Here is a 64,137-nt window from a genome sequence, read left to right as displayed (position 1 = left end):
GGGCCGGATCTGGGCCGCGCGGGCCCTGGCGGCGGAGGAGAGAGAGGGGGGCTGGCGGCGGCGACGCGGCGCGACGCGATTGGTCCGGGGCGGCGGCGCGATGACGTGTCGACCCCGGATTGGTCCGGGCGACGTGGCTGGGCGGACGTGTCCGGTGCGGGCGGAAGCGTCCGGCGACGCGGGGAAGAGGAGGCTAGGTTTGGACCCGGGATTTCGGAGGGGGAGGCTTATTTATAGTTTCTAGGAGCTAGGAGAGTCCAAATGAGGCACGGTTTTCGCCCACACGATCGTGATCGAACAACCGAGAGCATGGAGGGGAGTTTGCTGGGTTTTGGGCCACTTTGGAAGGGGTGTTGGGCTGCAAAGAGAAGGGGGGCTTCGGGCTACGCGGTTAACCGTTGGAGTATCAAACGACCTCCAAATGGCACGAAACTTGACAGGCGGTCTACCGGTGGTATACCAAGGCCACTTGGAAAACCTCGAGCCATTCCGAGAAAGTTTAACACCCACTCGCAACGAGAGACAAAAGGGGGACGCCGGAGGGCATAGGATTGCCGGATTGCAGAACGGACAACGGGGAAAATGCTCGGATGCATGAGACGAACACGTATGCAAAATGAAATGCACATGATGACATGATAAAATGCAACACGCAAGCAAATGACATGGCAACGACGGCAAATAACTGGCGGACACCTGGCGCATCGGATCCGGGGCATTACATTGCTAACCTTCAATAAATTTACCACCTATACTTATTATGTGTGAAGTCATTACTCACCATGTTATAAGCATGTGGAACATATATAAATTCAGATTTATGACATTCAATTCATTCAACCATTTACTTATAGGATACACGTGAAACACGTGAGTAAATGACAAACTACTCCGAAAGATATAAGTGAAGAATACCGAGTAGTCAAATAATTAACTAGCCATGGGAGGAATCTTTTTCATTCAAGATTTCAGATCCAATTATTTTATTCAAACAACAAGTAAAAGTGAAAATACGCTCCAAGCAAAACACATATCATGTGACGAATAAAAATATAGCTCCGAGTGAGGTATACTGATAGTTTTGAAGACGAAAGAGGGGATGCCTTCCGGGGCATCCCCAAGCTTAAGCGCTTGAGTCTTCCTTGAATATTACCTTGGGGTGCCTCGGGCATCCCCAAGCTTAGGATCTTTCCACTCCTTATTCTCCTCATATCGGTATCTCACCCAAAGCTTGAAAACTTCAATCACACAAAACTTAACGGAACTTCCTGAGATAGGTTAGTATGATAAAGAGTAAACCATTCACTTTGGTACTGTCAAAGACAAGGTTCATAATTGTGATCACACAATGCCTACTGTACCATACCATTTCTACAATTTATATTGAGAAATATAAGCCATAGAAACTAGAAAACAAGCAAACTATGCAATGAAAACAAAATCTGTCAGAAACAGAACAGTCTGTAATGATCTGAACAACAACCATACTTCTGCTACTCCAAAAATTATGAGATAAATTGATGGACGTGAGTAATTTGTCTATTAATCTTCTGCAAAAAGAATCAACTCAAAAGCACTCTTCTGTAAAAAAAATGGCAGCTAATCTCGTGAGCGCAAAGTTTCTGTTTTTTACAGCAAGATCACATTAACTTTCACCCAAGTCTTCCCAAAGGTCTTACTTGTCACTTTATTGAAACAAAAGCTATAGTACATGATTACTACAGTAGCTTAATCATGTAAACACATAAAAAAGTAAGGGTAAATATTGGGTTGTCTCCCAACAAGCGCTTTTCTTTAATGCCTTTTAGCTAGGCATGATGATTTCAATGATGCTCACATAAAAGATAAGAATAGAAACATAAACAGAGCATCATGAAGAATATGGCTAGCACATTTGAATCTAACCAACTTCCTATGCCTAGGGATTTTGTGAGCACATAATTTAAGGGAACAAGAATCAACTAGCACAGGAAGGCAAAGCAAGTATAACTTCGAAACTTTAAGCACATAGAGAGGAAACTTGATATTATTGCAACTCCTACAAGCATATATTCCTCCCTCATAATAATTTTCAGTAGCATCATGAATGAATTCAACAATATAACCATCACATAAAGCATTCTTTTCATGATCTACAAGCATATAAATTTTTCTACTCTCCACATAAGCAAAATTCTTCTCATTCGGAATAGTGGGATCACTAATTCCTAAAGTTGACACTCTTCCAAACCCACTTTAGATGATAGTATATTCATACTCCAAAAGATATAAGTGTAGTTCATGGAGAATTATACAATTAAGATAGACAAACCAATATCCAAGCTCAATATATATAAGTGAAGCACACGAAGCATTCTATAAAACCATACTCAAATGATTTAAGTGAAGCACAAAGAGCAATTCTATAAGATCATACTTAAAAGATATAAGTGAAGCACATGAAGTATTATATAAATCAATGAAGATCTATCTCATACTATCATGATTCTTAAAGAAAAATAAAAACACAAAGGACACAAATCATGTGAACAAAACAAAAACCGAGGTATACCGAATTTGTTGAAGAAGAAAGATGGGATGCCAACCGGGGCATCCCCAAGCTTAGATGCTTGCGTATCCTTTGAAATATTTACTTGGGGTGCCTTGGGCATCCCCAAGCTTGAACTCTTGCCTCTCTTTATTCTTCTCACATCGGTAACTCCTCGTTCTTCGAACACTTCATTCACAAAAACTTAAACAAAAACTTTGTGAGACCCGTTAGTGTAATAAAGCAAACTACCACTTTAAGGTACTGTAATGAACTCATTCTTTATTTATATTGGTGTTAAACCTACTGTATTCCAACTTCTCTATGGTTCATACCCCCGATACTAGCCATAGATTCATCAAAATAAGCAAACAACACGCGATAAACAGAATCTGTCAAAAACAGGACAGTCTGTAGTAATCTGGAAGTTTAGAAAACTTCTGTAACTCAAAAAATTATGAAATAAATACAACAATTTGAAAAATTTGTACAGAAGTAATGTGCAAAAAGATTCAGACCCATTTGACTTTCTAGTAAAAAATGTAAAATCATGCTGCACATAGTAAACAAGCAATCTAATCATCCTAAAACCAAAGCTTGGCACATTATTTTTATAATACAATGGATATATACAAGGGAATAATTATTTAGAGAGAAACTTCCATGAAAAATTCTACATTGTTTCCGTGAGCATGAACACAAGTGCTCAAGGTCGACCCTCACTTCTTCAATGCATAACTTTCCAATCACTTCTCTTTTTGAAAAACATTTTTAGGCAAATGAGGCAAGTACATCTTTTTGTATTTTCATTTTAATTTTTTTGTATGTTTCACCCACAACTAAACAGAAACAAAAAGTAAAAATAAAATCTACTTAGTGAAGAAAGCAAACAAGCACGCACGAGAATATCAACCCCACACTATTGCTCCCCGGCAACGGCGCCAGAAAAGAGCTTGATAATCCCCAAGTGCAGGGAATCATCGTAGCAATTTCCAAAGGTGGAAGTGATAAGTATGAAGTGTCGAACCCACAAGGAGCTAAAGGTAAGATCAATATTCTCTCAAGTCCTATCTCCCACTAATACGACTCTACGTACACCGAACGTTTGCTTCCAACTAGATACGAGAAATAAAACTATGTTGTGGGTATGAAGAGGATAACTTGCATGATATCGGAGAGCTAAAATATAAAAGTAGGTGCTGTTATCATAAAGTTAGAATATATTACTAAATATTATAAATAGCGAGTGTGGAATAATGATGGATCGGTGTGCGGAATTATCCTAGGCAATTGTTGACAAGACTGGTAGTCGTCATTGCAATTTCATATGAGGGAGAGGCATAAGCTAACATACTTTCTCTTCTTGGATCATATGCACTTATGATTGGAACTCTAGCAAGCATCCGCAACTATGAAAGATCATTAAGGTAAAACCCAACCATAGCATTAAAGCATCAAGTCCCCTTTATCCCATAAGCCACAACCCCCTTACTCGGGTTTATGCTTCTGTCACTCAAGCAACCCACTATAAGCGAATCATGAACATATTGCAACACCCTACAACAGGAATCCCTCACGCTTGCGCGACACGGAGGGCACAATAGGACAGCACCAAAATAAAACATATAACTCCTAGCAATCTAGATCATCAATCAACCAAAGGACAAAAGATATCTACTCAAAACATCATAGGATGGTAACACATCATTGGATCATAATATGTGGCATAAAGCACCATGTTCGAGTAGGGATTACAACGGGGTGCGAGAGAGTGGACCGCGTAAAAGAGATGAGGATGGTGATGATGATGAAGACGATCACCGCGGCGATGATTCCCCTCTTGGTGGCACTCCAGCGCCACCTAGAGAGAGGAGGAGAGGTTCTCTCCCTTGTGCTTCCTCCTCCATGGCCTCCCCCTAGATGGGGAGAGGTTCTCCCTCTGGTCCTTGGCCTTCATGGCGATGATGGCCCCTCCAGGATCCTCCTCCATGGCCTCCGGTGATGATGGCCCCCTCCGGCAGGGTGCCAGAGAGGACCTAGATTGATTTCTCGTGGCTACAGAGGCTTCCGGCGGTGGAACTTCCGATCTAGGTTTATTTCTAGAAGTTTATGTATTTATAGGAATTTTTGGCGTAGGTTTCACGTCAGGGGGGGTCTCCAGGCTGTCCACGAGGCAGGGGGCGCGTCCCCACCCTCGTGGGCAGCCCGGGACCCTTCTGGCCCAACTCTTGCACTCCTGAGGCTTCGTTTGGTCCATAAAAATTCATGAAAAATTGGCACGTCAATTGGACTCCATTTGGTATTCCTTTTCTGTAAAACTCAAAAACAAGGAGAAAACAGAAACTGGCACTGGGCTCTAGGTTAATAGGTTAGTCCCAAAAATCATATAAAATAGCGTATAAATGCATATAAAACATCCTAGATGGATAATATAATAGCATGAATACTTCATAAATTATAGATATGTTGGAGACATATCAAAGGCCGGCAACACCAAAGGTATATGTGATATACATGTTTTTGATGTGTACCTTACCAGTACTCGTAGTAGCTCCTGGGTATTTGATACCAGTGCCGTTGCTCATATTTGTAACTCAAAATAGGAGCTGCAGAATATGCGGAGACTAGCGAAGGACGAGGTGACGATGCGCGTCGGGAATGGTTCCAAGGTTGATGTCGGTGTCAAAACCGGCGGATCTTGGGTAGGGGGTCCCGAACTGTGCGTCTAGGCGGATGGTAACAGGAGACAAGGGACACGATGTTCTACCCAGGTTCGGGCCCTCTTGATGGAGGTAAAACCCTACGTCCTGCTTGATTAATATTGATGATGTGGGTATTACAAGAGTAGATCTACCACGAGATCAAGGAGGCTAAACCCTAGAAGCTAGCCTATGGTATGATTGTTGTTCTGTCCTACGGACAAAAACCATCCGGTTTATATAGACACCGGAGAGGGCTAGGGTTACACAGAGTTGGTTACAATGGTAGGAGATCTACATATCCGTATCGCCAAGCTTGCCTTCCACGCCAAGGAAAGTCCCATCCGGACACGGGACGAAGTCTTCAATCTTGTATCTTCATAGTCTTGGAGTCCGGCCGATGATGATAGTTCGGCTATCCGGACACCCCCTAGTCCAGGACTCCCTCAGTAGCCCCTGAAGCAGGCTTCAATGATGACGAGTCCGGCGCGAATATTGTCTTCGGCATTGCAAGGCGGGTTCCTCCTCCGAATAATTTATAGAAGATCGTGAACACCAGGATAGTGTCCAGCTCTGCAAAATAAATTCCACATTCCACCGTAGAGAGAATAATATTTACACAAGTTCAATCTGCTGACGTATTTCGTGGCGTGACGTCACACCACAACCAAGCCTTTACTTGAATCGTTTTTATTATACCACCTCAGCGCGTTTAGCGAAGCGGTTTCCTTGGCACGTCTTGTCGAAGCAGAGATCGTGTTCCCCTTATCCCGGGATTCTCATCAATACGGACGTGGGTAACCCAACCGCGCCCGTTGCCACGCCCCCTCCATCAAAGGCGAGTTCCAAACGGTCACGGGGACGGCTCTTGGTATTCCCCCTCTTTATAATGAGACCAAGGCCCGTTCCTTTTCTTCAATCCTCAATCGAATCCGCCCCTCACCCCGAGTTCCAACACCCAGGGCTCCAGATTTGGGCACTTCGAACCTTCGACAATGTCCGGCTCCGACCTACAGGGCCGGTGGTTGCCCTCCTCCGTCACGGAAGAGGATGTGCTAAAGCTGAGAGACGCCAGGTACTTAACCTACGAGATTTCGCATAGGTTGCCTGCCCAAGGGCAAGTCATTCCTACTCCTGAGCCTGGCGAGAGTGTCGTGTTCGTGTCTCACCTCCGTCGGGGTTTAGGCTTCCTGATGGATCCCTTCGTGAGGGGGCTACTGTTTTACTATGGGCTGGAATTCCACGACTTGGCTCCGGAGTCTATCCTCCACATCTCATCATTTATTGTCGTCTGCGAAGCCTTCCTCCGCACTACCCCTCACTTCGGTTTGTGGCTCAAAACCTTCAATGTGGAGCCGAAGATGATTGAGGGGCGTCAGGCAGAGTGCGGAGGGGCGGTTATAAGCAAGAGGGCCGATGCTCCATGGCCCGAGGGCTCTTTTCAGGAGGAGCTCAGCTTGTGGCAACAGGAGTGGTTCTATATCACCGCTCCCAGGGGCAGCAGGCAGAGGCCGCCGCCCGCCTTTTGCTCGGGCCCTCCACAACGGCTGACGTTATGGGTCAACAAAGGGTTTGACTGGGGGCCGTCCAAGGACGTACCCCTATTGCAGGGCCAGATTCGAGACCTCCAAGAAAGGGAGATCACTCTGGTCGTAGTGACGCAGGTTATGCTGATTCGGCGTCTTCTGCCCTGCAAGCGTCGCCCCCTCCGCCTGTGGGAATTCAATCCGGAGGGACCACGAGCTCTCCAACACTTCATGGGCACAAAACCCGTGGAGATGTACAAACTGTTCTTTGGATCACAAGAAATGTGTCCGGACTTGACCGAGGACGTTGGCCTAAGCTGTAATCGCCCGGATACTCAAGTAAGTAGCGCTGTGACCGGACATATCATCCATTTATTTATCATGGATTTGCCTTTTAACCGGCTATCCCTTGAACAGGAGTGGATAGCGCAAGCAAAACTGATACGGTGTCCGGCCCCCCTCCCTGAGACCACGCCGGATCCCGTGTTAATCAAAATGTTGGAGGTAGCGCCTTCGGAGGAGGGCGAAGGGGGGAACAGGGAAACTACCACCTCTGTTAAGGAGGCTCTCAGTAAGGGGGGAATCAAGAATCCCTCCCTCCAGGGGGAGAAGAGGACCGCTTCCGAAAACCCAGAGGCCAAAGCCTCGAAGCGGGGAAAGAAATCCGCACTGGAAGGTCCTATGCCGGGAGGAGTCCCAGCCGCACAGTCTCCCCAAAGGAATCATCCCTCTAGCGAGCCGTAAGTAGAAAAAAGGGAAGTTTTATAATAAGGGACATCCCTATTTTATTTCTAAGGATAACCAAAGTTTTTACCTTGTAGTTCGGATCTCAGCCCTTCTCAGCAGAGCTCATCCTCGGGGGACCTTCGTCCGGAGATGATGGAGAGCGAAACGCCTCCATTTTCTGCCCCGTCAGGCAGGGCGGACGACCCTGAGGTGTCGTCACGGAGGGTCTCCCCGAGTCCGGCGGGGCCGAGGAGTTCGGCACCCACTGGAGTACGGCCGGTGGAGCTGCAGGGTTTGCTCGAGAGGGCGTCTCTCTTAGAAGATCACCGCGCATTAATGAGTATGGTGATTGAAAGGATCTCATCCGCCGAGAGCGGGTTGCATGAGGCCGTCGGAAGTTTACTAACGGGGTTTGAGGTACGCAAAAAATGACATACCTTTTGACAGTTTTGCACATAGAGTGCGCCCTGTATAGATAGTAGCCCCTGAGACTCGGCATGTTGTCGAAAGCGACAACGTGCCGAGGATCATAATCTCAGTTACAAAATGTCGCCTTTCCTATGCAGGTGGCGAAACATTCGGTGGCCAGCCGGACTGATAGAGTTGCCGAGCTGAAGCGGCAACTCGATGTTGCGGATGCGAACATCGCGCTGGTCAATAAACGACTTGACGAGTCGCAAGGTAGGTGGTTTTTCTGCAGTCACCTGGTAAGGGAGCTGATGCCCACTCCTTACAACATGTATGCTTGATGCAGATGGCGCCGCTGCTATGGAAGACCTTCGGGCGGAGCTTGCTCGAGCCAAGGACCAAGCCAGAAAAAGTGATGTGGCTGCCTCGAAGGCAGCGGAGGAGATAAAAGCCGAAAAGGCTGCTCACTGCCGAAGCAGGGAGGAAATGGCCGTAATGGCCGTGAAATTAAAAGATGCTACCGACCGCTATGAAGTTCTTGAAAGAGAATGCCAAGCAGAGCAGGAGGGCCTGAAGAAGGCCACCGCCGAAGCCAAGGATGCCCGTTCTGCAATGCGGGCTATGAAGGAGGAACTGCGTCAGGCCGGAGACATTGCGGCTGGAAAGCCCTTTCTGTTGCGTAGGAAGTTCACGGATCCGAAGTATGCTCAGTTGGGCCAGTTGTGGGGTGCGGAGGATCCTTATCTGGATTTGGCGGCGAGTGCGGCGGACGCAGTTGTGCATTTCCGAAGTCAGAAGGATCATGAAATGGAAGAGCTTTTTTGGTCTAAATTCCATAGTCCGGAGCGTCCACTTCCGTTGACCGATCGGTTGGCTGAGTGGGCTGAGATGAATAGATTGTCCGGACTTGCCATGACGGATGTGGTGGCTCATCTATGGCCGGAAAGGCCCAAGCCGAAGAGTTATTTTGGCTTATTGCAGCAATTCCTTGGGGCAGTGCCGCATATCAAGGCGATGAAGCGGTCGGCATGCATAGAGGGTGCACGGATGGCTCTTGCCCGTGTTAAGACATACTGGGTGGATATGAATGCCACCGATGTTGTGTCCCGGGGTTCGGACGAGAGTCGATTACCCGCCGAGCACTATTTTGAGGAAGTCCTGCAGGGCGCTCGTTTAATAGAGTCGCAGTGCTCGAAAAATGTCATGTTCAAATGACATGTATGATTTGTGAGATCATATTTATAATGTAATGGCTTTTTATACTTATGCGTTCAAGTATTGAAGTATCTCCTGTGCGGCCGTTAATATATATGTATTTATGACCTGAAAGATGGCAGTCTTTGGTTTCAGCCCCCACGCACATGGTGCGGGGGTGTTTGCAAAAAAAAGCGCATTTTCACACTTAATCCAACGTCTTGGTCCTTTGAAGGAGGTGATAGCATAGCAAACTAGGCAACCGGACTATAATGCTTTATCACTTTCACTTAGCCATAGGAGCTCGATGGTGGGGCTACTATATAGCCCCTAGAGGCACCGCGCTCTCCGAACTCGGGGCGCGTGTGTGCCTGACCGGGAAGCGGTCCTTCGTCAAATCGGAGGAATTCTAAACATTCCAGTAGTCGATCGAGTGGTTGACCAGTCTCTCGCTATATCATGACAGTCAGTTTTCGGCTTTCTCTACTGAGGTGCTCGCCCGGCCGAACCGGGGCACAATCGCAGTAGTTCTCCTGGTGCCGCGTGAAAGATCGTGGATGTCGCCTAGAGGGGGGGGGTGAATAGGCATTTTAAAATAATTACGGTTTAGGCTTGAACAAATGCGGAATAAACCTAGCGGTAAATTTGTCAAGCACAAAACCTACAACAACTAGGCTCACCTATGTGCACCAACAACTTATGGTAAGCAAGATAAGCAACTATGTGATAGCAAGATATATGACAAAGAACAATATGGCTATCACAAGGTAAAGTGCATAAGTAAAGGGCTCGGGTAAGAGATAACCGAGGCACGCGGAGATGGCGATGTATCCCGAAGTTCACACCCTTGCGGATGCTAATCTCCATTTGGAGCGGTGTGGAGGCACAATGCTCCCCAAGAAGCCACTAGGGCCATCGTAATCTCCTCACGCCCTCGCACAATGCAAGATGCCGTGATTCCACTAAGGGACCCTTGAGGGCGGTCACCGAACCCGTACAAATGGCGATCCTTGGGGGCGGTCACCGAACCCGTACACTTTGGCAACCCTTGGGGCGGTCACCGGTACCCGTCAAATTGCTCGGGGCGATCTCCACAACCTAATTGGAGACCCCGACGCTTGCCTGGAGCTTTACACCATAATGATTGAGCTCCGAACACCACCAACCGTCTAGGGCGCCCAAGCACCCAAGATGAACAAGCTCAAGGGCACCAAGCACCCAAGAGTAATAAGCTTCTCAACTTGCAACTTCCACGTATCACGTGGAGAACTCAAACCGATGCACCAAATGCAATGGCAAGGGCACACGGAGTGCCCAAGTCCTTCTCTCCCAAATCCCACCAAAGCAACTAATGCTCGGGAGGAAAATGAGAGGAAGAACGAAAGAAGAACACGAAGAACTCCAAGATCTAGATCCAAGGGGTTCCCCTCACTTAGAGGAGAAAGTGATTGGTGGAAACGTGGATCTAGATCTCCTCTCTATTTTCCCTCAAAAATTAGCAAGAATCCATGGAGGGATTGAGAGTTAGCAAGCTCGGAGAAGGTCAACACTGGGGGAAGAACACGAGCTCAAAGGGATGAGGTTCATTGGGGAAGATCCAACCGTTACTCCACTGTACATCCCCGTACAGAGCGGTACTACCGCTAGGGCATGGCGGTACTACCGCTGAGAGCGGTACTACCGCTCCCACCCAGCGGTACTACCGCGCTGACGAGGAAGACAGGGCCCTGGCCCCAGAGCGGTACTGCCGCGGGAGTAAGAGCGGTACTACCGCTTGGAGCGGTACTACCGCCACTACTACCGCTCCTAGTACCGCAAAACCCGACACGAAAAACATCGGTCTCGAATCGAGGCGGTAGTAGCTCAGAACCATTGCGGTACTACGGACGAAGACCACAAGCGGTACTACCGCTCGGAGAGCGGTACTACCGCTTGAGTGCTTCGGCGGTACTACCGCTGTGGACCGCGGTACTACCGCTGGCGCCACCCTTAAGCCACTACCGCGAAAACAAAGAATACTCCAAGGAAAACCAGAACTGCCATAACTTCTTCATATGAGCTCCAAATTGAGCAAACTCAAGCTTGTTGGATAGAGCAAGACGAGTAGTAAGAAGAGGCAGGGGAGGTATGCTTAGCAAACAAAGGAGTGAAACCTCCAACCGAGAAGAACCAGCATACCCTCCAACATCGAAAACATCATAGAAGATGCATGTGAACTCCGTTTTCGATGAACTCGAGCTTGTCATAAAAATGACCATAAGCTCCAAATCTCACAAGGAGAAGAACCAAACAAAAACCAATAAAGATGATGCAAGGATGCAATGGTTTGAGCTCTCTACGACGATACGATCAAGCAACTCATCGAGAGCCCCCCTTGATAGTACGACAATCAATCCTATAACCCGGTCTCCCACAACTACCGTGAGACCGGTAAAATAGAAAACCTATCGAGGGCAAACCTTTGCCTTGCACATGATCCACTTGAGCTAGATGATGACGATCTTCTCCTCCTCAAGATGGACCACCTTTCTTGATTGCGTTGGCTCCATGAAGACTAGTAGATTACTCCCCCATACTCCACTATGGGTGAGCCACTCTTCTGCACATCTTCACAAGTCCATTGTCGCCACAATGGACGGCAAGCTTCAAGCATATGATCTCTTCGTGATGATCCTACTTGAACTTGCACACCGCAACCTAACCCCACAAAGAACTCTCACGAAGACCATGGGTTAGTACACAAAGCGTAATTGACCATGCTTACCATACCATGGGATCGCTTGATCCCTCTTGGTACATATTCTATGCTTTATGTGTTGATCAACTTGATTCATTATTTGACTTAGTCTTGATCAACCTTGAATCTTTCCAACTCTCTTCATTTGGATGATGTCTTGAAGGTAAACATGAATGATCACACACTCTTCTTCTTCAAGACATGCTTGCTATAAGCTCAAAACTCATAAGACCAATCTTTGGATAATTCCTTAATCGCATCTTGGTCATCACAAACTCTCCTTGAAACCAACAAATGGACTCCAAGAAAAGCCTATGGACAAACCCTTCAAATATAACTCAAGGCAACCATTAGTCCATAGAGATTGTCATCAATTACCAAAACCACACATGGGGGCACCGCATGTCCTTTCACCGCGTTAGCCGATGGAGCGGAACGTAAGGCAGCAAAACACAGGAGGCAAACCCAACATTTGACCAAAGACATGATTCGGAGCTGATGCATATAAGGCCTAACTCGAGACGCCGAACACTCCCTAAGGTATTCGGACTTTATGATAACGGGCAGAACGATGCCCTAAGCCCCTAGTTGTTGGAAATATGCCCTAGAGGCAATAATAAAAGCATTATTATTATATTTCCTTGTTCATGATAATTGTCTTTTATTCATGCTATAATTGTATTATCCGGAAATCGTAATACACGTGTGAATACATAGACCATAACATGTCCATGGTGAGCCTCTAGTTGACTAGCTCGTCGGTCGACAGATAGTCATGGTTTCCTGACTATGGACATTAGATGTCATTGACAACGGGATCACATCATTAGGAGAATGATGTGATGGACAAGACCCAATCCTAAGCATAGCACAAGATCGTGTAGTTCGTTTTGCTAGAGCTTTTTCAATGTCAAGTATCTCTTCCTTAGACCATGAGATCGTGTAACTCCCGGATACCGTAGGAGTGCTTTGGGTGTACCAAACGTCACAACGTAACTGGGTGACTATAAAGGTGCACTACAGGTATCTCCGAAAGTGTCTGTTGGGTTGACACGGATCGAGACTGGGATTTGTCACTCCGTATGACGGAGAGGTATCTCTGGGCCCACTCGGTAATGCATCATCATAATGAGCTCAAAGTGACCAAGTGTTTGGTCAAGGGATCATGCATTATGGTACGAGTAAAGTGACTTGCCGGTAACGAGACTGAACGAGGTATTGGGATACCGACGATCGAGTCTCGGGCATGTAACGTACCGAATGACAAAGGGAATTGAATACGGGGTTGTTTGAATCGTCGACATCGTGGTTCATCCGATGAGATCATCGAGGAGCATGTGGGAGCCAACATGGGTATCCAGATCCCGCTGTTGGTTATTGCCCGAGAGCCGTCTCGGTCATGTCTACGTGTCTCCCAAACCTGTAGGGTCTACACACTTAAGGTTCGGTGACGCTAGGGTTGTATGAATATGAGTATGCAGTATACCGAATGTTTTTCGGAGTCCCGGATGAGATCCCGGATGTCACGAGGAGTTTCGGAATGGTCCGGAGGTAAAGAATTATATATAGGAAGTGGTATTTCGGCCATCGGGAAAGTTTCGGGGTCACCCGGTATTGTACCGGGACCACCGGAAGGGTCCCAGGGGTCCACCGGGTGGGGCCACCCATCCCGGAGGGCCCCATGGGCTGAAGTGGGAGGGGAGCCAGCCCATAGTGGGCTGGTGCGCCCCCCTAGGCCCACCCCCTGCGCCTAGGGTTAAAACCCTAGGGTGGGGGGGGGCGCACCACATGCCTTGGGGGGCACTCCTCCCCCCTTGGCCGCCGCCCCCTTGGGAGATTGAATCTCCCAGGGCCGGCGCCCCCCTGGGGGCCTATATAAAGGGAGGGGGGAGAGGGGCAGCCGCACCCTGAAGTCCTGGCGCCCCCACCCCCTGCTACACCTCTTCCTCCTCCGTCGCGTGCTTGGCGAAGCCCTGCCGGAGTGCTGCTGTTCCACCACCACCACGCCGTTGTGCTGCTACTGGAGCCATCATCATCAACCTCTCCTTCCCCCTTGCTGGATCAAGAAGGAGGAGACGTCACACGCACCGTATGTGTGTTGAACGCGGAGGTGCCGTCCGTTCGGCGCTAGGATCTCCGGTGATCTGAATCACGGCGAGTACGACTCCATCATCACCGCTTCATCTAACGCTTCCGTACGTGATCTACAAGTGGTATGTAGATGCAAACTCACTCCCTTGACTCGTTGCTTAGATGAACTCATAGATGGATCTTGGTGAAACCGTAGGAAAAATTTTAATTTTCTGCAACGTTCTCCAACACTAGTGTCCAGGTACAGGCGAGAACTTCTGACGTGGCCGATGCCAAAATGCCAGCCTCCTCCTCGGTTATGGTAGGAAACCGGGGGATGAGTATCAACAAGAGACAGTAAGAAAGGTTTACGCAGGGTCTTAATCTGAAAAGAATCCTTGCAACGGGTCCCTACTGCACGTCTGTGCCTGTGTCTCTGTTGTGCTGTATCCTGGACGGGTGTAGCACGTGGTGCATCTGTAAAAGAGAAGAACTTAGTTTGGAAAAAATATCATGCAAAAAATGTATTTAAAACAGAGTATGATTTGGAAGATGAATAAGATTGAGCTTTATTGGCTCTTATTGTTTATACGTGCAACCCCTTGTAAAGAGGTATGCGGCTGGGAAGCCCCTTGTTTATTTATGCCGGACTCGCCTAACCGTGTCCGAGGTCTAAATGACCTGTTTTTTGGGGCTTTGATCAGCAAGGTTGGATTAGTGTGTGGCTGTCAAGGCAGTCTCACGTTTTTCATGGTCGAGGAACACTCGGAGTTACCCTTTAATGAGATTATGCCGCGTGGACCGGGCATTTTGAGTGTAAGAGACGCGTAATGCGGTATCGCGTTAAAGCGGGCGAAAGCTTTGCGTCCTAGTAGTGCTTGATGGCTACTTTTGAATGGGGCGATATGGAAGATTAGCTTTTCGCGACGGAAGTTGTCGGATGAACCGAACACAACCTTTAGTAGTACAGAGCCTGTACAATTGGCATAAAGGCCTGGCGTCACTCCTTTGAAGGAAGTGTTGCTATGGCGAATTTTGGTAGGGTCTATCCCCATTCTGCGGATGGTGTCCTGGTGTAGCAGGTTTATATCGCTGCCGCCATCCATTAGGACTTGTGTGAATTGTAGTCCATCGATTATGGGATCCAATATCAAAGCAGTCCCTCCTGCGTTTCGAATGCTTCTGGAGTAGTCGAAAGTAATTGGGTTTGACATCCAATTTCGGGGCTCCGCTTGGGTGGATCGTGCGGCGCGTGTTTTAGTAGTTGCCACACTGTTTATCACATGAAGTGGAGTTCACTGTTTTGACTTCTAGTGGGAAAGTCTTCTATTTTCCGGCCTGCTGCTTGTGGGATTCGTCATCGTCTTCGCTTGGTGTGTCGAGCCCCTTGTGTTCGGCGTTAAGTCGGCCGGACTGCTTGAAGACCCAACAATCTCTGTGGGTATGGTTTGCAGGCCTCCCGGGGGTACTATGGATTTGACATATCCTATCCAAGATTTTGTTTAGGTTGGATAGCTCGTCACTGTTGTCCTTAAGGGGCAGTGTTTTGTTATTCGGCCGAGAGCTTTTGAACCCGGCGTTGACCGCCGTGCTATTTGGGCCATTTTCCTTGTTCTGGTGCCGATCTTTTCTGCGTCGTGATTTCCCATTTCCATCCCTGACCTCGGATGTACTCGGGTCGCTGGTGCTGCATCTTGCTAGCCAGCTATCTTCCCCCGCGCAAAAGCGGGTAATGAGGCTTGTTAGCGCGGCCATTGTTCTTGGTTTTTCCTGGCCGAGGTGTCTGGCGAGCCATTCGTCTCGGACGTTATGTTTAAAGGCTGCTAAGGCTTCGGCGTCCGGACAGTCGACTATTTAGTTCTTTTTGGTGAGGAACCTGTTCCAGAATTTGCGTGCTGACTCCCCGGACTGTTGAGTTATGTGACTTAAATCGTCTGCATCCGGAGGGCGGACATAAATTCCCTGAAAATTTGCTCGAAACGCATCCTCAAGCTCTTCCCAACTTCCGATGGTATTTTCTGGGAGGCTTTTGAGCCAATGCCGAGCTAGCCCTTTGAGCTTGAGGGGTAGGTATTTTATGGCATGGAGATAGTCTCCTCTAGCCATATGTATGTGTAGGATATAATCCTCAATCCAGACTCCGGGGTCTGTTGTTCCGTCATATGCCTCTATGTTTACGGGCTTGAATCCCGCTGGAAATTCATGATCCAGTACCTCATCGGTGAAACATAGTGGGTGTGCGGCGCCCCTGTATTTAGGTGTGTCGTTATCTTCGAACACTCGGCGAGTTGTGTTGCTTCCTGGAGCCTTCTTTTTTGGCCCATAGATGGACCTGACCGGGCCATCCTTTTTGCGAGGATCCTTATGTGGATCGTGTGCCGGATTGTGTGCGGCGCTGCTTGCCACTCTTAGCCTGTCATCTGGTCGTCTATCCGGCCAGGCGACCTCTTTCTTTTTTGACTGTGGGGGCTCTACGGCCTCCTCGTCAAATTCGGGCAACAACTTGCGCTTCGGGTAGCTCTTTGCTTGGTGACTATCGCTGTATTTATCTATGGTCTTGAGTACTTTGCTCCATCTCATTCTGAGTACGTCTTCCGCCGTTTTGAGCTTCCGCTTTTGCTTCTTCAAACTTCTTGCAGTGGCGACAAGCCTTCTGTGAAGGTTCTTATGCTCCGGTGATGTGTCCGGCGTGAGATCGTCTGGACTATTGTTTTCGCCGGGAATGGGTTGCTCGTCCAATTCATCCTGTTCGGCTGGTTGCTTGGTGGCATGTTCGTCGTCCACTGGTTCGCCCTGCTCTACGGCTGGGTCAGTATGGGTGCCGTTGTTATCGAGGCGGGACTTCGGGCGGCGCTTGCGTCGCCGTTTTGGTTGTTTTATGGGGGAATTATCCTTCGCCACGTCCCGTTGTTCCTCGTTATCGCTTCCTTTTGGTGTATCCACCATGTATACGTCGTGGGTTGAGGTGGCTTTCCAGTGCCCAGTAGGCGCTGGTTCTTGGTCGTCTCCGGCATCGTTGTCCATACCGTCGATGTCTTCGGAGTCGAAGTCTAGCATGTCGGTTAAATCGTCGACAGTGGCTATTAAGTGGGTGGTGGGTGGGAATTGATTTTCTTCGTCGTCCGCATCCCCACCGTCCTGACTGCAGTCCGGCCAGGGCTCTCCTGATAACGAGAGATACTTTAGCGAATTCAGGATGTCGCCGAAAGGTGAGTGTTGAAAGATGTCCGCAGCGGTGAACTCCATGGTCGGCACCCGATCGGATTCGATTGAAGGGGACGCGGGAGGTTCGGAGTCCGGCAAGGAGTCCGACACCTCGGAGTCGCGAGCTTCACAAGGGACAAGGTCAGTATTTGGCTCTATCGCCGTAGAGGTTGCAGCCCCCGAGGCGGTGTCTAACCACCCGTCCTCGATCTGCACAGTCGGCTCCGAATTGAGGGTCGGAGCGGACTCGTGTGCGGCCTCCAGGGCACTATCCGGCAGCAGAGCTAAATCATGCCCATCGTGACAGTGCGGCGCGCTCGGCTGTGGCTCGAATCCATCGAAGATCAAGTCTCCGTGGATGTCAGCCGTGAAGTTCAGACTTCCAAATCTGACCTGACGGCCAAGGGCGTAGCTTTCGATCTGCTCCAGATGGCCAAACGAATTGGCCCGCAGCGCAAAGCCACCGAATACGAAGATCTGTCCGGGGAGAAAAGTCTCACCCTGGACCGCGTCGTTGTTGATGATCGAAGGAGCCATCGAGCCTATCGGTGACGACACAGAGGAACTCTCAATGAAAGCACCAATGTCGGTGTCAAAACCGGCGGATCTCGGGTAGGGGGTCCCGAACTGTGCGTCTAGGCAGATGGTAACAGGAGACAAGGGACACGATGTTTTACCCAGGTTCGGGCCCTCTTGATGGAGGTAAAACCCTATGTCCTGCTTGATTAATATTGATGATGTGGGTATTACAAGGGTAGATCTACCAAGAGATCAAGGAGGCTAAACCCTAGAAGCTAGCCTATGGTATGATTGTTGTTCTGTCCTACGGACTAAAACCATCCGGTTTATATAGACACCGGAGAGGGCTAGGGTTACACAGAGTTGGTTACAATGGTAGGAGATCTACATATCCGTATCGCCAAGCTTGCCTTCCACACCAAGGAAAGTCCCATCCGGACACGGGACGAAGTCTTCAATCTTGTATCTTCATAGTCTTGGAGTCCGGCCGATGATGATAGTTCGGCTATCCGGACACCCCTAGTCCAGGACTCCCTCAGTCGATGTGATCGCCGTCAGCACGCTACCTCTACATTTACCTGCATGATTAGTTTTAAACCTCAATAATTGTTATTTAGTGCCAGCTTTGAGCATGAACATTATATCTGGATCTTGTTTAATGCGAGATGGCCACTCATATAAATCCAAGAATAATGGTTGTTCTATTTATATGAGAGATATGTTTTATGGTCATGCCCCGCTGGTCAATGGTTTATTCTTATTCAATCTCGAATGTCATGTTACACATATTCGTAGTGTGAATACCAAAAGATGTAAGGTTAATAATGATAGTCTCACATACTTGTGGCACTGCCGCCTTGGTCACATTGGTATCAAACACATGAAGAAGCTCCATGCAGATGGACTTCTGGAGTCTCTTGATTATGAATCATTTGACACGTGCGAACCATGCCTCATGGGCAAGATGACCAAGACTCCGTTCTCTGGAACAATGGAGCGAGCAACCAACTTGTTGGAAATAACACATACTGATGTGTGCGGTCCAATGAGCGTTGAGGCTCGCGGTGGCTATCGTTATGTTCTCACCCTCACTGATGACTTAAGTAGATATGGGTATGTCTACTTGATGAAACACAAGTCTGAGACCTTTGAAAGGTTCAAGGAATTTCAGAGTGAGGTGGAGAATCAACGTGATAGGAAAATAAAGTTCTTACGATCAGATTGTGGAGGAGAATATTTGAGTCACGAGTTTGGTACGCACTTAAGGAAATGTGGAATTGTTTCACAACTCATGTCGCCTGGAACACCTCAGCGTAATGGTGTGTCCGAACGTCGTAACCGCACTCTATTGGATATGGTGCGATCTATGACGTCTCTTACCGATGTACCGCTATCATTTTGGGGTTATGCTTTAGAGACAGCCACATTCACTTTAAATAGGGCACCGACTAAATCCGTTGAGACAACACCGTGTGAGTTATGGTTTGGGAAGAAACCTAAGCTGTCGTTTCTAAAAGTTTGGGGATGCGATGCTTATGTCAAGAAACTTCAACCTAAAAAGCTCGAACCCAAGTCATAAAAATGCATCTTCATAGGATACCCTAAGGAAACCATTGGGTATACCTTCTACCTCAGATCCGAAGGCAAGATCTTTGTCACCAAGAACGGATCCTTTCTGGAGAAAGAGTTTCTCTCGAAAGAAGTGGGAGGAAAGTAGAACTTGATGAAGTACTACCTCTTGAACCGAAAAGTAGCGCAGCTCAAGAAAATGTTTCTATGGTGCCTGCACCAACTAGAGAGGAAGTTAATGATGATGATCAAGGAACTTCAGATCAAGTTGCTACTGAACTTTGTAGGTCCACAAGGGCACGTTCTGCATCAGAGTGGTACGGCAACCCTGTCCTGGAAATCATGTTGTTAGACAACGGTGAACCTTCGAACTATGAAGAAGCGATGGCGGGCCCAGATTCCAACAAATGGCTTGAAGCCATGAAATGCGAGATAGGATCCATGTATGAAAACAAAGTATGGACTTTGACAGACTTGCCCGATGATTGGCGAGCCATAGAAAATAAATGGATCTTTACGAAGAAGACTGACGTGGATGGTAATGTGGCCATCTATAAAGCTTGGCTTGTCGCTAAGGGTTATTGACAAGTTCAAGGGATTGACTACAATGATACCTTCTCACCCGTAGCGAAGCTGAAGTCAGTCTGAATCATGTTAGCAATTGCCACATTCTATGATTATGAAATATGGCAAATGGATGTCAAAACGGCATTCCTTAACGGTTTCCTTAAGGAAGAATTGTATATGATGCAGCCAGAAGGATTTGTTGATCCTAAGAATGCTAACAAGGTGTGCAAGCTCCAGCGCTCCATCTATGGGCTGGTGCACGCATCTCAGAGTTGGAACATTCGCTTTGATGAAATGATCAAAGCGTTTGGGTTTATGCAGACTTATGGAGAAGCCTGCGTTTACAAGAAAGTGAGTGGGAGCTCTGTAGCATTTCTCATATTATATGTGGATGACATACTATTGATGGGAAGTGATATAGAACTTTTGGAAAGCATAAAGGCCTACTTGAATAAGTGTTTTTCAATGAAGGACCTTGGAGAAGCTGCTTACATATTAGGCATCAAGATCTATAGAGATAGATCGAGACGCCTCATCGATCTTTCACAAAGCACATAGCTTCATAAGATATTGAACAACTTCAATATGGATCAATCCAAGAAGGGGTTCTTGTCTATTTTGCAAGGTGTGAAATTGAGCACGGCTCAATGCCCGACCTTGGCAGAAGATAGAGAAAAGATGAGTGCCATCCCCTATGCCTCAGCCATAAGGTCTATCATGTATGCCATGCTATGTACCAGACCTGATGTGAACCTTGCCGTAAGTTTGGTAGGAAGGTACCAAAGTAATCCCGGCATGGAACACTGGACAACGGTCAAGAATATCCCGAAGTACCTGAAAAGGACTAAGGATATGTTTCTCGTTTATGGAGGTGACGAAGAGCTCATCCTAAAGGGTTACGTCGATGCTAGCTTCGACACAGATCTGGATGACTCCAAGTCACAAACCAGATACGTGTATATTTTGAATGGTGGGGCCGTCAGCTGGTGCAGTTGCAAGCAAAGCATCATGGCGGGATCTACATGTGAAGCGGAGTACATGGCAGCCTCGGAGGCAGCACATGAAGCAATCTGTATGAAGGAGTTCATTACTGACCTAGGCGTTATTCCCAATGCATCGGGCCCGATGACTCTCCTCTATGACAACACTGGAGCTATTGCCCTTGCCAAGGAGCCCAGGTTTCACAAGAAGACCAGGCATATCAAGCGTCGCTTCAACTCCATTCATGAAAATGTTCAAGATGGAGACATAGATATTTGTAAAGTGCATACGAATCTGAATGTCGCAGATCCGTTGACTAAACCTCTTCCATGAGCAAAACATGATTAACACCAGAACTCTATGGGTGTTCGATTCATCACAATGTAACTAGATTACTGACTCTAGTGCAAGTGGGAGACTGTTGGAAATATGCCCTAGAGGCAATAATAAAATGGCTATTATTATATTTCCTTGTTCATGGTAATTGTCTATTGTTCATGCTATAACTGTATTAACCGAAAACCGTAATACATGTGTGAATACATAGACCACAATATGTCCCTAGTGAGCCTATTAACTAGCTCGTTGATCAATAGTTGGTCATGGTTTCCTGACCATGGACATTGGATGTCATTGATAACGGGATCACATCATTAGGAGAATGATGTGATGGACAAGACCCAATACTAAGCATAGCACAAGATCATGTAATTCGTTTGCTAAGAGCTTTTCTAATGTCAAGTATCATTTCCTTAGACCATGAGATTGTGCAACTCCCGGATACCGTAGGAATGCTTTGGGTGTACCAAACGTCACAACGTAACTGGGTGGCTATAAAGTTACACTACAGGTATATCTGAAAGTGTCTGTTGAGTTGGCATGAATCGAGACTGGGATTTGTCACTCTGTATGACGGAGAGGTATCTCTGGGCCCACTCGGTAATGCATCATCATAATGAGCTCAATGTGACTAAGAAGTTAATCACGGGATCATGCATTATAGAATGAGTAAAGAGACTTGCCGGTAACGAGATTGAACGAGGTATTGGGATATCGACGATCGAATCTCGGGCAAGTAACATACCGATTGACAAAGGGAATTGTATATGGGATTGATTGTATCCCCGACATCGTGGTTCATCGGATGAGATCATCATGGAATATGTGGGAACCAACATGGGTATCCAGATCCCGCTATTGGTTATTGGCCGGAGAGATGTCTCGGTCATGTCTGCATGATTCCCGAACCCGTAGGGTCTACACACTTAAGGTTCGGTGACGCTAGAGTTGTTATGGGAATTAGTATGTGGTTACCGAATGTTGTTCGGAGTCCTGGATGAGATCTCGGACGTCACGAGGAGTTCCGGAATGGTCCGGAGATAAAGATTTATATATGGGAAGTCCTTATTCGGTCACCAGAAGTGTTCGAGGGTTTATCGGTATTGTACTGGGACCACCGAAAGGGTTCCGGGGGTCCACCTGTCCCTGAGGGCCCTATGGGCTGAATATGGAGGGGAACCAGCCCCTAGGTGGGCTGGGCGCCAACCCCCCGTAGGGCCCATGCGGCTAGGGTTTGGGGGAACCCTAAAGGTGGTGCCCCCTTGGCTTGGGGGGCAAGCCTCCCCCCTTGGCCGTCGCTCCCCTCTAGATCCATATGGAGGGGGCCGGCTCCCCTCTCCCTTGCCCTTATAAATAGATGGGAGGTGGGAGGGCTGCCGCACCCTTCCCCCGGCGCAGCCCTCTCCCTCCCCAACACCTCCTCCTCCTCCTCCTCCTCCGTAGTACTTGGCGAAGCCCTGCCGGAGAACTGCAAGCTCCACCACCACACCGTCGTGCTGCCAGAGCTCTCCCTCAACTTCTCCTCTCCCCTTGCTAGATCAAGAAGGAGGAGACGTCCCCGGGCTGTACGTGTGTTGAACGCGGAGGCGTCGTCCGTTCAGCGTTAGATCGGATCTTTCGCGATTTGAATCGCCGTGAGTACGACTCCATCATCCGCGTTCTAGTAACGCTTCCGCTTAGCGATCTTCAAAGGTATGAAGATACACATCCTATCTCTCTATTGTTGCTGGAATCTCCTAGATTGATCTTGGTGATACATAGAAAATTTTGAATTATTGCTACGTGTTGGAGATATGCCCTAGAGGCAATCATGTATGATGATATTTCCTATGTGTTTATGAATAAAGATAGTCCTTGGACATTATCAATGATGTGTATCAGCAAGTACGTGACTTGTTTATGGGACTATGCATTGTATGATGACTGTCCTAAAAGGTCCCTAGTCGAAAGGGCTGTGTGGACGCGCAGCCGACTAGACTAGCATATGACACGGTCGATGGCTTGCTCTCACTAGCCATGGAGCATTGGATGCTAATCGGATAATATGGACTTGGAAAGGTCTGTTCGGATTCGACGTAGTCGGATCTGAGTCGAGATAAGGTCCGAGTCGGACAGACCCAACTATGAGACGCAGCGATATGTCATCTGTGAGTCTCTAGTACAACATACATTCTATGTCCTAAGACCTGAGCTGATGCATGTACTCGGGATGGTGACAGACTTGCTTTGGGCCAACCAAGCGCTACTCCGTGACTGGGTAGTTACAAAGGTAGGTTTCGGGTTTGTCCAGTCCCATGCTGCGAGACATGGTCGAGCAAGATGGGATTTGCCCCTCCGATCAGGAGAGATATACTCTGGGCCCCTCGTGTGATCCGACCAGGATAAGCATGGCCATGCGACGGGGATTATGAGATAATTCGGTTTGTGGTCCGTATCACTGGAACGAGAAAGAGGTCGGGCTAGCACAAGGATGACAGTCTCGCCTTGAGCCTGACAACATATATCATGAGGCAAAGGGAATAGAAGTGTGACATGTTGTACATGTTCGTCTAACCAGCTTCATAGTCTGGTTGGTGGTCGGCACGCCTTGCTAGAGGCCGCTACCAACCGTGCAGGTCGGAGGTGATCCGAACTGTGACCAAGCCGACTTGAACCTAAGGGGTCGCACGCTTAAGGGAAGGAACCTACGAGGTCGGATACGAGGACACTGGTCAGATGTGATCCGATCTGTATTCGGATTGTGGCCGAGTAGACTTGTGGGCTTTAGGGTCCGTGCGAGGCCCAAGTGTTGAGCCCGCGACGGACGCCTATATAAAGTGGAGGTGTGGCACACTCATGCGGTTGATCGCTTCGGCGCTGTGACTAGGGTTTGCATGTGTTGCGAATAGCCACCTCCACTCGCCGCCGACTGTGTGATCAGACCTAGCAGTCCGCCGCACAGTGTTCCTCCTGCACGCGCAGATACCGTTAGAGGCAGTGCACTTGCGTCGCTCTGGCGAACTTGTACGTGTGATCGGATGACCGACTGTTCGAGGGAGATCGGACGAGGAGGAAACGATCCACGCGGACGCGCTGTCCCAACTCTTCTTCCATTGCACGACACTGCGCGTCTAGTGGTAACGAACTGTGATCCATCTCCCGTAGCATGTTCTTGGTTGTTCTGCGCGTAGGAAATTTAAATTTGTAGTCGACGCACCCTACCGTAGATCCCAACACTACGTTCCCCAACAAACACATGATAGCCCTTTAGTAAAAGGATCTGCCAGATTCTTAGCCGATTGGATATAATCCAACGCTATCACTCTGGAGCTTCTTATATGTCTGACAACTTAATTTTAATCTCATTCTTATGTGTTTGTTGGACTGCATGTTGTCCTTTGAACTCTTTACTTTGATAATAACAGCCTAATTGCCACAGTTCATAAGGATTGCCGGTACTGGCTTTTCAACCACTGGCTAGTCCATCAAAGGATCTCGAAGCCATTCTGCATCAACACCAGATGTGTCTAATGCTGTTAGTTTTGCTTCCATTGTCAATCTCATTAGGATCGTTTGCTTGCAAGACTTCCAGGAAACAACACCACATCCAAGGGTAAACATATACCAGTTATGGCCTTTATCTCATCAACATCAGAGATCCAATTCGCATCACTATACCCTTCAAGTATCGACGAGTATCCGTTATAGTGAAGTCCATAGTTCATGGTACCTTGCAGATAGCACATAATTCTTTCAACGACATGCCAATGTACATCACTCGGATTGGAAACAAAAAGACTCACTTTACTCACAACAAATGCTATGTCAGGCTTTGTAGAGATCGCTAGGTACATGAGTGAACCAATAATTTGATAGTACCTCAATTGTTCTATAGTTGTGCCTTCAAACTTTCGAATCAGCACACTAGGATGATGTAGTGTTTGAGAAATTTTGCAGTTCAAAAATTCAAAATGACTCAAAATCTTCTCAACTAATGGGATTGCAGAAGTGTAATCCCACCCTCATCATCTCTCAATAGCTTGATCTGCGACGCAGTGGTCAGGAGGTAGGGAGCGGGGCCTGTGGCGGAGCCAGCTAGGCCGGTGAGCCGGAGCAAAGTACACGGTGCTCTTGTATGTCAGTGTTGGAAATATGCCCTAGAGGCAATAATAAAAGTATTATTATATTTCATTGTTCATGATAATTGTCTTTTATTCATGCTATAACTGTATTATCCGGAAATCGTAATACACGTGTGAATACTTAGACCACACTATGTCCCTAGTAAGCCTCTAGTTGACCAGCTCGTTGTGATCAACAGATAGTCATGGTTTCCTGACTATGGACATTGGATGTCGTTGATAACGGGATCACATCATTAGGAGAATGATGTGATGGACAAGACCCAATCCTAAGCATAGCATAAAAGATCGTGTAGTTCGTTTTGCTAGAGCTTTGCAAGTGTCAAGTATCTCTTCCTTCGACCATGAGATCGTGTAACTCCCGGATACCGTAAGAGTGCCTTGGGTGTATCAAACGTCACAACGTAACTGGGTGACTATAAAGGTGCATTACAGGTATCTCCGAAAGTAGCTGTTGGGTTGACACGGATCGAGACTGGGATTTGTCACTCCGTATAACGGAGAGGTATCTCTGGGCCCACTCGGTAATGCATCATCATATTGAGCTCAATGTGACCAAGGTGTTGGACACGGGATCATGCATTACGGTACGAGTAAAGTGACTTGCCGGTAACGAGACTGAACAAGGTATTGGGATACCGACGATCGAGTCTCGGGCAAGTAACGTACCGATTGACAAAGGGAATTGCATACAGGGTTTGATCGAATCCTCGACATAGTGGTTCATCCGATGACAACATCGAGGAGCATGTGGGAGCCATCATGGGTATCCAGATCCCGCTGATGGTTATTGACTGAGAGCGTCTCGGTCATGTCTGCATGTCTCCCGAACCCGTAGGGTCTACACACTTAAGGTTCGGTGACGCTAGGGTTATGAAGATATGGATATGCAGAAACCCAAATGTTGTTCGGAGTCCCGGATGAGATCCCGGACGTCACGAGGAGTTCCGGAATGGTCCGGAGGTAAAGAATTATATATAGGAAGTGCTATTTCGGGCATCGGGACAAGTTTCGGGGTTATCGGTATTGTACCGGGACCACCGGAAGGGTCCCGGGGGTCCACCGGGTGGGGCCACCTGTCCCGGGGGGCCACATGGGCTGTAGGGGGTGCGCCTTGGCCATCATGGGCCAAGGGCACCAGCCCCTATAGGCCCATGCGCCTAGGGTTTCCCCCTAGGAGGAGTCCTAGTGGTGGAAGGCACCCCTAGGTGCCTTGGGGGGGAGGGAAACCTCCCCTAGGCCGCCGCCCCCCCTAGTAGATCTCATCTACTAGGGCCGGCGCCCCCCCTTGGCACCCCTATATATAGTGGGGGAGAGGAGGGACTTCATACACCAGCCCCTGGCGCCTCCTCCTTCTCCCGTTATGTCTCTCCCTCGTAGTCTCGGCGAAGCCCTGCTGTTGTGACGCCCTGCATCCACCACCACGCCGTCGTGCTGCTGGATCTTCATCAACCTCTCCTTCCCCCTTGCTGGATCAAGAAGGAGGAGACGTCTCCCGTCCCGTACGTGTGTTGAACGCGGAGGTGCCGTCCGTTCGGCGCTGGTCATCGGTGATTTGGATCACGTCGAGTACGACTACATCATCACCTTGCAAGCTTCCGCACGCGATCTACAAGTGGTATGTAGATGCAAACTCTCTCCCTTGACTCGTTGCTTAGATGAACTCATAGATGGATCTTGGTGAAACCGTAGGAAAATTTTTAATTTTCTGCAACGTTCCCCAACAGTGGCATCATGAGCTAGGTCTATGCGTAGTTCTCTTTGCACGAGTAGAACACAATTTTGTTGTGGGCGTGGATTTTTTCATCTTACTTGCCTCTACTAGTCTTTTCTTGCTCAACGGTATTGTGGGATGAAGCGGCCCGGACCAACCTTACACGTACGCTTACGTGAGACCGGTTCCACCGACTGACATGCACTAGTTGCATAAGGTGGCTGGCGGGTGTCTGTCTCTCCCACTTTAGTTGGAGCGGAATCGATGAATAGGGCCCTTATGAAGGGTAAATAGAAGTTGACAAAATCACGTTGTGGTGATTCGTAGGTAAGAAAACGTTCTTGCTAGAACCCAATTGCAGCCACGTAAAAGATGCAACAACAATTAGAGGACGTCTAACTTGTTTTTGCAGCGATTGATAATGTGATGTGATATGGCCAGAAGTTGTGATGAATGATGAATTGTGATGTATGAGATCATGTTCTTTGTAATAGGATTCACGACTTGCATGTCGATGAGTATGACAACCGGCAGGAGCCATAGGGGTTGTCTTTATTTTTTGTATGACCTGCGTGTCATTGAATAACGCCATGTAAACTACTTTACTTTATTGCTAAACGTTAGTCATAGAAGTAGAAGTAGTCGTTGGCGTGACAACTTCATGAAGACACGATGATGGAGATCATGATGATGGAGATCATGGTGTCAAGCCGGTGACAAGATGATCATGGAGCCCCGAAGATGAAGATCAATGGAGCTATATGATATTGGCCATATCATGTCACAACTATATAATTGCATGTGATGTTTATTATGTATTATGCATCTTGTTTACTTAGGACGACGGTAGTAAATAAGATGATCCCTTATAAAATTTCAAGAAGTGTTCTCCCCTAACTGTGCACCGTTGCTACAGTTCGTCGTTTCTAAGCACCACGTGATGATCGGGTGTGATGGATTCTTACGTTCACATACAACGGGTGTAAGACAGTTTTACATAGCGAAAACACTTAGGGTTAACTTGACGAGACTAGCATGTGCAGACATGGCCTCGGAACACGGAGACCGAAAGGTCGAACACGAGTCGTATGGAAGATACGATCAACATGAAAATGTTCACCGACGATGACTAGTCCGTCTCACGTGATGATCGGACACGGGCTAGTCGACTCGGATCGTGTAACACTTAGATGACTAAAGGGATGTCTAATCTAAGTGGGAGTTCATAATTTGATTAGAACTTTATTATCATGAACTTAGTCTAAAACCTTTGCAAATATGTCTTGTAGATCAATGGCCAACGCTAATGTCAACATGAACTTCAACGCGTTCCTAGAGAAAACCAAGCTGAAAGATGATGGCAGCAACTATACGGACTGGGTCCGGAACCTGAGGATCATCCTCATAGCTGCCAGGAAACAATATGTCCTAGAAGGACCGCTAGGTGACGCTCCCGTCCCTGATGATTACTCCCTCGTTCAGTGCGGCATGCTTTACAGCTTAGAACCGGGGCTCCAAAAGCGTTTTGAGCATCACGGAGCATATGAGATGTTCGAAGAGCTGAAACTAGTTTTCCAAGCTCATGCCCGGGTCGAGAGATATGATGTCTCCGACAAGTTCTACAGTTGTAAGATGGAGGAAAACAGTTCTGTCAGTGAGCACATCCTCAAGATGTCTGGGTTGCACAACCGTATGACCCAGCTGAACATTAACCTCCCAGATGAGGCGGTCATTGACAGAATCCTCCAGTCGCTCCCACCAAGCTACAAGAGCTTTGTGATGAACTACAACATGCAGGGAATGGAAAAGACCATTCCTGAAGTGTTCTCGATGCTGAAGTCAGCAGAGGCTGAAATCAAGAAAGAACATCAAGTGTTGATGGTCAATAAGACCACTAAGTTCAAGAAGGGCAAGGGTAAGAAGAACTTCAAGAAAGACGGCAAAGATGTTGCCGCGCCTGGTAAGCCAGTTACCGGGAAGAAGTCAAAGAATGGACCCAAGCCTGAGACTGAGTGCTTTTATTGCAAGGGGAAGGGTCACTGGAAGCGGAACTGCCCCAAATACTTAGCGGATAAGAAGGCCGGCAACACCAAAGGTATATTTGATATACATGTGATTGATGTGTACCTTACCAGTACTCGTAGTAACTCCTGGGTATTTGATACCGGTGCCGTTGCTCATATTTGTAACTCACAGCAGGAGCTGCGGAATAAACGGAGACTGGCGAAGGACGAGGTGATGATGCGCGTCGGGAATGGTTCCAGAGTCGATGTGATCGCCGTCGGCACGCTGCCTCTGCATTTACCTACGGGATTAGTTTTGAACCTTAATAATTGTTATTTAGTGCCAAGTTTGAGCATGAACATTGTATCTGGATCTCGTTTAATACGAGATGGCTACTCATTTAAGTCTGAGAATAATGGTTGTTCGATTTATATGAGAGATATGTTTTATGGTCATGCTCCGATGGTCAATGGTTTATTCTTAATGAATCTCGAACGTAATATTACACATGTTCATAGTGTAGATGCCAAAAGATTTAAAGTTGATAACGATAGTCCCACATACTTGTGGCACTGCCACCTTGGTCACATTGGTGTCAAGCGCATGAAGAAGCTCCATGCCGATGGACTTTTAGAGTCTCTTGGTTATGAATCGTGTGACACGTGCGAACCATGCCTTTTGGGCAAAATGACCAAGACTCCGTTCTCCGGAACAATGGAGCGAGCAACCAACTTGTTGGAAATCATACATACCGATGTGTGCGGTCCAATGAGCGTTGAGGCTCGCGGAGGATATCGTTATGTTCTCACTCTCACAAATGACTTGAGTAGATATGGGTATGTCTACTTAATGAAACACAAGTCTGAGACCTTTGAAAAGTTCAAGGAATTTCAGAATGAGGTAGAGAATCAACGTGACCGAAAGATAAAATTCTTACGATCAGATCGTGGAGGAGAATACTTAAGTCACGAATTTGGTACACACTTAAAGAAATGTGGAATCGTTTCACAGCTCACGCCGCCTGGAACACCTCAGCAAAACGGTGTGTCCGAACGTCGTAATCGCACTCTATTGGATATGGTGCGGTCTATGATGTCTCTTACCGATTTACCGCTATCATTTTGGGGATACGCTCTAGAGACAGCTACATTCACTTTAAATAGGGCACCGTCTAAATCCGTTGAGACGACACCGTATGAATTATGGTTTGGAAAGAAACCTAAGCTGTCGTTTCTAAAAGTTTGGGGATGCGAAGCTTATGTCAAGAAACTTCAACCTGAAAAGCTCGAACCCAAGTCGGAAAAATGCGTATTCATAGGATACCCTAAGGAAACTGTAGGGTACACCTTCTACTTAAGATCCGAAGGCAAGATCTTTGTTGCCAAGAACGGATGCTTTCTGGAAAAAGAGTTTCTCTCGAAAGAAGTAAGTGGGAGGAAAGTAGAACTCGATGAAGTACTACCTCGTGAGCGGGATAGTGACGCAGCACAGGAAACCGTTCCTGTGATGCCCACACCAACTGAAGAGGAAATCCATGATAATGATCAAGGTACTTCGGATCAAGTTACTGCTGAACTTCGTAGGTCCACAAGGACACGTTCCGCACCAGAGTGGTACGGCAACCCTGTCCTGGAAATCATGTTGTTAGACAACAATGAACCTTCGAACTATGAAGAAGCAATGGCGGGCCCGGATTCCAACAAATGGCTTGAAGCCATGAAATCCGAGATAGAATCCATGTATGAAAACAAAGTATGGACTTTGACAGACTTGCCCGATGATCGGCGAGCGATAGAAAACAAATGGATCTTTAAGAAGAAGACGGACGCGGATGGTAATGTTACCATCTATAAAGCTCGACTTGTCGCTAAGGGTTATCGACAGGTTCAAGGGATTGACTACGACGAGACATTCTCTCCCGTAGCGAAGCTAAAGTCCGTCCGAATCATGTTAGCAATTGCCGCATACTATGATTATGAGATATGACAGATGGACGTCAAAACAGCATTCCTTAACGGGCATCTTAAGGAAGAACTGTATATGATGCAGCCGGAAGGTTTTGTCGATCCTCGGAACGCTAACAAAGTATGCAAGCTCCAGCGATCCATTTATGGACTGGTGCAAGCATCTCGGAGTTGGAACATTCGCTTTGATGAAATGATCAAAGCGTTTGGGTTTATGCAGACTTATGGAGAAGCCTGCGTTTACAAGAAAGTGAGTGGGAGCTCTGTAGCATTTCTCATATTATATGTAGATGACATACTCCTGATGGGAAATAATATAGAATTTCTGGACAGCATTAAGGCCTACTTGAATAAGTGTTTTTCAATGAAGGACCTTGGAGAAGCTGCTTATATATTAGGCATCAAGATCTATAGAGATAGATCGAGACGCCTCATAGGTCTTTCACAAAGCACATACCTTGATAAGATTTTGAAGAGATTCAGAATGGATCAGTCCAAGAAGGGGTTCTTGCCTATGTTACAAGGTATGAGACTGAGCTCAGCTCAGTCACCGACCACGGCAAAAGATAAAGAAGAGATGAGTGTCATCCCCTATGCTTCAGCCATAGGATCTATTATGTATGCCATGCTGTGTACCGGACCCGATGTAAACCTTGCCGTAAGTTTGGTAGCAAGATACCAAAGTAATCCCGGCAAGGAACACTGGACAGCGGTCAAGAATATCCTGAAGTACCTGAAAAGGACAAAGGACATGTTTCTCGTTTATGGAGGAGACGAAGAGCTCGTCGTAAAAGGTTACGTCGACGCTAGCTTCGACTCAGATCTGGATGACTCTAAGTCACAAACCGGATACGTGTATATGTTGAATGGTGGAGCAGTAAGCTGGTGCAGCTGCAAGCAGAGCGTCGTGGCGGGATCTACGTGTGAAGCGGAGTACATGGCAGCCTCGGAGGCAGCACATGAAGCGATTTGGGTGAAGGAGTTCATCACCGACCTAGGAGTCATACCCAATGCGTCGGGGCCGATCAAACTCTTCTGTGACAACACTGGAGCTATTGCCCTCGCAAAGGAGCCCAGTTTTCACAAGAAGACCAGGCACATCAAGCGTCGTTTCAACTCCATCCGTGAAAATGTTCAAGATGGAGACATAGAGATTTGCAAAGTGCACACGGATCTGAATGTCGCAGATCCGCTGACTAAACCTCTCTCGCGTGCAAAACATGATCAACACCAGAACTCTATGGGTGTTCGATTCATCACAATGTAACTAGATTGGTGACTCTAGTGCAAGTGGGAGACTGTTGGAAATATGCCCTAGAGGCAATAATAAAAGTATTATTATATTTCATTGTTCATGATAATTGTCTTTTATTCATGCTATAACTGTATTATCCGGAAATCGTAATACACGTGTGAATACTTAGACCACACTATGTCCCTGGTAAGCCTCTAGTTGACCAGCTCGTTGTGATCAACAGATAGTCATGGTTTCCTGACTATGGACATTGGATGTCGTTGATAACGGGATCACATCATTAGGAGAATGATGTGATGGACAAGACCCAATCCTAAGCATAGCATAAAAGATCGTGTAGTTCGTTTTGCTAGAGCTTTGCAAGTGTCAAGTATCTCTTCCTTCGACCATGAGATCATGTAACTCCCAGGTACCGTAAGAGTGCCTTGGGTGTATCAAAAGTCACAACGTAACTGGGTGACTATAAAGGTGCATTACAGGTATCTCCGAAAGTAGCTGTTGGGTTGACACGGATCGAGACTGGGATTTGTCACTCCGTATAACGGAGAGGTATCTCTGGGCCCACTCGGTAATGCATCATCATATTGAGCTCAATGTGACCAAGGTGTTGGACACGGGATCATGCATTACGGTACGAGTAAAGTGACTTGCCGGTAACGAGACTGAACAAGGTATTGGGATACCGACGATCGAGTCTCGGGCAAGTAACGTACCGATTGACAAAGGGAATTGCATACAGGGTTTGATCGAATCCTCGACATAGTGGTTCATCCGATGACAACATCGAGGAGCATGTGGGAGCCATCATGGGTATCCAGATCCCGCTGATGGTTATTGACTGAGAGCGTCTCGGTCATGTCTGCATGTCTCCCGAACCCGTAGGGTCTACACACTTAAGGTTCGGTGACGCTAGGGTTATGAAGATATGTATATGCAGAAACCCGAATGTTGTTCGGAGTCCTGGATGAGATCCCGGACGTCACGAGGAGTTCCGGAATGGTCCGGAGGTAAAGAATTATATATAGGAAGTGCTATTTTGGGCATCGGGACAAGTTTCGGGGTTATCGGTATTGTACCGGGACCACCGGAAGGGTCCCGGGGGTCCACCGGGTGGGGCCACCTGTCCCGGGGGGCCACATGGGCTGTAGGGGGTGCGCCTTGGCCATCATGGGCCAAGGGCACCAGCCCCTATAGGCCCATGCGCCTAGGGTTTCCCCCTAGGAGGAGTCCTAGTGGTGGAAGGCACCCCTAGGTGCCTTGGGGGGGAGGGAAACCTCCCCTAGGCCGCCGCCCCCCCTAGTAGATCTCATCTACTAGGGCCGGCGCCCCCCCTTGGCACCCCTATATATAGTGGGGGAGAGGAGGGACTTCATACACCAGCCCCTGGCGCCTCCTCCTTCCCCCGTTACGTCTCTCCCTCGTAGTCTCGGCGAAGCCCTGCTGCTGTGACGCCCTGCATCCACCACCACGCTGTCGTGCTGCTGGATCTTCATCAACCTCTCCTTCCCCCTTGCTGGATCAAGAAGGAGGAGACGTCTCCCGTCCCGTACGTGTGTTGAACGCGGAGGTGCCGTCCGTTCGGCGCTGGTCATCGGTGATTTGGATCACGTCGAGTACGACTACATCATCACCTTGCAAGCTTCCGCACGCGATCTACAAGTGGTATGTAGATGCAAACTCTCTCCCTTGACTCATTGCTTAGATGAACTCATAGATGGAACTTGGTGGAACCGTAGGAAAATTTTTAATTTTCTGCAACGTTCCCCAACAGTCAGTTGTTTGCCCCTAGAAAATGATGGTTAGCTTTCCATTTACTGCTATTGTTTCAATGAGAATACATGGCCGAGCTCGGCAGCTGCCTCGAGTAGCCGGGAGGTGGCTTCGCCACTGAGCGGGGCGGAGAGATGGACGAGAGCTAACATGGAGCGAGCTCCTAACCTAGCAACACTATCTTGCCATCCAGCCTCCTAAAGATAAGATATACTCCCTCCGTACCAAAAATAAGTGTCTCAATTTTAGTACAACTTTATACTATGACACTTATTTTGGGTTGGAGGGAGTCACAATTATGAAAATTAGGGCAACTCCAACGCGCCGGCGCAAACTGTCCGCGCGCGTTCATTTGGGCCGAAACAGATAGAAACTACGACCCAATGCACTGACGCAAATCGACGAGCGTCTGCATTTGTCTGCATGCAACCCATTTCCGACTCAAATTTGGGCCGAGTTTGTATCTCCAAAGGAGTGGGTTAGTAAAGCTACTCTCCGATCTTGTCCTCCTCCTGGCCCGTCAGTGGTGGCACATTGGGCATTCCCCCTCCCATCGACAGCCAACACACCCGGGCACCCCGCCTCACTGCCGCCAACCAGTTCCAGCCGGTTGTACGCTGCCCAGGCCACCGCTCACACCCCACACAACCCCAGCAGCACGCCGCACTCGACGGACGCTCTTTGCCAGCATTGGTGGATTGTTTTGCCACTGTTGTAGCATCCCGTCCCCCGCCATTGCCAGCAATGCTCCAAGCTCGGCTACCTCGCTCGCCGGTCGCCTCCATGGTTGCCTCCACGCCCGCTGCTTGGTCTAGGAGACACGCAGGGCTCTTCATGGTCCGACTTCTTGCACCACTCCCGCAAGGTGTGTGGCATTTCCCCCCAAGGTACAAATGCATAGTGGCGATGAGTACTTTTTCAACAACTTCATTAGCGATTCAGATGATTCATCGTCCGACGATGAGGAGATTGTGGTTGCTACTTTGCTCGTCCATGACCACATTAGTAGGCAACAGCTGATGTTTAGGGGCTCGCTCCAGCGTTGAATCACAATAGAGAAAGCGGCCATTGCCTACTCTAGGAGGTCTACTTCAAGTCCGCTTCCCCACTCTTCAAACAAAACCTATTCTGACATCGCTTCAGATTGCTAGACACGTGTTCAATCGTATCCGGGAGGGGGTGATGGCTTACGATGATTGTTTCGTATGCAAGAAAGATGCTCCGGGAAAGGTTGGCTTCTCTCTTATCATAAATGCACTGCACCTATTCGGATGCTTGCATCGGAATACCCTATGATCTTATTGATGAGTATGTCCACATGAGTGAGTCCACATGCTTAGAATCCATGTACAAGTTCTGCAAGGCGGTGGTAGCAGTGTTTGGCCCGGAGTACTTGAGAGAGCCAACTGTTGTAGATACAACCGGGTTGATGGCGATCAATATCGATAGGGGCTTTTCGGAGATGCTTGATAGCATTGTTGTATGCACTGGGAGTGAAAGAACTGCCCTTCTGCTTGACAGGGGTAGTATAAGGGGCATGTGAAAGCCTGCACTGTCATGCTTGAGATCGTGACTTTGCAAGATCTCTAGATTTGACACTCTTTATTCCGCATAGCCGGCTCTCACAATGCGATAAACGTGCTTCAGCGCTCTCCCGTGTTCGCAATGCTTGCAGAAGGCAATTGTCCAGAGGTGAATGTTGAGATCAATGTCCACAACTACATCAAAGGATACTACATAATTGATGGTATCTATCCTTAGTGGACTAGTCTTGTCAATACAATCCCCAACCCGACAGGAGAGAAGAGGGAGAGATTTGCCCAAGCACAAGCAAGTGCTAGAAAAGGATGTGGAGTGCGCTTTTGATGTTCTTTAATCTCAATGGGGCGTCGTTCAATATCTTGTTAGAACTTGGAGCACTAAGAAGTTGTGGAAGTGATAACTGTTTGTGTGATCATGCACAACATGATCGTAGAGGATGAGCGTGAGGATGAAATCTTCGATCAGAGGTTTCAATTTCAGGGTGAAAATGTTGTGCCTGAGCATGAAAGAGCGACAATGTTTGCACAATTCATCGAATTTAATCATCAAATGCGTGATTAGAAAACTACATTCAACTACAAGATGATTTGGTTGACCATATGTGGGCTCACCTTTGCAACCAACAGATGTATCGTCTCCATTTTGCTTCGAATGTATTTGTGATAATCTAAATTTTATTTGGTTTGTAAACTATGAGATTTTATTTGTCTGTAAAATGATGATATTTATATTTGGTTGAATTATGCGAGCTTTAGGCAATGTTTTTAATATGTACGCAAAAAAAAGCAAAAATATGGCCGCACACCGGCCGTGCGGACGGAAATACATTGGCGATTTGTGCACACTGTCCACCCAAACGTGAACGAGGATGGACGCGGTTCAAAACGTCAACCCAAACAAACAAAAAAGGGATGCTAGACAAACACACTGAACTCACATGTCCTGTTTTTCCTTAATTTCAAATTAATTCAAAGCAAACACGTTGCGAACAGCTTCGAGCCGAAGCAAGGTAGAAAAAGGGATGCTAGACAGCCTGGGAAAATAACCACCTCCCTCTTCGCCCTGTTTCCGCCTTCGCATCGCACGGCTCGCACCCACGAAGTTCTCTCCCCCGCGCCCCCGACTCTTCTCCCCCGCGCGGCCCCACGCGAGATCTCTCTCCCGCTGCGGCGACCGCCATGGCGGGGAGGGGCTACCAGGGCCGCGGCGCGGGCGCCGGCGCCGGCGTGTCCTTGGCCGTGGTGAGCACGCCCAGCCAGGAGCTGGCGCTGACCAACTGCGCCTACGTCTCCCCCGCCGACATCCGCCGTTTCCCCACCGCCCTCGCCCTCGTCGGCGACGTCCTCGTCTTCGCCCTGCGATATCCTTTTGTTCACCTTCCTTCCTCCCGCGATCTTGTGTTCTCCGTGAGATCTCTCTGAATTTTGAGGTGGCCCGGCGCGCTGATCTGATCCGCTGGTCGGCCCAGTTCGAAATCCCGGAGGGTCTAGAGCACCGTGCTCACTGGGGCGCTTTAGCTTCATTTTCGTGGCGATCTCGCGGGGACGGGCTGCTGGCGACGCTAGCTAGTACTGTATGTGGGATGGCACGATTGCCCGGTTTACTTGCTCTAGCTGCTAGTGCCTACAAATACCATGCGATTATTGTGGGTGCATTGCAAAATTGTGCTTCTCTAATCCACGCGCCATCTGCCTAGACAAATAAATTGGATAAATGTCCACAGTATCACGTCCTGCGTCCAGCGTGCTCTGTAGATGCCGTTTATTTGGGATGTGGGAGCCTTGATGAATGATGAATCAGATTGTCAACAGGCGTTCATTTTTTATTACAGGCACACAATTATGTAATTCCACTTAGCCTAAACATGCATCATTACTAAACATCACCCAGTGTAGGGGTTTAATTTTGGTTTTGTCAACCGGAATCACCATGCCGGATGTTATTGTTCTGAAGTGTTTATACCTTGGTTAAAATCACATTGTGTTGTCTCAACTTTAAGAGGGAGGCTTTCATGTGGAATCTATGGAGCTTTGATGATATTCTGTGCCGATTTTATTTTAGAATAACATATTCTTTCTTTCATGTTTGATCCTTAACGTGTATCCACTGCCCACGATGCCGTTGCTACTGGAAGCATCGCCTTGAATGCCATTCAGCGTCGACAGGTGAAGGTTTCGGCTGGGGATTCTATTACCGTTAGCAGGTAGGATGATCAACTGTCGACTGAATCATACGTGTAGTTGGATGCGATTCTGTGTTGCCTTACTGTTGTGGTGAATAATATTTCTGCCCAGTTTTGCTCCTCCTGATGATTTCAAGCTGGCATTGCTCACATTGGAGCTAGAGTATACTAAGGCAAGGTCCAACCGAGCTGAGGATGTAAGTTCATTGGTCTATCTGTGACTACAGTTTTAGTTATGCTTTATTTACTGTGGTTTGACATGCATTAGCCTGGCTCTGCAGCTGGATGCCGTATTGCTTGCCCAACAACTCCGGAAGAGATTTCTGGATCAGGTATGGGATAATCAGTTACATTCTGTCTGTGAGTACAGGTTATCTTTATTTTTTCATCGGTATAAACATATGTATGTTATGTTGTCCATGAAAAATCTCATATGCATGATTGGATTGAGAATGTCTGCAGTTTGATAAGAACACTGCTTCCACTTGTGGGCACATAATGGTGACATGTGGGGTTGTTTACAGGTCATGACAAGTGGGCAACGAGTGCCATTTGAATTTTATGGAACAAACTACATATTCAGTGTCAATCAAGCTTTGCTAGAGGGTCAAGAAAGTTCCACGCCGTTGGACAGAGGATTCCTGTCAAGTGATACATACATCATATTTGAGGCGGCTCCTAATTCAGGAATCAAGGTTCCTTTGAATAACTTCTATGTTGTTATCAGCAGTTCTATTAATAGTTTATGTGACAAGAGCATTTTGTATGGCTTCTGAAAGCAACACAATAAGACCTGTTAATCTGCTGTAGGTTATCAACCAAAAGGAAGCAGCTAGCAGCAAGCTTTTCAAAGATAAAGAGTTTAACTTGGAAAAATTGGGGATAGGTGGGTTAAGTTCTGAATTCACAGACATTTTCCGTAGGGCATTTGCTTCAAGGGTGTTTCCTCCTCATGTTGTCAGCAAGTAAGTATCATTCCTGCTTCTTTAATTTTGTACCATCCGTAGCATATGATGTTTTACTCACAACTGAATACTTTAGATTGGGCATTAAACACGTAAAGGGTATGTTGCTATATGGACCTCCTGGTACTGGCAAGACCCTCATGGCCCGTCAGATTGGAAAACTGTTGAATGGAAAGGACCCGAAGGTATGGATATTCGTATTGGCGTGGAGTAGCTTTGTTACTTTTCGAAACATTTGTGTAGTGCCTATCATCTAGTTCATTCTTAGATACATTGTTACTTTTTAGGGCCCTTTATCCTGTACGAATTTATGAATATTACATTTAAAACACAGGCTTGATGAAGTTTTGTTATCATCAGCAGTGATAAATATATTTTTTGAATAAAAAATTTCAGTTCTCAATTCTCTTGTTTTAAGTTCAGTTCAATAAAGGAACTGTGTATCATAGTCCATTTTATACTGAGGAACTTTCATGTATCATACTTAATTTATTGTAGCACAGGCACCAGTAGTCAGTGACATGTAGTCTGCTAACACTACAATGCCAGATGCTTGTCCATTATGTTTACTTGAGATTAAATACCTTTTCCTGACCTCAGATTGTGAATGGACCTGAAGTGTTGAGCAAATTTGTTGGAGAAACAGAGAAAAATGTGAGAGATTTGTTTCTTGATGCTGAAAATGACCAGAAGGCGCAAGGTACGATATCTCATGAGCTGAATTCTTCTCATATTTTTGTGTGAGGTGAATCCTTATCGACACTTGATTTTTGTACCTCCTTCTCACAGGTGATCACAGTGACCTCCATGTTATCATTTTTGATGAAATTGATGCTATCTGCAAGGTGGGTTCTGTTGACTATAACTCTCAGCATAATATATATTTTCTCTTGCTTAGGCTTTGTCAATATGACAGAACAAAATAAAAATTAGCTTGCGATTATCACTAGTTACTAGATAGTACAGGTTTATTCTTATCAACTTGGGTGTCGATGGAGTTTAAGAGTGTGCTGTCAACATGAATAGTTCTGAAGTGTGTGCTGTGACAGTGTGTAATTGTGTATTAGCCCCTGCCAAAGGAGTATCTCATAACTTCTGTGTCAGAGATTTACATGAAACCTATCATATGCTCATATCCTTTTTATTTTTCTTCAGTTATGCCTAAGATTCCACATTAAATATCTATTCTAGAACTCTTTAACTTGCAACTTTATTTTGTGCATGTGACATCATACTGTATAATACATCATGTACAATGTTGGTTTAGTTTTATTCAAAATTGCCAACCTGCATGTATTGATGAAACTCTGGTTGTGCAGTCTAGAGGATCTAGCAGAGATGGTACAGGCGTACATGATAGCATTGTAAACCAGCTGCTTACAAAGGTATGTTTTACTAGAATTTGAAGTTCAGATTTTATGTTTTTTGCTTCTATCTATTACTGAGTTATGTCCAAACTCTCAACTTTACAGATAGATGGTGTTGAGGCGTTGAATAACGTGTTGCTTATTGGAATGACCAACCGTAAGGATTTACTTGACGAAGCTTTATTGAGGTATATATGCTCTGACCCATGTTGCTTGATGACAAACTGATCTAGCAAACATGTCATTGGTAGCTCCAACTCTGTGGTACTGAAACAAATAAGTTTCCTGATGAGACAAACTTATGTAGCAAGTCTTTCATCATAAATGCATTCATGCTGAATTCTCAAAAATATATGAGGCCTTTGATTATTGGAATTATATTGGTTGCCATGCATCCAGTACCTTTCATCACTCCTAGTGATGTATGTTACTGTGCGATTCACAAAGAGAAGGTTGCTAGTCACTCTAGAGGCTGTGCAGATAGATGACTACACCATATTCTCTTTTGCTAGTTCATTTCTGTTCTATTATTCACATATATTCATTGCCCTTTGATACATCTGTGGCAGACCAGGACGACTGGAAGTTCATATCGAGATAAACTTGCCTGACGAGAATGGTCGTTTGCAAATTCTTCAAATTCATACAAGCAAGATGAGGGAGAGCTCTTTCCTTTCTCCAGATGTTAATCTTCAAGAGCTAGGTATGTTCTTTGCAAAGTAATATTGTCTGCGGCATTTGGACTATTATAGCAAATATTTTTTATTTGTGTTTTTAGCTGGCCATTTCATGCTAGTGCTATTATCCGTAGTTCAAAGATTTTATTCTTCTTCTTAAAAAAGGGAGTGCTGCTAGCAAGTAGCGATGCTTCCTTCAATGTTTACTGCCATTTTGTTGTAGTCGGACATTTTAGTATGACTAACTAGGGGTTTGTGGGATGTGGGAAATTTGTCAGTATATCTTTTTTACTATATATGATTGGTAATTGTGAAAATCACATCCAAATGACACATGATCTTCTCAATGAAGCTGCACGGACAAAGAACTACAGTGGAGCAGAGTTGGAAGGTGTTGTTAAAAGTGCAGTTTCATTTGCTTTGAACCGGCAGATAAGCATGGATGATCTCACTAAACCTTTGGACGAGGAAAGCATTAAGGTTACTATGGATGATTTTGTGAATGGACTTCATGAAATTACTCCTGCATTTGGTGCTTCAACTGATGACCTCGAAAGATGCAGGTGCGAGCACTGATTTCTTAAACAATTTTTTAACAGAATGATTTCCATCAGCACAAATTTCAAAGGGCGATCATTAGTTTCTTCTTGGGGTATTCCTGGAGTACATCTTATTATTTGTGCTTTGGAATTTTTCCTTGTAATATGCTCAACATTGGCTATGGCCCGTGGGCACTGTCACTCTTCTCCCTTAATTCAGCAATTCAGTGGCTGGGCTTTATAATACATTCATTAGTGAGTTTAGAAGGAAAAATAGAATTTCCTTCAGCAATATAAGACTTGACATTTGACTGTAACAAACCACATGCTTATAGCTTGTCTGGCATATAAGAATATCTTTTAATGATGAGCTTAACACATATATGATTTTAAAATTCCTTACCCTCATGTATCTCTTATTTTATCTTCAGTTGTCTCGGTTACTACAATTTTAATGTTACCTTTATGTGATTTTTTTGTACAGGTTACATGGTATTGTTGACTGTGGCAAGGCACACCAGCACATTTTTCAGAGAGCTATGCTTCTGGTGGAACAAGTTAAAGTTAGCAGAGGTAGCCCACTTGTGACCTGTCTATTGCAAGGTTCTGCTGGAAGGTACAGTCTCTAAAACACATCATCGTTGTCTGAATATATTGCTGGAAGCTTATTTCACATTAATTGCTTTTCAGTGGTAAATCAGCTTTGGCCGCTACTGTTGGTATTGACAGTGATTTTGCTTATGTCAAAATTGTAAGTTCCTTTACTTCTGGTTCCCTCCATCCTCAGTTGCAAACTATAGGGCCACATATCTCTAATTGTGGTTTTCACCATAGATATCTGCGGAGACAATGATTGGTTTCAGTGAAAGCAGCAAGTGTGCACAGATTTGCAAGGTCAGGGATGTTCTTAATATAATGAATTTGGTAGTTAGTTGATATACGGAAGAATCTATTTGAATCGTGTATCCTGTTTATTGCTCCTGTGTATGCCTTTTCTAGTTATGCTGTTTGCTTCCTGTATGCTTACACATAAGGTGTCTTTCGTTGTGATGGTTACAGGTTTTTGAGGATGCTTACAAATCTCAGTTCAGCATCATAATTCTTGATGACATTGAAAGGTATTAGAACCTCAATGCCACAAAAGTCTGCTGTCATTTGTCCTTTCATTTTTATTGAAGTATTCTTTGGTGCTCCTTTATGACCATTTAGGTTACTGGAGTTTGTTGCCATCGGACCACGTTTTTCAAATCTGATATCGCAAACTCTTATGGTCCTCCTCAAGAGGGTTCCTCCTAAGGTTTGCACAATCACACTTTTTTCTTCAGTAGTATCCTGGGGCCCAATCTTTTCTTGGCTGCAAAAACAGCTTTGACTTGACTTTGTCTTTGACTCGCATATCTTACCTATCTTTTGCAGGGTAAGAACTTGCTTGTTATTGGAACAACAAGTGAGACAACATTTCTAGACTCCATTGGTATGTCTGGTGTGTTCTCGGTGACCTACGAGGTTCCCAAACTGACAAAGGAGGATGCTGCAAAGGTAAGATTAATTACTAAAGACATACATTGAGGTCTATGGTTAAAATGCAAGAAACTGTAACCGTTTCACATTGCATATTCTTGAATAGTACTCCCTCCGTCCGGAAAAACTTGTCCCTCAAATGGATGTATCTAGCACCAAGTTAGTGCTAGATACATCCATTTGAGGAACAAGTTTGGGACAACTTTTCCCGGACGGAGGGAGTAGATGATTGCTTCATGTCCTCTGTAATACATATTCTATGGCCTTGACAATTTGGAATTTTACTCTTTATCAACCTTATATGACCGCCCTGCAGGTGTTGCGACATTTGAATGTGTTCGATGAAGGAGATGTTGAGACTGCAGCAGAAGCGCTGGACGATGTAATCTTCTTTCTAACATTCTTGTATTCCCTCCACTTAAATGGTTGCCTATATTTTCCCAAATTCTTACAATCCTTCAACGATTGCAGATGCCGATCAAGAAGCTGTACACGCTTGTCGAGATGGCTGCGCAGGGGCCACAAGGGGGAAGCGCGGAAGCCATCTATGCCGGAGAGGAAAAGATCGACCTCAACCATTTCTTTAGCATCTTGAGCGACATCATCCGCTACTGATCACACATACATCTGAGGACCCTAGGCTCCACTATAGGAATTTGTTTACTCCAGTTTCCCCTGCTTGCTATCTTCACAGGGTAGAGTGGCTTGATCCCGAGTGGCCTTTCATTGTCACGGTTCGGCGAGAGTTGTCTCTTTGCTATGCTTCCCTCGATATAAACATTCTGTTATCTGAAGCCTTAGGGCTTGTTTTGTTTGAGACCTTGGCGCCGTGCCTGAGAAATATTTACCTGGCCATGCTATTTGGTGAATGGCGTTGTTGATGACTAGGGATACCAATCCATACCTCCAGGATGCGCTTTTAGAGTTTGGTTGATATATAGATAAGTTGGCAGTTTCATCTATATATCGGACAGTTACTTTCTTGCCATACTAACTTCGAAGCTGTTAAGGGTTGCCTGCTTGTTTATTTTGACAAGATACATTGCATGTTTGTTGATACTCCCTCCGTTCCAGAATATAAGGGTGTATTAATTTCCGTGCAAACTCAACCATTTCAAAAGTGCATTGTTCAGGATTCAGACCACATCTGTAATAGCATAACTAAATCAAGCATCCATGAGGATTTGAGCCACAAAACAGCACCCGTAATAGCAAATTCCACGGATTTGCTTCCGATCTCCATCAGCATGTCATCGGAAAGCGGGTTAAGAGCTTCCACATTTCAACGCTCATGAATTAGGGTTAAAGACTTGAAGTGGACACGTTCATTTCTTCTGTCCATTCACCTCGGTTGATTCTGATATGTGTGCAAGTTATGTTGTAATTCTGTCCTTGTTATAACTGGGCCTGTAATTTGTGGATTGTTAGGTGTTTAAGTTAAACATGTGTAATCGGGCCTATATAGGCACAACAAGCTAGCTAAAAATATACATTAAACGAGATTGATAGGCTAAATACATATCATGAGACAAAACAGCTCGGGAAATAAGAGACCCTCGGAGATGGTTTTTGACACAGTGGATGTTTGGGTTCGTGTAGATGATCTGCCACCGGATAAGAGGACTGAAAAGTTTGGTACTGCCCTAGGCAACTGGCTGGGGTTGACTGTGAAAGTTGATTGTGACAAAGATGGGGAGGCACGTGGTAGCAACTTGCAGGTATGAACAAGAATTTCTATCTTTGATCCATTGGTGAGGGGATTCTATCTGAAATCTGTGAGAGAGGAGCCCAAGACCTGGTTTGATTTTCATTATGAGAAGATCCCACACTTTTGTTTTGAGTGCGGGCATTTGGTCCATGTGAATGGAATCTGTGATCCACCTTTAGAGGAGCTGGCTCAGTGGGTGGGGGGGGGGGATGGCTACGGGCCTCTCCTGGTAGAAAGAGTAATGAAAAGGAGGGATCGTTTGGGCACTCACATAGCAGCAACAACAGCTGGGGGATGGGGCAAACCAGCGACAACGACCGGGAACGCCAGGGCAAGGAGAAGGGGGACATTCCGGCAAAGCGCAATCTGCAGGAGGAGTTCTCTAAGTCAGCTGACCATCGCACTGGCGAGGGGTCTAAGTCTAAGCCTGACAAGGGCGAGGTAATTAGTCCCATCAAGAAGGTAGGGAATAAGCATGAGGGCGGATATGACCTCAGGGAATGACTAGAGCAAAAGAGAGAGAATGACATGAGGCATAAGCTGATGGAGCAGCAACGACTGAAGGATGGCACTAGCCAAGGAGAGACAGAAAAGGACAAAGATAGAGAGGACTCTTTTTTCTCTGCAAATTATGATAGGTATGGTATGCCCTCCAGGCCTGATCGTGAGGGCGGTCGGGGCAGGGCAAGAACAAAGGGCCACTATGTGCACAAGCCAAGGCAAGAATATAGGGAAGTTTACTATGATAGGCCCTATCAAAGATTTGAGCATGGGGGCGCAAGAGGAGTCCAAGACGATATTGGGTAGCGAAAAATGACCCCGACAAGCAGATTTCACATGAGGGTTTTATCCGTGACATGAGACGGAAGACTACTACTGTCTTTGATCGCATCTCTGATCCTATTGATTCATCGGCGGACCCCGAGGACTGGGTCCGTCGGTCGCAATGAATCTTCTAGCCTGGAACTGTCGAGGACTGGGGTTGGACTCAATAGTGGGCGAACTACGAGACCTAATACGGTCCTACAACCCAGCGGTGGTGTTCTTGAGTGAAACAAAGAAAAAGGCTCGGGTGATGGAAAGATTAAAGTGGAGCTTGGGCTTCCGCAATGGTGTGGCAGTTGATTGTGTGGGGCAGAGTGGAGGGCTAGCCATTTGGTGGGGTGATCATATCCAAGTTTCGGTTCGCCCATGGTGCCAGTATTTTCTTGATATGGAAGTAGTCTTTAAAGGGAAAATCTGTAGAATCACTGGATTCTATGGTGAACCCAACACAGAGCAACGTAAGAAATCATGGGATGCGCTATGATATTTGAGGGCTCATGACGACCTTCCTTGGATTTGTGTGGGCGACTATAACGAGGCTCTGTTCCAAGCTGACCAATGTGGAGGCAACCCAAGGAGTTTTATGCAGATGGAGGCCTTCCGTGACTGTCTAACAGAATGTGGTCTCGCTGACTTGGGTTTTTCAGGATACCCTTATACATGGGATAACAAGCGAGATGGTAGTGCAAATGTTCAAGTCAGGCTTGATCGAGCTACATGCAATGACGTGTTTTTGGAGTTGTTCCCAAAAACATGTGTCGAACACATTCTCACTGAAGAATCCGATCATCAAGCACTGCTGATCAGGGTGTTGGAGACAGCTCCATGCACCGACAAGAATGGTGTGAGATAGTTTTGCTTTGAGGAAGCTTGGACGCGACACAAAAAGTATGATGAGATGCTAAATGAGGTGTGGGAGGCAGCGGGAACTAGCGAACAAGGATTAACGGCGGTCTGGCAGCGATTAGGTAATGTTACAGGCTTGATTCAGAGATGGGCTAGGGGCGTGTTCAACTCAATCAGAAAGAAAATTGCAAAGCTTAAAACGCAATTGTTTGAAGCCAAGCAACAAGCGCTGGTGACAGGATGTTTTAAGGTGGTTCAGGAAATTGAATCGGAGCTCAGAGAGGTGTACGAGCGAGAAGAAATAATGCATAAGCAATGCTCTAGGGTGGACTGGTTACGAGCGGGCGACAAAAATACCAAGTACTTTCAGAATAGAGCATCTCAACGCAAGCGTAAAAATACAGTCCGGGCTCTGCGGCGCGACGATGGAACAAAATGTATGGAGAATGCGAAGATGAGAGAGATGGTTGCAGGGCTCTAAGAAATTTTTTCAAGTCAGAAGGATCAACCGGTCCAACTCGCTGTTACAAAATATTGTACAACTTGTATCTCCGGAGATGAATGAGTCACTCGTTTCTCCAATTTCTGATGAAGAGATCAAAGTGGCGCTGTTTCAAATGGGATCGATGAAGGCCCCGGGACCGGATGGTCTGCCCGCGTTATTCTATCAACGACACTGGTTGTTGGTAAGGGATAATGTATGTAGAGCAGTCAGAGACTTTCTAAATGGAGTAGCAGCTCCGGAAGATTTCAATGCCACCATTATAGCCATGATTCCCAAAGTTAACTCCCCAGAGCTTTTGTCGCAATTCCGTCCCATTAGTCTATGCAATGTGCTCTACAAGATTGCTACCAAGGTGTTGGCAAACAGGCTGAAACTCATCCTCCCAATTATTATCACCAAGGAGCAAAGCGCGTTCATGCCGGGGAGACTTATAACAGACAATGTGTTGGTGGCTTACGAATGTGTGCATGCCATTAGAACAAGGAAGAGGAAGAAGGCTCTGTGTGCCGTCAAGTTGGATATGATGAAGGCATATGATTGGTTGGAGTGGATCTTTCTGGAGAAAATGCTAGGGCAATGTGGCTTTGCTCCTGCTTGGATTGCGATGATCATGAGGTGTGTGACAACAACAAATTTTTGGGTAAAGTTGAATGGAGACTACTCAAAGTGCTTTTATCCGTCTAGAGGGTTGAGGCAAGGTGATCCTTTGTCGCCTTACCTTTTCCTCTTCTGTGTTGAGGGCTTCTCGGCGTTGCTAAAGAGGGCACAAAATGATGGTAAGATTAAGGGGGTGAATTTTGGGGGCACTGGCCCTCATGTTACACACCTCCTCTTTGCAGATGACAGCATTGTCTTCCTAGAGGGGACTAAAGAGAATATGCAGGCTCTTAAGGATATCTTAGCAAAATACAAGGTAGCCTCTGGATAGTGAGTCAACTTACAAAAATCATCGATCTTCTTCGGGAAAGGTTGTCAAGAGGAGAAGAAAACGGAGCTCAAAACCACACTTGGTGTGTAGTCCAAAGCTTTGAGTGAGAGATACCTTGGTCTACCAACACTAGTTGGAAGATCAAAAGATGGTACGTTCAAATATGTAACAGAATTCTCAAAAGGAAAGGTTAGTGGATGGAAGGGACAAGGTTTGTCAAAGGCTGCGAGAGAGGTTCTTGTCAAGTCGGGCCTCTTAGGTGGTACCTACCTTCACCATGAGCTGCTTTTGCCTTACAAAGAAGATGTGCAGGAACCTGACTTCTATATCTTCGAAATTCTGGTGGGGCGCAGTGAATGGTGAGAGGAAGGTGCACTGGATCTCTTGGCAAAAAATGTGTGCAGCAAAAAGAGACAGAGGCATGGGGTTTAGAGACTATGAATTTTTCAACCAAGCTCTGCTCGCGAAACAGTCTTGGCGGATTCTCCAGCCCCCCACTTCTCTATGTGCGAGGGTTCTCAAAGCAAGATATTTTAAGGAGGACTCAATCCTCACAGCGACCTGCTCCCCAACGACATCTTATACTTTCAGAAATATCCTGCATGGTCGTGATCTTCTTAGGGAAGGGATGATTTGGAGGATCGGAGACGAAACCCAAATTTGAATTCACCACGACAATTAGATCCCGAGGAGTAGCTGTATGTAGCCATTGGGCTAGTTGTACATGTCGGGTGTGGCGAGAGTAGCACATCTTCTCTCTACTGATGGGAAAGGGTGGAACATGGGAAGGTTGGAGACCATGTTCACTCCTGATGAGGTGCAAGATATCAAGCAAATAGCAGTAGGAGGGCCCGGCCATGAGGATTGCTTGGCCTGGAACTACACTAAGGACGGGTGCTTCTCTGTGAAATCGGCATACCATGTGAAGTTGTCAATGATAAGGGCAGGATCTAGACAACCGGAATCCTCGTCTTCGGTCAATAAGCATCGTAGTTTTATGTCTCTCTAGGATACACAGGTGCTAGGAAAGGCCAAGATTCACATGTGGAGACTAATCAGAAATGGCCTGGCTGTCGGAGCCGAACTTTATCATCACCGGATTAAACTTGGGTTTTTTTTGTGTTGCATGTGGACGGGAGGAAACAGTACACCACAGATTTTGGTCATGTCAGCATTCAGTTCAGTTCTAGCAGCTTCTTCACTCAGAGATGGGAGTCTTGGTGGCGATCCCACCGTCTTAGATCGGTTCCTAGAGTGAGTTGGCGAGCTGGCTCCTGGAATGGTTCTGTAAGGCGTCGGGCGATGAGAGGGAGGTGATGATACAGGCGACATACGGTTTATGGCTGGCCCGGAATGAAGCGAGAGATGGGAAAAGAATTGCACCGCCACATGAAATCATAGTTATGGTCGTAGCTCACATGCATGAGTGGAAAGAGGTGCATGCAAATCAGAGGCAACCGGCTTCGCTACAGCCGCGCCAAAGTGGGCAGGCTCCTAAGGAGGGTTGGGTTAAGGTTAATGCCGATGGTGCGGTCTCGAAGCATGGGGACAAAGGAGGAGGAGGAGCTGTACTGAGAAATCACGAGGGTGCTTTCTTGGCGGGATTGAGTCGCCATTTCCCCAACATCACTATTCTGGAAGCAGCTGAGATACTGGCATGCAAACGGGGCTTGGAGGTGGCAAAGGAGGTCAATGCACAGAGAGTGCACGTCGAGCTTGATGCCCAGAACATGGTGAAGATGATCAAGCAACCTGCCAAGTACCTGGGTGCAGCTGGCCCTTGGGTGGAGGAGATCAAGATCTTATTACATTCTTTCATAGATGCTATATTGTCTTGGGTTAGGAGATTTGCTAATGTTGTCGTGCATAAATTTGCTAAGGTAGGTGTAGGAGATGAACTGTGTAAGGTTTGGTTGGGGGCTCCCCTGGACTTCGTTTTGGATGTAATTTCGGATGACATTCTGAGCTACGGATGTTAAATAAAAGCGGCAACAAATTTCCCTCAAAAAAAGCTCGGACGTCCATGGCAAGGGTGACCGAACTAGCCGTGGCAAGCGGTCAAGATGTTGTTTGGTGGCATCAGCGAGTTTTGTCGCGCGTTTAGTACATGTGAGTAGTGCTTGTACACATGCGCCAAGGAGTAGATGAGTTCATTGTACCGCATTAATGAATCTTATGTGTCGTGTTCATGTGATTGTTGTTTTCGTTGGTTGCACCTCGAATTTTCTAAGAGCATTTCCAGCCGTTTGCCCCCCAGGGGGCTTGAAATATCGCCGCCTGGGGGCGAACCGACGCTAAAATCGGCATGGGGGCGATCGGATTCCCCGCCGCTGCCCCCAGGTCGCCCCCAGACGCTGATTTCGGCCCTCTTTTGGTGCAAATTGGCCCACTTTTCAGCCCACTTTTGGCACAAATTGGCCCTCTATCGGTGCAAATTGATCAATTTCGGCTCATATTCGCCCTGCTTCAGTGCAAATTTAACAGAAGCTATTTTTTATCGCATAGTTCATCATAGAAAATCAAATAGAAATCAAATAGTTCAACAAATATTTCAATACAAATTGTATAGTTCAACAAATAAAACTCATACTTCATCACATGTCGAGCTAGGCTTTGCCCTTGAGCCTCCATAGGTGCTCCACCAGATCCTGCTGCAGTTGTTGATGCACCTGTGGGTCTCGGATCTCCTGACGCATATTGAGGAAGGCAGTCCAGGTTGCCGGTAGCTGGTGATCAACTTGGACAAGAGGACCCTGCCTGCAATATGGTTCAGTGTCAAACACTGGCTCTTCCTACTCGCTCTCAATGATCATGTCGTGCAAGATGACACAACAAGTCATGATCTCCCATATTTGATCTTTCGACCAGGTCTGAGCGGGGTACCGGACAACAACAAATCAAGATTGTAGCACACCAAATGCCCTCTCGACATCCTTCCTGCAAGCCTCCTAACACTTGGCAAAGTGGGAGTTCTTGCCTCCTGGCACAGGGCTCGAGATAGTCTTCACAAATGTGGACCATCCCGGATAGATGCCATCTGCTAGGTAGTATCCCTTATTGTAGCGCCGTCCATTGACCTCGATGTTCACCAGAGGAGAATGACCTTCAACAAGCTTGGCAAAGACAGGGGAGCACTGCAGTATGTTGATGTCATTGTGAGTTCCTAGAATACCAAAGAAGAAGTGCCAAATCCAGAGGTCGTGTGTGGCCACTGCCTCAAGTACCACACTGTAACCGCCTTTGTACATCCTCTGCCAAGCAAATGGACAGTTTTTCCATTTCCAGTGCATGCAGTCGATGATTCCAAGCATCCCAGGAAATCCTCTTGCTGCATTCTTGAAGGAAATATGCCCTAGAGGCAATACTAAAGTTGTTATTTATATTTCCTTATATCATGATAAATGTTTATTATTCATGCTAGAATTGTATTAACCGGAAACTTAGTACATGTGTGAATACATAGACAACAAAACAAAGTGTCCCTAGTATGTCTCTACTTGACTAGCTCATTAATCAAAGATGGTTATGTTTCCTGACCATAGACATGTGTTGTCATTTGATGAACGGAATCACATCATTAGAGAATGATGTGATGGACAAGACCCATCCGTTAGCTTAGCATAATGATCGTTAAGTTTTATTGTTATTGCTTTCTTCATGACTTATACATGTTCCTCTGACTATGAGATTATGCAACTCCTGAATACCGGAGGAACACCTTGTGTGCTATCAAATGTCACAACGTAACTGGGTGATTATAAAGATGCTCTATAGGTGTCTCCAAACGTGTTTGTTGGGTTGGCATAGATTGAAATTAGGATTTGTCACTTCGTGTATCGGAGAGGTATCTCTGGGCCCTCTCAGTAATGCTCATCACTATAAGCCTTGCAAGCAATGTGACTAATGAGTTAGTTGCGGGATGAAGCATTACAGAACGAGTAAAAAGACTTGCCGGTAACGAGATTGAACTAGGTATGATGATACCGACGATCGAATCTCGGGCAAGTAACATACCGATGACAAAGGGAACAACGTATGTTGTTGTGCGGTTTGACCGATAAAGATCTTCGTAGAATATGTAGGAGCCAATATGAGCATCCAAGTTCCGCTATTGGTTATTGATCGGAGATGTGTCTCGATCATGTCCACATAGTTCTTGAACCCGTAGGGGCCGCACGCTTAACGTTTGATGACGATTCGTATTATGAGTTATGTGTTTTTGATGACCAAAGTTTGTTAGGAGTCCTGGATGAGATCACAGACATGACGAGGAGTCTCGAAATGGTCGAGAGGTAAAGGTTGATATATTGGAAGGTTATGTTTGGACACAAGAATAGTTTCAAAGAGGTTCAAACATTTTTTGGAGTACCGGGAGGTTACCGGAAGCCCCCGGGAAAGTTAATGGGCCTACATGGGCCTTAGTGGAGAGAGGAGGCAGCGGCCAGGAGGTGGCGCACGCCCCCCAAGTCCCAATCCTAATTGGACAAGGGGTGGGGGCGCAGCCCCCTTTTCCTTCTCCTTCTCCACTTCTTTCCCCCTTTCCCACTACGTAAAAGGAAAGGGGAATCCTACTAGGACTAGGGAGTCCTAGTAGGACTCCCCACACTTGGCGCGCCCCCTGGACCAGCCGTCTCCTCCCCTCCTCCTTTATATACGGGGGCAGGGGGCACCCCAAAGGCACATCAATTGTTCTCTTTGCCGTGTGCGGTGCCCCCCTCCATAGTTTACTCCTCCGGTCATAGCGTCGTAGTGCTTAGGTGAAGCCGTGCGCGGATCACATCATCAACACCGTCATGACACCGTCTGCTGACGGAACTCTCCCTCAACCCTCTACTGGATCAAGAGTTCGAGGGACGTCATTGAGCTGAACATGTGCTGAACACGGAGGTGCCGTACGTTCGGTACTTGGATCGTGAAGACGTTTGACTACATCAACCGCGTTAACTAACACTTCTGCTTTTGATCTACGAGGGTATGTGGACACACTCTCCCCCTCTCGTTGCTATGCATCTCCTAGATAGATCTTGCGTGATTGTAGGAATTTTTTTGAAATTGCATGCTACGTTCCCCAACAGTGGCATCCGAGCTAGGTCTACACGTAGATGATATGCACGAGTAGAACACAAAGAGTTGTGGGCGATAATAGTCATACTACTTACTACCAACGTCTTACTTTGATTCGGTGGTTGAGGGAGTCCTGGATTAGGGGGTCCTCAGACAGCCGGACTATATACTTTGGCCGGACTGTTGGACCATGAAGATACAAGATTGAAGACTCTGTCCCGTGTCCGGGTGGGACTCTCCTTTGCGTGGAAGGCAAGCTTGGCAATTCAGATATGTAGATTTCCTTCTCTGTAACCGACTCTCTGTAACCCTAGCCCCCTCAGGTGTCTATATAAACTGGAGGGTTTAGTCCGTAGGACAACAACAATCATAACCATAGGCTAGCTTCAAGGGTTTAGCCTCTACGATCTCGTGGTAGATCAACTCTTGTAATACTCATATCATCAAGATCAATCAAGCAGGAAGTAGGGTATTACCTCCATCGAGAGGGCCTGAACCTGGGTAAACATCGTGTCCCCCGCCTCCTGTTACCATTAGCCTTAGATGCACAGTTCGGGACCCCCTACCCGAGATCCGCCGGTTTTGACACCGACATTGGTGCTTTCATTGAGAGTTCCACTGTGCCGCCACTTCAAGGCTTAATGGATCCTTCGATTATCGACAACGATGCGATCCAGGGTGAGGTTCTCCTCCCCAGACAGATCTTCGTATTCGGCGGACTCACACTGCGGGCCAACTCGCTTGGCCATTTGGAGTAGATCGATAGCTACGCCCCTGGCCATCAGGTCAGGTTTGGAAGCCTGAATTACACCGCTGACCTCCGCGGAGACTTGATCTTCGACGGATTCGAGCCCATGACAGGTGCGCCGAATAGTCACAATGAGCATGACTTAGATCTGCCATTGGACGGTGTTCGGGAGATCACGCCTGTGGTTGCCCCGGCTCTTAATCTGGAGCAGATAGTGCCATCCGTGGACGGGTGGATGGACCCCGCCACGGAGGCCGCACACTCAGCAGCGTTAGAGCCGAACACAGACTTCACCTCCAATGAGGTCTGCGTCATCGGACCCTCGGACTCATCTCCGGTCGTAGGCTCCGAACCGCGTGCATCCGTGCCTATCGAATCTGATCAGGCACCGATCCTGGAGTTTACCTCCGCGGACATCTTTCAGCACTCGTCCTTGGGCGACGTGCTAAATTCACTAAAGTCTCTCTCCCTGTCAGGAGACTCTTGGCTGAACTATGTCCGGCTTGAGTGGGAAGCGGACGTCAAAGAAATTCGTTCCCCACCCACCACCCACTTAATAGCCACTGTCGATGACCTAACGACATGCTTGATTTCGACTCCGAAGACATCGACGGTATGGACGATGATGCCGGAGAAGAACAGGAACCACCGCCTAAAGGGCGCTGGACAACCACCTTATCATATAATATATACATGGTGGACACACCCAAAGAAAACAACGGCGAGGAACGGAAGGATGCAACAGAGGATAATCCTCTTGAGAAGCAACCAAAGCGACGACGTCGGTGCCGCTCCAAATCCCGCCACAGTAAAAACAACGATAACAGCGCAAGAAAGAATAATACCCTAGTCGACTCCAAAGGCAACGACGACCCCATGGACCCAACGACGGAGCAGGATGAGCCAGGGGACGACGAACATAGCCCGGGGCCGCTGTCCGAACATAGCGAGGGCGGAGATAGAATTCATAAACCTGTCTCCGGAGAGGAGATTAGTCCGGACGATGATGCACTCATCATCCCGGAAAGGGACTTGGAACAAGAGAACCTCCATAGAAGGCTTATCGCCACCGTGAGGAGCTTGAAGAAGCAGAAGCAAAGGCTTAAGGCCGCGCAGGACACGCTCAACCGCAGATGGAACAAAGTGCTCGACACTGAAGAAAAATACGGCGGCGATCACCACACAAAGAGCTACCCAAAGCGCAAGCCGCTGCCCGAATTCGACGACGAGGCTATATATCCCATTCCGCCGAAAAATAATACGGCCGATCCACCGGACCGACCACCCCGTGGCCATGACAGGGCGGCTAATGGCGCCACACACAAGTCAACACACGATTTACGCGAGCACCTGGACCAAAAAGCCGGTATGGCTAGGTCCATCTATGGATCCAGGAAGCGTGCTCCGGTGCAGGATCATGGCCACCAAAACGATCATATTGATCGAATACCAGCTCGGAATCAACACCGAACACTACAACCATCGGTGTCATGCCATGACACATCCAAATACAGGGGTGCCGTGCTCCCCCTATGTTTCACCGATGAGGTGCTGGATCATGAACTTCTAGAGGGATTTAAACCCGTAAACATAGAGGCATACGATGGAACGACAGACCCTGCAGTCTGGATTGAGGACTTTATTCTTCACATCCACATGGCTCGCGGAGATGATCTCCATGCCATCAAATACCTGCCCCTCAAGTTGAAAGGACCAGCTCGGCACTGGTTGAAAAGCCTCCCCAAAAACTCAATTGGAAGTTGGGAGGAACTTGAGGACGCTTTCAGGGCTAATTTTCAAGGGACCTATGTCCGACCTCCGGATGCAGATGATCTAAGTCACATAATCCAACAACCCGGAGAATCAGTCCGTAAGCTTTGGAACAGATTTCTCACCAAGAAGAATCAAATCGTCGACTGCCCGGATGCCGAAGCCTTAGCGGCTTTCAAGCACAGTATCTGGGATGAATGACTCGCCAGACACCTCGGCCAGGAAAAGCCGAGGACAATGGCAGCCTTAACAAGCCTTATGACCCGCTTTTGCGTGGGCGAGGACAGCTGGTTGGCCCGCAGCGGCACCAGCGACCCAAGCACATCCGAAGTCAGGGATGGCAATGGAAAGCCGTGACGCAATAAAAGCAAGTGTCGTAATAATGAAGACAGCCCAGACAACATGACGGTAAACGCCGGATTCAGGGGCTCTCAACCCGGTCAACGGAAAAAGACATTTAAAGGCTGCAGAGATGGACCATCCAGCCTAAACAAAATTCTGGACAGATCATGTCAGATTCATGGCACCCCCGACAAACCTGCGAATCACCAACAGAGAATGCTGGGTCTTCAAGCAGGCCGACAAGCTAAACTCCGAACACAAGGGGAGGGATCAGCGAAGTGAAGACGAGGACAAACCACGTCAGCCAAACACTGGGGGGCAGAAAAAATTTCCACCAGAGGTCAAAATAGTGAATATGATTTACGCAACTCACATACCAAAGAGAAGGCGCAAACGTGCACCCCGAGACGTATATGTTGTAGAGCCTGTTGCCCCTAAATTCAACCCATGGTCGGCCTGCCCGATCACTTTCGATCGCAAGGATCATCCGCCTAGTATCCGACATGGAGGCTCGGCCGCCTTGGTGCTTGACCCAATAATTGACGGATACCATCTCACCCGGGTCCTTATGGACGGCGGCAGTAGTCTTAATCTGATATATAAGGACACTGTCCGCAAAATGGGGATAGACCCGTCAAGAATCAGCCAAAGTAGTACTACCTTTAAAGGAGTAATACCAGGCGTAGAGGCCCGCTGCACGGGCTCTCTAGCATTAGAGGTTGAATTCGGTTCTCCCAACAACTTTTGAGGTGAAGAACTAATCTTCGACATCGCTCCATTCCGAAGTGGCTATCACACACTACTTGGAAGAACGGCCTTCGCCCATTTCAATGCAGTTCCGCATTACGCTTATCTTAAACTCAAGATGCCCGGTCCACGTGGCGTCATCTCAATTAGCGGAAATATAGAACGTTCTCTACATGCGGAAGAATACGTGGCGGCTCTAGCAGCCGAATGGCCTCTCCAACCAGAATAACTGATTGGTCGTCAAGACCACGGACACGGTTAGACATGTCCGGTGCACCACTAGTTGTAGGAGCCCAGATAAACCTGAGCTTGGGTGGATGGATATACCCCAATAGGTGGTGCTTGGGGCTGCCAGCATGTAAAAAAGGCCCATAGTGCGGCTCGACCCTATTAATACAATAATAGATTGCATTTTCATGGTTCATTGAGAATAATCAACTTTTCGCACGATTACACGAGACTCTGTTACCTGGGTTTTTCCTCTTTACATATGATCATCGTGCTACACCCTTCCAGGATACTGCACAACGGAGACAAAGGCGTAGACGTGTAGCAGGGCCCCGTTCAAAGGTTTCTTTCTAGATTAAGACCCTGTGTAAACCTTTTCTATTGTCTCTTGTTGCTTCACACACCCCGGGTACTCGAAACAACCGAGAGGGATACTGGCGTTATTGGCAAGCTTTTTCGTCACACCAGATTAATGCATGTACCTGGAAAATCAGGGCTCATTATTGAGGGCGGTGCTCAGCCCATCATAAGTTGAAAAGTCTGAATACCTTAGGGAGTGTTCGGCGTCATGAGTTTGGCCTTATATGCATCAGCTCCGAATCATGTCTTTGGTCAATAGTTGGGTTTTCCCGGCTCCCGTGTTTTGCTACCTTATGTTCTGCTCTATTGGCTAAGGTGGCACCGGGAGAACTACTACGATTGTGCCCCGGTTCATCTGGATGAGCACCTTAGTAGAGAAAGCCGAAAGCTGACTGTCATGATAAAGCGAGAGACTGGTCAACCACTCGAGGACTCAGCGGAATCTTTGCGATTCCTCCGCATTAACGAAAGACCGGTTTCCCGATCATGTAAGTATGTGCACCGTATTCGGATGAACGCGGACGTACCAGGGGCTGTATAGCAGCCCCACTGTCAAACTCCTATGGCTAAGTGAAAGTGTTAAAGCTATATAGTACGATTGCCTCGTTCGTCGCGCTATCACCTCCTTAAATGGACCAAGATGCTGGATCAAGTGTGAGTATGCGCTTTACCGAACACCCCCGCATTATATGTGTGGGGGCGGAAGCCGGCGACTGCAAACTTTTAGGTTATATATACATAAACGGCCGCACAGGAGGCACTCAATACTTTGTGGGCAAAAGTATAAAATGTAGCCTTTATAATCAAAATAGCATTGTTTTTACAATCAAGATATATGTCACTGGAACATGGTACCCTTTGAGCACTGAGCCTCTATTAAACGGGCACCTTCCAGGACCTCTTCAAAATAGTGCTCGGGCGAGTCCTGACCCCCGGGCGGACCCCTGGCTGCAACAGCGATGGCCTCAATCTCCGCCCAATATGTCTTAACACGGGCAAGAGCCATCCGCGCACCTTCTATGCACGCCGACCTCTTAACAGCGTCGATATGCGGCACAACACGAAGAAATCGTTGCACTAAACCAAAATAACTATCCGGACTTGGCTCCTTCGGCCAAAGATGATCCCCGACAGACCTCATGGCAAGCCCGGACAACCTATGGAGCTCGTCCCATTCGGCGATTTTTTCATTCAACAGCAGTGGACGCCTTGGACTACTGAACTGCAACCAGAACAATCTTTCCACCTGATGATCTTTCTGATCTTTGAAATACTCAGTCGCATCAGTAGCACTTTTTGCTAAATCCAAATATGCGTCTTCCGAACTCCACAATTGGTCAAGAGGGGCATACTTTGGATCGCCAAACTTCGTCCGCAATAAGAAGGGCTTCCCAGCCGCGATATCTCCGGCTTGACAAAGCTCCTCCCGCGCTACTCTGATTTCAGAGCACGTTTCCTTGGCTGCTTCCAAAGCCTTCTTCAAGTCAGCTGCTTTCGCTTGTTTTTCCCTTTCCAGGAGCTCATAGCGGCTGGCGGCATTTTGCAGCTCAAGAGCCATGTTGGCTATTTTATCTTCGCAGCGGCGATGAGCAGCATGTTCGGTTTTCAATTCTTTGGCTGCCTTCAGGGTGGCCGCATCGCTTCTACTTGCTTGTTCTTTGGCTCGGGGAAGCTGGGCCCAAAGGGTCTCCACGGCGGCAGCTCCATCTACAGTCAAAGCATATTATAGGTGCTAGCATTATGCTCCTCTTTATATTTGCTGACCACCCGAATATACATACCCTGTGCCTCGTCAAGCCGCTTGTTCACAAGCGTGATGTCCGCATCCGCCACGTCAAGCTGCCGCTTCAATTTCTGCAAAATTAGCAGTTCGGTCAGCCGCCGGATCTGCAGCCTCCTGCGCAAGAAAACAACACCATTATTACCTGAGACTATGATCCTCTAGTCGCCGCGTTAAGGAAGCAACCAGAGGGCTACTATCTGTATAGAGCACACTGTCACATCCTAGCTAGTCCATGCATTAGTGTGTGCATCATGTTTAACTTTCATTTGAAATTGGAAATGGGGAAGACAGAACCCCCAGAACCCCTTTTGAATCCAACTAGGGTTTACTAAAATTATTTTCAATGAACCTGAGATGCCCTTCTAAAATGCTCATCACTTTTGCTTTGGTTCAGAGCCTCTGCCAAAAGTGGTGCACAATTTTCTAGGTCATCCTAAGGTCTTTGAATTAAATCATAAGTATTTGAGTTTGGGCATTTAAATTATATAAAACATTTCAAGTGTCCAAATATTCCCAAACTAAAATGTTCCATGTTGGAAATATTCCAACTAAGGACCAGGTCCAGTTTGGTAAATTTTGAAGCTGTTTAAGTATTTTTAAAAACTCCACAAAGTTGCAGAAAAATAGAAGAAGAAAAACAGGAAGAAAACCTTACCTGGCGCCTACTAACCGGCCCACCTGCCGCGCCAGCGAGCTGCTTGGCTCGGCCAGGCAGGCAGGCAGGTGCTCGGCGGCGAGCACCGCATGGGTGCCACGCACCTGGTCACCGCCTCGCCGCTCCCCTCACCGAGCCGCAATGTGGATCGCTCCCCCTCTCTCCCCCGAACCCCTCGGACATCTCCTCTCCTCCCCAGCTCCTCCCCCTCGCGCTCCCCAGCCATGGCCGACGCCACCGCCGCAGCCCCATCACCGTAGCCGCGCTCCCCGCCGTCCGTGCTCCGTCTTGCCGTGTCTAGGAGCTCCGCCGCCATCCTCATCGTCGAGCTAGCCGAGCCCCGCGTGCTCGTATGGCCCGAGTCCACCGCACCGACTTCGCCCGAGTCCACCGTCGCCGGAGATCCCCTTCAACGCCGTCGCCGCATCAGTCCGTCCCCGACCCCGCCGGTTGCCTCCACGAGTGCCCTGTGAGCCTAGCTACCTCCCCTTCCCTTCCTTTCTCGCCCCCGAGCTGTGTAGCAACCGCACGAAGATCACCCGCACGCACCGCCGCGGAGCTCGTCGCCGACGTGCTCCCGGCCATCCTCCGGCCACCTCTCGGTGTCCATCGCACTCACCACGTCGTGTAGGGTCTAACGATACACTCCCCGCACCTCACCGCACACCCTAGCCTCGAGTTCGCCTCCACCCGAACTCCGGCGGCCGCCTTGGTCGTCGCCGGCGCCGATTCCGGCCACCCCGACCTCAACTAAACACCACCAAGAGCTGCGGTTTGTCCCCAGCTCCACTTAGATGCCTTCCGCGATCCATTTGGTGGCCGGAACGGCCAAAATCACTTCTGCCACCGCATCGGGCTCGCCGGCGGCTAAACGCCGATGCAGCCGACTTGACTTTGACCACGGGTGGGCCCTGGTTGACTCTGTTGAGTCAATGACAGGTGGGTCCCAGCCCTGTTAACTAATCCGGTTTAGTTCTAATTAATATTTAGCTAATCTAATTATGCTGACATCCGGGACCCATCAGTCAGGTTTGACCTGGACGTCCCCGTTGACTATGACATCACCCTGACGCATTGCTGACGCAGTAAATCATGCTTGTTTGTCATGCCTGCTATTGCTTAGAGTTGTGTCAGGTCTGATTCATCAGGGATAAATCAGAGGTGTGTGAACATGTCCTACTGTTGAAAGCTAAGTGTGTGAACACGATTTGGTAAAGGTAGCGGTGAGAGGCCATGTAGGAGTACATGGTGGGTTGTCTCATTGCAGCAGTCCTCAGGAACTGAGTTCTGTGTTTGTGATCCATGATCAGTTACTACCACACATTGGGCTCCGGGCACTCCAAGCTCTCTCGACTTATTAATCAACTTGATCTCTGTCCAGGAGTTGCAACTAGTTTCTGGTGTTTGTAGGTAGTGTTAGTAGTCTACCAAGTGGCACCCGGTACAGGTGGGCTTGGGACAGACTAGGCACAGTGGCCTGGTGTACCAAGTGGCACCCAGATGGTGGGCTTGGGAACCCTGCACACATCGTTTGGGGCCGTGAGCGACACCCCGGCCGGATCTCCTTGCGGATGGAACCCAAATAGGCGATAAACCTGGACGAGAGACTTGTGTGGTTAGTCAGGTCGTGGCCGACACCCTCGCTGGGCTTCCGCTTGAAGGTTGCCGAGTACATGTCGTGTAAACGGCGGTAAGTGGTGAGAGCGTGTGTGAAGAAGTACACCCCTGCAGGGTTAACATTATCTATTCGAATAGCCGTGTCCGCGGTAAAGGACTTCTGGGTTGCCTGTACAGTTCATAGACAAGTGAAAGTGGATACTCTAAAATACGCAAGATAAGCGTGAGTGCTATGGATGGCGTTCTCGTAGGGAGACGGGAACGGATCCATAGTGGTGTATTTATATGGTGAATATGTGGACTCGTGTGCGCCACCTCAAAAGAGTTACTTGAAGTCGTAGTTTAGGATAGCCACCGAGTCAAAGCTGGCTTGCTGCAGTTAAACCCCACCATCCCCTTTGTTGATAATGATGCATATGTAGTTAGATTTGATGTAAGTCTTGCTGGGTACATTTGTACTCACGTTGCTTAATTTATGTTTTTGCAGAGAGACTTTAGTCTCGCTAGTAGTACCGCGTGGACTTCGACGTTTAGCTTGTTACCTCAGCTACGATCTTGTGCCCTCGGCAGGATCTGGTAGATAGTCAGGCTTCTCAGCCTTTTTCATTTGTAGATGTCTGTACTCAGACATGTTAAGCTTCCGCATGTGCTTTGACTTGTGTGCTCTGATTGTCGGGTCATGAGACCCATGATTGTAATATCTCGCTCCTCGGAGCCTATTGAATAAAATACTTGAGTTGTAGAGTCATGTTGTGATGCCATGTTGTATTTGCACATATCGAGCATATTGTGTGTATGTTATTGAAATGCTTGGTATGTGTGGGATCTGACTATCTAGTTGTTTATCCTTAGTAGCCTCTCTTACCGGGAAATGTCTCCTAGTGCTTCCACTGGTAGCTTGCTACTGCTCCAGAACACTTAGGCTGGCCGGCATGTGTCCTTCTTCGTTCCTGTGTCTGTCCCTTCGGGGAAATGTCACGCGATGAATACCGGAGTCCTGTTAGCCCGCTACAGCCCGGTTCACCGGAGTCCTGCTAGCCCAGTGCTACAGCCTGGATTCACTCGCTGATGACCGACACGTTCGATGCTGGGTCATGGATGCCTGTCCCTGTAAGTTTGTGCCACTTTGGGTTTACGGCTAGCCATGTCAGCCCGGGCTCCTTATCATATGGATGCTAGCGACACTATCATATACGTGTGCCAAAAGGCGCAAACGGTCCCGGGCGAAGGTAAGGCGACACCCGTGGGGATACCGTGCGTGAGGCCGCAAAGTGATATGAGGTGTTACATGCTAGATCGATGTGGCATTGAGTCGGGGTCCTGACACACACCTAGCGTGTGCGGTACACTCAAAAATGTATATTACCTTGTGTACCTCAAAGCCTCTTAGTAGGCCCGCAAAAGCTTCATTCAACCAACTTTTGGCGGATGAGATCCTCTCAATGACCGTACCCATTAAGGTACGATGTGCCTGTGAGATAGCCGCTTGCTCCAAAAGATCCATCAACGTGTCTGGTTGTACACCGGGCATTCTCGGGCTTTTTCTGTTGGTCTCCTTAGGAGCCGAGAACTCCGTACTTCGGGCTGCTGAAGAGTTACCTTCTGGCCTTTGTGGATTAGGGGAAATCCTCCGCGACGACACCTCAGGGTTGTCCATCTCACGAAGCGGGGAAGCAAGAGGAGGCGTTTCGCTCTCCATCATCTCCAGAAGAAGATCCCTCGAAGACGAACATTGTGGAGAAGGGCTGTGAGCCGGACTACAAAATATATATTTTGGTTGTTATTCTCAGAAAAAGAGCAGGGCCCTGATCACTTAGAGTGTGGCTGACGGCCGACCCCCTTGCGGGTTCTGCGCGGTAAGGATGCCCTCCGGGGCAAGGCCCCCTGGTGAAGGTTTCTTCCCTCGTTTAGAAACCTCCGTTTCCAAGTCTTCAGGGGCGGCCCTTTTTTTCCCGTGGGGAGAAGGGATTCTAGATTCACCTCCCCGAACATCCTCCTTCGTAGAGGCACTAATTCCCCCGGTTTGGATGTGTAACGTATGAAGCCTGCCTTCGGCCTCTTTGTTCCTCCCCTCACCCTCTCCTGAGGGCACTTGATACGGTGCATGAGCCAGCATCCTGGTTAGCAAAGGATCTGGCGAGCCTTCGGGGAGAGGGGCCGAACACCTGATCCTCTCCGCCTTCCTTATTCAGTCCTGGCAGAGGGCAATTTTTTAGAGTGATGTTGTGACAATTATAAAAATGGCGGGTTCGGTCGTGGAGTTACTTACTTGGGTATCTGGGCGGTTGCAGCTCAGACCCGCATCCTCGATGGTGTCCAAACACTTTATTCATGATCCGAAGAACAATCGATACATCCCTTCGAGTGTTACACAGAAGAAGTGTTGAATAGTTCATGGTCCTTCTGGGTTGAACTCCCACATACGGAGAGATCGACGTTGGCATGGCAGGACTCGACGAACTACCATTACTTGAATTACTTTGACGAGACTGACATCCCTCTTGAGGAGATCTTGGATGCGACTCTGCAATGTCGACACGTCATTAGCTGGCCCCCAGTCCAGCCCTTTGTTGACCCATGATGCCAGCTAGGGCGGAGGGCCCGGGCGGAAGGCTTGGGTGGCCGCCCACTTTGTACCTCGGGGCGCTGTGATGTAAAACCACTCCCGTTGCCATAGGTCGGACACCTCCGGAAAGGAACCCTTTGGCCATAGGGCCTCGGCACCTTTGCTTATTATAGCAGCTCCACACTCCGCGTGTCACCCATCGATCATCTTCGGCTTCAGATTAAAGGTCTTGAGCCACAAGCCGAAGTGTGGGGTAATGCGGAGGAAGGCCTCACACACGGCTGTTGGTGATCGTAGAATTTTTTTTAAAATTTTCTACGCATCACCAAGGTCAATCTATGGAGTTATCTAGCAACGAGAGAGAGAGATGAGTTTATCTACATACTCTTGTAGATCGCGAGCGGAAGCGTTCAAGAGAATAGGGTTGATGGAGTCGTACTCGTCGTGATCCAAATCACCGATGATCCTAGCACCGAACGGACGGCACCTTCGTGTTCAACACACGTATGGAGCGGAGACGTCTCCCGCGCCTTGATCCAGCAAGGAGGAGGGAGAGGTCGAGGAAGAGAGCTCCAACAGCAGCACGACAGTGTGGTGGTGGTGGAGAGGCAATACTCCGGCAGGGCTTCGCCAAGCTCTTAACGAAGGAGGAGAGGTGTTGGGGAGGGGAGGGGCTGCGCCTTTGGTGTGGTGGTCAGCCCTCCCCTCGCCCCTCTATTTGTAGGGGAAGGGGGAAGGGGGCCGGCCCCCTCTAGATG

The 64,137-nt window shown here is 47.6% G+C and overlaps 1 protein-coding gene across 1 annotated transcript; it reads left to right on the top strand.

The window, feature by feature from the left end:
• Positions 1-36,508: 36,508 nt before the first annotated feature.
• Positions 36,509-43,625, top strand: LOC119349027 (vesicle-fusing ATPase-like). The gene is made up of 21 exons (XM_037617038.1): positions 36,509-36,796; positions 37,544-37,639; positions 37,731-37,815; positions 37,900-37,950; positions 38,143-38,313; positions 38,429-38,583; positions 38,660-38,768; positions 39,184-39,283; positions 39,373-39,428; positions 39,903-39,968; positions 40,056-40,138; positions 40,520-40,653; positions 40,980-41,190; positions 41,651-41,782; positions 41,857-41,917; positions 42,001-42,060; positions 42,226-42,284; positions 42,376-42,463; positions 42,583-42,705; positions 43,004-43,069; positions 43,159-43,625. The coding sequence occupies exons 1-21, from the start codon at positions 36,615-36,617 to the stop codon at positions 43,300-43,302; spliced, it is 2,232 nt and encodes a 743-aa protein (XP_037472935.1). The 5' UTR covers positions 36,509-36,614; the 3' UTR covers positions 43,303-43,625.
• Positions 43,626-64,137: the final 20,512 nt, after the last annotated feature.

The sequence above is a fragment of the Triticum dicoccoides genome, chromosome 1B, assembly GCF_002162155.2.
Source record: "Triticum dicoccoides isolate Atlit2015 ecotype Zavitan chromosome 1B, WEW_v2.0, whole genome shotgun sequence".
Taxonomy (NCBI): Eukaryota; Viridiplantae; Streptophyta; class Magnoliopsida; order Poales; family Poaceae; genus Triticum; species Triticum dicoccoides.
Note: the sequence above shows the minus strand (reverse complement) of the source record. Positions and strands in the feature narration are given on the sequence as shown.

Excerpts from the sequence above, each read along its gene's own strand:
- LOC119349027 (XM_037617038.1), top strand. The coding sequence starts at position 36,615 with ATGGCGGGGAGGGGCTACCAGGGCCGCGGCGCGGGCGCCGGCGCCGGC. Across the intron at positions 37,640-37,730 it reads GATTCTATTACCGTTAGCAG|TTTTGCTCCTCCTGATGATT; the intron begins GTAGGATGATCA and ends ATTTCTGCCCAG. Across the intron at positions 40,139-40,519 it reads CTTGACGAAGCTTTATTGAG|ACCAGGACGACTGGAAGTTC; the intron begins GTATATATGCTC and ends CATCTGTGGCAG.